The sequence below is a fragment of the Lucilia cuprina genome, chromosome 4 (genome assembly GCF_022045245.1).
Source record: "Lucilia cuprina isolate Lc7/37 chromosome 4, ASM2204524v1, whole genome shotgun sequence".
Classification (NCBI taxonomy): domain Eukaryota; kingdom Metazoa; phylum Arthropoda; class Insecta; order Diptera; family Calliphoridae; genus Lucilia; species Lucilia cuprina.
Genome location: NC_060952.1, coordinates 38,153,083 through 38,214,030, shown reverse-complemented (window position 1 = coordinate 38,214,030; position 60,948 = coordinate 38,153,083). Strand labels below are relative to the sequence as shown.

General features: G+C 31.1%; 3 protein-coding genes across 7 annotated transcripts; 2 read left to right on the top strand and 1 right to left on the bottom strand.

Moving 5' to 3' along the window:
* Positions 1-1,902: 1,902 nt before the first annotated feature.
* On the bottom strand, positions 1,903-4,882 carry LOC111690437 (ferritin subunit). Of its 2 annotated transcripts, none has more exons than XM_023452913.2 (4): positions 4,764-4,882; positions 4,277-4,458; positions 2,611-2,888; positions 1,903-2,505 (listed from the first exon to the last, which is right to left on the bottom strand). In XM_023452913.2, the coding sequence occupies exons 2-4, from the start codon at positions 4,344-4,346 to the stop codon at positions 2,236-2,238; spliced, it is 618 nt and encodes a 205-aa protein (XP_023308681.2). In that variant the 5' UTR covers positions 4,347-4,458; positions 4,764-4,882; the 3' UTR covers positions 1,903-2,235. The 2 variants fall into 2 exon arrangements, with proteins under 2 accessions (XP_023308681.2, XP_023308680.2); XM_023452912.2 differs by having other exon boundaries at positions 4,527-4,834.
* A 4,086-nt stretch (positions 4,883-8,968) lies between these two features.
* On the top strand, positions 8,969-11,085 carry LOC111690438 (soma ferritin-like). Of its 4 annotated transcripts, none has more exons than XM_046949733.1 (4): positions 8,969-9,123; positions 9,470-9,610; positions 9,896-9,922; positions 10,129-11,085. In XM_046949733.1, the coding sequence occupies exons 2-4, from the start codon at positions 9,499-9,501 to the stop codon at positions 10,692-10,694; spliced, it is 705 nt and encodes a 234-aa protein (XP_046805689.1). In that variant the 5' UTR covers positions 8,969-9,123; positions 9,470-9,498; the 3' UTR covers positions 10,695-11,085. The 4 variants fall into 4 exon arrangements, with proteins under 4 accessions (XP_046805689.1, XP_023308682.1, XP_046805690.1 ...); XM_046949734.1 differs by lacking the exon at positions 8,969-9,123 and adding an exon at positions 9,179-9,325; XM_023452914.2 differs by lacking the exon at positions 9,896-9,922.
* Positions 11,086-13,591: 2,506 nt separating this feature from the next.
* Positions 13,592-14,830, top strand: LOC111690447 (soma ferritin-like). The gene is made up of 2 exons (XM_023452925.2): positions 13,592-13,752; positions 13,867-14,830. Exons 1-2 carry the CDS (start codon positions 13,593-13,595, stop codon positions 14,421-14,423), a joined length of 717 nt encoding a protein of 238 aa, XP_023308693.2. The 5' UTR covers position 13,592; the 3' UTR covers positions 14,424-14,830.
* The last annotated feature ends 46,118 nt before the right edge of the window (positions 14,831-60,948 follow it).

Here is a 60,948-nt window from a genome sequence, read left to right as displayed (position 1 = left end):
TACGATAAGATAAATTTTATATAGATATCAAAATGTCAATAGCAACAATTTCTTTTCTACAATACTTGGATCTTTGTTCCGAATAGACCCGATTCATAATCTGCTAAAAATTCTCAAGTGTATCACCCGATACTTTTTAACTCAGTTGCATTTCTTTTACCTATTTTAAGATTATATTAGATTTTTTTGAAAGGAGATCAAATTCCCAGAGCCGGGGTCTGAATTATGAAAACCCATTTCGATATCGACATTAAGCTGAAATTTACCAGATTTCTTGTTCATTTAACCTAATCTTAAATTGACCGCTTAAATCTTTGATTATTAGAGATTTAGATGATAAGTTCACCCCCTATTTTGATTACGTTTACTCATTCAGTTACTCAATGATCGAAAAAAGGTATTACAAAAAAAACTGAATCGTAAGAAAAAGAAGAAGGGTATTCTACAATTCGATCGTAATTACGTTTTTGTAAGTTGTTGTTTATATGGCGGAGAGTCGAATCGAAATGTAGATTACCAAAGTTGCCAAACGGAGAAAATTTCGATTCAAATTGAAATCCAAAGTAGGGGCCATTAATACCAAGATAGGCACGGATCCAGCTCTAGCGTTTATGGGGGATGGGGTACATCATTTTCATTTTCCCCATTTGTATTTTGAGAAACATTTTCGGTTCAGGAAAATTTTTTCTACCTGGTTCCGCGTCTATACTATGAGTAGTTATAAATAGAAATCTAGAGGTCGTAATGCTATGTATACACGGTTGTTTGATCTTACAACGTTAGCAGTAAAATGTGTAGAAAATGTATAATAACAGTGTCAACTTACAAATTTCGTCTTGCAATATTGTCAGTAATGCCTTTTCTGACAACGTTGTAAATTTTAAGTTTAGACGATTGTTAGACATTTTCTGAACATTTCACTGACAATGTTGTAAGATCTGAAACCGTGTATCATGGATTAAGCAGTAGCAACAAGTATGACAAGTCCCTCGGTATGGAGTTTGATAGATTTATATAAAAGAAGTACATTGCTAATTTGACTCAGACATCGATTGTGTAGAAGTGGAAAGCTATAGACGTAAGTTGTTAATTTTAAGACAGTATGATTCTCGTCTATTACAACTCCCCCCCTAAATTGATGCCAATTATAAACACCCCTATTCTGCATTTCGATACGTTTACCCATTCAGTTACACAACGATCGAAAAAAGGTATTCCAACAAAAAACTGAATCGTAAGAAAAAGAAGAAGCAATTCCATTTCGTTTTAAAGCTATGCGACGAACGTGTGTATTCTGCGTTACGATCGTACCTACGTTTTTGTAAGTTGCTGTTTATGTGGCGAAGAGTCGAATCGAAATGCAGAATATCAAAGTTGCCAAACGGAGAAAATTCCGACTCGAATTGAAATGCAGAATAGGGGCAAATAAAACTCATAGACATTTTTTTTATTAAGTTATATATATATTTGTATGTATTCATTTTATATTTGCATAATTGACAAAATAATAAGATAACTAGTCTTTAATGTATTTATTGATTTTTTACTTTATTTCTATGGGTGCTATCGGTTGTTTTGATTTATAATTTCAGTGTCTTTTTCATATATTAATAATTTAGTTACTAATAATATATTTGTTCAGATATTGTTTATAACCATTGTAGCACGGAGATAAAAAAGAAGGCAAAATTTACAACTTAAGTTAAATAAATCACATGTAGTAAAAATATGGGTTGTTTTGAAAAAAATCTTTTGCGGAAATTCTTTAAGGTTTGAGGAGTTAGGGAAATTAGCGAGTATTAATTAATGAAGAATGGTTAATAAAATATGAAGAAAAGAAAAACATATGTTTTAGTTATGTTTTAATTTATTGGAAAAAAATAGAAAAAAAAAACAAGAATATTCACTGTGCTCTTTATGAGTTTGAAAAATGTTGTGTGGATATTCAAACCCAAAATTTATTGAATTGAGAATAATTAAAACAGAATTGGATTTTATACTGATAAATTATAATAATAATTTTTTAATGAAAACAAAAAAAACAATACTTGATAAATTTAACAATGATTTTTTTTTTATAAATGGTGGTTTTCTAAGTTAAATAATTAAATAAAAAAAGCACAGCTAAAGAATGTTCTATATTTTGTTAAATGTTTATAAATGAGTTTTTTTGTTAAGAAAAAAAATCTCATATTTGATGTTTGTAATTTAAGCTGTAGAATGGAGAATGACTCTTTACAAATCCTTATCGAACAAGAATTCACCCAAAGCACCATGATTGGTCATCATCTTCTTGAGAGTGCTCAATTTACCGGCCAATTCACGTTGTCCATGCAATTGTTCTTCCAAATAGACACCAGTCAAGTAGTCGACCAAATGATAGTAGTTGGGTTTCTTTTCACATGTGGCAATGAGTTTACGAATCGATTTGGTAACTTGAATTTCCAATTTCAAAGCATCTTCCAAAGCTTCTGCGCCACTTTGCCATTCATCTTTTTGGACACTCTAAGGAAATAAAAAAAGGAAAAACAAAACAACAGAGTTATAAAGAAATTTCAAGAAAAGCAAAAATTACTATTATTAAAATTTTAGGAAATGTAAACTACTTACGGGAGTTCTGATCAAATCGGTAACACCATCAGTCAATTGACCACGCATGGACAAGTATTCAATCAATTTGGAACCATGTTCACGTTCTTCCTTAGCTGACTTAAAGAACAATTCAGCAAAACCGGGACGATTGACAGTGTCGCGAGAGAAATGAGCACCCATGGCCAAATATTGATAGGAAGCATCAATTTCTTTTTGGATTTGATTACGCATGGCTGTCATACAGTCACCACGTAAATCAATCCATTCAGTTGGCAATTCAGGATTACCCAAGGAACCTTAAAAGAAATATATCATAGAAGAAAGAAATTTGGTTTAATTGAAGAAACTAATGACAATCAATGATGGTCGGTCATCATTGATAATTATTGATAAAAGAAATTGCCGCTTTGTTTTAAGTATAATTTCATCATTTGTGATCATTTCCTGATCTCTTGTTGATATTTTTTTCTTTTCTGTTTTTGTTTTTCTATTTTTTTATTGTTGTTGTGGATAATCAAGGTACTTTTTTTTTTTTTTTGTTATTATTGTTATTTTGTTATAAACAGAGAATAATAATTGCCCTCTTATATCGATTTTTCGTGGTAACGTGTGCAAAACTAGTTGTTCTCCCTTTTTGTTTGTACTTTTGAGAGTAATTATCAAGTACAGGGAGTAATTTTGTTATGAGTATTTGTTGTATTATTGTTATCATAAACATGGTGGTTTTGTTTTGTTTTGATTTCTCAAAATCGCCATGTGTATTTTGTATCAATTAAAAATCGCCGTGTGCAAATTGAAGGCTTAAAGGTCGTGAGAAAATGTTGAAGTGTAAAGCTTAAACAAAGAATAGTTTAATAATGAAATAATGTTTAATTTTCATAAACAAATAAAAATTGAGAGTAGAATTAAATGTAGTTAAATGTTGACTGAGTTCTCTCCTAAAGACGAGTTTTGCTGCAATGGATTTTGAACTAAAGTCGTGTGCAAAATTGTTCTAAGAATAAAAACAAATGTTCTTAAATTTACTCTATGTAAAATGAGGGGTCTAATGTTAAATTAACAGTTTAAGAAAATGTTATTTTAAAGAACTAGTATTTTACAGCTGAAACTATGTTAATTTAAAATTATTTTACTTTTACATAATAAACATATGATTATGTTAAATAACATTTACATTTAAACGTAACATTTGTTTTTTTCGTTGTTATCAACTTATTTGTCTTAAAGAAGACCTTGATTTGAAGATAAACAACTCTCTCTTTCACTATTAAAACTACATGTTATGAAATAAACGTTAGGGAAAAATCAATATAATAACGGTATGTCAAAAACTTGTTATACAACCAGATAACAAATAAGAAAACATAACTAACTGGTTTTTTTTTATAAATAACAACAACTAAAATTACAAAAACAAAACATAAATAAAAAAACAATTTGTTTTGAATTTTAATAGAAAAAGAAAATAAACAAAATTTTACACAAAGCAGAGAGCAAAGAGTAGTATTCTCTGTTAGCATACATTACTCTTTTTCCTTTTTTTCTTTTATATTAAATACAACTCTGTTGTTTATTAATTTCTTTGTGTGATACTTTTTTTTCTTGCTTTAAAATGCGCATTACATTAATAAAATCACAGAGTTTATTTAATAAAATTGTTTTAATATTAAATAAAAATACTTACATTTCAATTCACCAAAAACGGTAGGAGCCACTACGGCCAAAATACAGAATCCCACTAAGAATTTCATCATGTTGCTTTTTGTCTTTGTTTTTCGTTTAAAGTTTTTTTTTCAATAAAATCACAGTTATTTTACAAATCTTTTTTTGGTTTGTTTTCGTTTAGAGAGTTTATGTCTCACTTTGCTAAATGCACAAAAGAAAATGAATTTATATTGTTAATGTGCCACAATTTTAAATATAAACACACTCACAAAAAAAAGACACACTGGTCAAATTATCAGCAAGCAGAAAATTACAAAAAAAAAAAACACAAATTGAATTTTTATAATTTTTTTCCAGGGATTATAATTAATTTAAATTGTCAAAAACCTTTATACACACTGGCATAGAAGGCGACGTTAATAGAGTTTTTTTGATTTCTTAATAGATTGACAATTGAAATCTTGAATAAGTAATTCCTCTACTAGTAGCAGGGTTTTAATTCTTACTATATCGATTTCTCTTTGTTGTTTGCGTTATATACGGAACGTACAAATGTGAACTGTCTGCTGTTAGAGTCGTGTTAAACCATTTTAAATATTAAATTCTACTACACTGCACTACACTCAGCAAAAACAAATTGCTCATTTTTAGCTCTCTACTAAATTTGCTCTGTCACTCTCTCTACCTACAGCATAGTTATGGCTTATCTTTTGTATTGGTACTTTTGTTAAATATTCAATATGGTCGTCCATTTGTATTTGAAATGTAAAAAAAAACTTTAAATTGATAATAAAATTACACACGTTCTATATTTAATCTCTTTTTTCTTTATTTAACATAAATTATTAGTAGAAAAAAACATTGAATGCACTTTCAATTAGTTTAAACTGCAAGCAATATGGCTGCCTTACAGTCAGCTGTTCTTTGTTTTTGTTTATTTCTCAAACCCCCCAATATTCTCTCACACTCCTCTTTCTTTCCAAGAAAAAAAAAACATTTTACATATTTCTGCAATTATATTTTCAGTGGAAATTTTCTATAGAGTTGCCATGTTAAAATGATTAATAGTTATTTTTTTATCAAACAAAAAATAAAACCAAAATACTGATAACGTTATAAATATGCTATAACTAATATGGCCGACTAAAGGATTTAATTTTCAAGCACCACGTCACTTTTTAGTCTTGAACGTGACTATTTTCAAATAAATTTTATGAAATAAAAGGCTATAGGTAGTATTTTATGTCAAACAAATTTTGACAATTTGAGGCGCCTTAAATTTACAGAAAGACGTGATGTTGTTGAACTACAGATATTTTTTGTAGAATTTTATTTTTTCTTAGCAACTAATTTTGAAAGATTTTAAACACGTGAAAAATGTTTTGCAATTTTAGAAATTTCTAGCAATTTTAGAGATTTCTAGATATGTTTGCCATACTATTTCATCATATTTGACAATTAAGCAAATGTCTTATTTAGCTAACAGATTTCAAGGTCTTTAACGAAAAACAAAATGATGAAATCTCATATATCGTCTATAAACCTTATTCGAAAAGAACATATATACATATATTGTAGATTCCAAAAGTAACAACTTTACTAAGATAGAAACCTAATCTAATATTTGTACTAAATCGGAACTAAACCTTTAATCGATTGTAAAATGTGATAATAAAAAACTCTTCTTCAAAATTTCATGGTTTTAATAAAATTCGAATACAATATTTGGATATAATTTCGGAAATTTATGATGACAAAAGAAGCGTTCCAGAATGTCACTAACATCTCTGCATGCTCTATATTCAACAAAATTCTTTCCAGAATTTCAATGATATCTCTGCTTTATATTCATCTAAATTCCTCCCTCCCTCACAAACAATACTGTATATCATAATAACCTCGGGCTTATTAATTCTGTTCTTCTCAAATAACAGTTACCCCATAGTATATGTTCTGATATATTATTAGAATTTTACTTAAACTCTCTGTAGAGTTAAATATCTTGTCCAGAGTCCAGAAGCATAAGTTAAACGCTTTTACATATAAATACAGTGTGCCATCATTGAGCTAAAGACCAAATTTCGATCCTATGATAGGACAGGATTATTTTTAATGGAAGTGTTTTGTTAATCGATAAGATAGGTTAATTTCAATGTAACTGTTTTGTTAATCGGTTGTATAAAAGTTATATACATATGTATATTTGTCAGCAAATTTTTCATACAAAAGAAACTGAGAAAATTCGGAAATTCTCCAGTATTTTTTATGACATAATCACATTTTTTTCTTTATATCCAAAGAAAATAATAAATTTAATAAAATAATACATGTAGTTTCAAGTTTTTCAAAATCACGTTTTTTTTACGGAAAATTTCCTGATTTTTAGTATTATCTATGAAATGATTCATTAAAAATGTATATGCGACTCAGTTTTGCTAGTAGAATACAAAAGGAAGTACTTCGCAAAAGAATAAAATTTGTTACATTAACCTTCTGAGAAAGTCATGTTCTATGACTTTCGAAGAAGCGAAAATAATTTTTCTTTTACAATGATCAAAATATGTTTTTGTTCTTATTATACCCTACATTGAAAATGAAAATGGTTTAAATCGGTCCATTATTTCATACAACTGAACCCCATGAAAAGGGCTTTTGAGCTCATAATTCTGTATAATATAAATGTATCTTGAAAAAAATTCGCACAACTTAGTTTTATACAATCCTTGATGACCTTGCGAATTTCTAAATGATCGGACTTCATTGACCCTAGCCGCCATACTTGCATTATATTTGGTATCAAAGAATATCCATCATATAACATGCAGGTTTTTTCAGTACTTTTGCTTTTTTGGAAATTCTTTTTTTGTGGGGTAATGATGACCCTATTCCTTGGCTTCAACTCCAAACTATAAAGACTACCCAGCAGTTTGACAAAGAGTCAATGCATATGAAAAAGACAGTAATTTCCACTAATAGTTAACCACCTGGATGATCGTAAACGTATGTTTTGGGTCATTCGGCACGAATGTACCCTTTGTAATCGAGAATGAAGACAGTCGTCACTTTAGTATCCTCTTTGTAAGCGGGAGCGGAGACAGTCGTCTCTTTACTGTCCTCAAGTAACCTAGAGATTATACTCTTGAAAGTAGTTTTTTTTTTTTATTTCCGAAAGTAGATATTTTATATCTTTTGGAGAAATGATTATTACATTCTACTTATATGCCACCATCTGATTTACTCAAATTTATATCTTTCGGGTCAAACGTCACATTATTGTCCCATAGTATTCTAGAGAGTAGAAACTTGAAATTTTTAAATTTTAGTTCCATTTATATCTTACCACTGGCTGACTCCAATTCCTATGTTTTTAGTATTTCGTCACTTTAGTGTCCCCTTTTTAAGCGAGAGCGGAGGCAATCGTCTCTTTACTCTCTCTTTGTAGGGTGCAGAGTGACGATTGACTTCCTCGTAGGACAAGCCCATGTTAAAATGGTTGGTCACCTGGGTAGTCAGGTGGCTAGGGGCCACCACAAGTGGTAGGTAAAGCGGTCAGTTCAGGACTGTCCCGTCGAACTGCTGGGTATAGACAACTATTTCTGGATGAACTTTAACCGATTTCCTTGAAATTTGAAACATTGGTAGATCTATTCTAGGCTTTTTGGTTTTTAAAACATGGACAAGGAGGGCGCGGTCAAAATTAGTACTTTTGAGCATAAATACCAATTATTGTCTTTACTAAAGCCAAAAGTTTCAGAAATATGAATTAGCATAGTACTGTTGCGAAAGTTAAACCAAAAGTGGACAAAAAATAGGACAAAAGAGGTAAAAAACTATTTTTATGCTTAGAGACCAACTTTTCTGTTCTAAAGCAAATACGCCTTTTTATAGTATCGTAAATTTTAGAAGGAATTTATTCATAAGGAAACCTTAAGAATTGACGAATAAATGAATACTTAAGTATAATATTATGAAATCACTTAAAACACCGGGCAACGCCGGGTATAACAATGCAGTAACGGGGTTTTTTTAAATCACAGATGATCCGTTCCTGTTGTATAACAAAAATGGATTTGACCTTAGCATGACCCCCTGCAAACGATTAAACGAGTGCCAGTTAATAGGTAGTAACATGTTTTTTATCTATTCCATAATGAATTGGATCTCCATAAAGATCTTTTGATCAATATGAACTTTGAAATCTAAACAAGTGCAACCCTGTTTTTTCGTAAATTATCTTAGTTTTGTAATTTACATATGCTAATATTTGTTGCTAACTCAAATAAATATATTATATACTGTACATACAATTTAATCTAGTTCATCATTATCTTATGCCAATTGATTGACAATAAAATATCTTGCTAAGTACCCAAATGTGTACACGATAACTCTGATTGAAATTTCTTTTTGGAAAACATGAATTTATAGTATGTGTATTACTTTGTAACGTAGTATGATGATGATGATGGTGACTCATGTACAACACACCCCACCACAGCAGAAGATAATTTTGGTGTAGTGCTTTTATATTCTAGTAGTTGAAAAAGTCAGCCGCCATGTTGGTTAAGCCATATTTGACATATGCACGAAAACAAAATCAAAATAGAGAGAAAATTCCCGTACAGAGAGTGAGTGCAAATAAAAATAATAATAATAAAAACAAACAAACACACATACTAATGAACATTTTGGGAATATGGTGTGTATACAAGTATCGAACCAAACAGCAGTATAAACAGCAGTTCCAAAGTGTCTATTAAACAAGCAAGACCCCAAAAAGAAACCGAAAAAAACTGAATACAAAAACAAAGAATATTAAAATATCATATTCATAAAGAATTAGTGAATTAAGGAATTAAACAAATTGTAAGTGGGATTTTAAATAAAACAACGAAAAATTGCATTAGATAACGGTTTTCTAGAGTAATGTTAAAGAGTAAAAAAAGAAAATCAAGAAATTTCTATTTAAAAAGCAATTAAAACGAGAGAATATAAAGTATTCCATTCAAATAATTCAACGAAATCACACACGCAGTGTAATTTTATAAAAATATCGATTGTTTTTGAGGTGTGAATAATAGAATAATTTAAAAAGAAAACAAAAACAATATTTGTGTTTAATAGCAAAACAAAATTTTAATTTAAAAAAAAATCTTGAAGTTTTTGAAGAAAATTTTTCATTATAATTGTGTTTTTTTACATACTTTTTTAGAAACAAGAAAGAAAAATCGTAAAACAAAGATGAAATCTTTTATTGTTGTTGCTTTGTTGGCTGCTATTTGCGCCGTAGTAAAAACCGAAGAAGTTTGCCACTCCAATGTAGTGAGCGCTTGTGCCTCTTCCACACTCTCTGGTGAGTATTCAATGTTTTTTGTAATAACATGTAGAAAATTAATGTATTATTAGCAGGTTAATGTAATGTTAACATTAAGCTAAATAATTTTAACATTTCTCTTTAATGGTTTACTGTTAATTGTAGTAACATTAGCTAGTTAACAGTGCCAGTGTAAAGTAATGTTAATGTTATGTGTTTGATGTTAAAATTCAGTTAATTGCCTAAATAATTTGTTAATAATTTCCGGATGCTTTTTATTCTTTTTTTCCTAAATAACAAAAACAAAAAAAAAACCTTAACAAGCTATAACCGGAATGTTTGCTAGTGAAAGTAAGAATTTAAATTTAGTATTTAACAAGATTTTGTTTAATTAGTCTAAAAATTACTTTTACTATCAGCCTAAGCGTTTTGCTTAAAAGTAAAATGCCCAGCAAATAGTAGTTAGTTTGTTTTAATTTTCTCTTTAATAACTTTAACTTTATGTTAATTCATTTAAATAACTCCAAATATTATTTACTTTTTTGTATACACAATAGGCACTTCCATTTGTAACTCCCGCTATGGTGGCATTGAACACATCGAACCCGAAATTCAGGCTTATATTAACTCTCATTTGACTAAATCCTATGAATATTTATTGTTGGCCACCCATTTCAACTCCTACCAAAAGAATCGTCCCGGTTTCCAAAAACTCTATCAAAGTCTCTCCGATCGTTCATTCGATGATACTATTGATATGATCAAACAAATTACCCGTCGTGGTGGCAAGGCTAACTTCAATGTTGTCCACGAAAGTCCTGCTACCGTCACCAAGAGCGCTTTGCAATTGGAAGTCGATGAATTGCACTCTTTGGCCATGGCTTTGGATACTGAAAAACAATTGTCCAACGGTGCTATCCATGTCCATACCCGTTCTCTTCACGCTAACAGCGGTGAACGTGATCCCGAAATGGCTCAATATTTGGAAGAGAAATTCTTGACTAAACAAGCTGAAACTGTACGTAAATTGTCTGGTTATGCCAACGATTTGTCCAAATTGATGAACCAACAAGATCCCTCTTTGGCCGTCTATTTGTTCGATGAATATTTGCAAAAGCAATAAATTTATTTCAAAAAATTATTTTGAAATCAAGACATTTAACAAAATATTTAGCAAACAGCAAAGAGTAACAAAGAACAACAACAACATCTATTAACTAGAAATTTGTAACCAAGAATAAGATCACTTAATAAAACATTTTCCAACTTCAACTCTTTGTTAAAAAAAAGCATTTTTAGTTTTATTATTTCATTAAATTGGATTTTTGTTTTTCGTTTTTTTTTATTTGAGTATTATTAACATTATCATATTTTTCTTTTCTCCATTTTGTTTATCTATAATTTACCAATGTTACAAAAATTATAAAATAAAATCTAAATATTACACATGTAGCACTCAACAATATAATCCAAATAATATACTATTCCATTACTATAATTGTGATAATTTCAAAGTTCTTGGTTTTTAATCTTTAGTTAAAAAACAAGAACAAAAATAATAAATAAATCATTAAATAAAAATAATTTAAAGCTTCAAAACAAAAAAAAGTGTTTTATTATTAAATAAATTTTGTTTTTCCCTCTCTTTAACTCTCTCTCTCTCTCTTTCGCTAATAAAATTATAATATAAAAAAGTTGGCTGACTATTTTGTTTAAAATTTTCTGGGGAACTACTAATCTTACGATTGGGTTTTATTGAAAACCTTTAAACCTTAAAAAAAAAAACAATCAATTGATTAATATATGCAGTCCAATAGTTTGTTTACAAATTACTTGATGACATTCACTTCGACAGCATCATCAGCATTTTCAATATTAAATGCGCATTTTTATTCATTATACCCTACACCACTATAGTGGGGAGGGTATTATACGTTTGTGCTGATGTTTGTAATATACAAAAATATTGGTCCAATACCCACCTTAAAGTATACCGATCGATTCAGAATCATTTTTTGAGTCGATTAAGACATGTCCGTCCGTCCGTCTGTCCGGCCTGTTGGCTGTCCATGTAAACCTTGTGCGCAAGGTACAGGCCGCAATTTTCAAGATAATTTGGACCAAGCATGTTTTTCGGACGAAGCCTATTGAAAATAGTTGAAATCGGTCCATTATTTCACCTAGACCCCATACAACCGTACCTCCCGATTTGAACTTTTTATGACATAATTACGTCAAATATTCTGCTATCTCTCTAAAAATTGTTTTATATAAGTATAAATGACACTGCAGATTTTCGTAAGGATCGACCCTTATTTGATCCTAGCCCCCATACAAACCCCCCTTCAAAAATGTCTTAAACGACTAAAATTGAAATTAAAAGACTAACTGTTATTTAGAAATATATCCTTTTCCCAAATCTGCCAAGGATCGCCCCATATTTGACCTATATAAAGCCTTATTTAGAAATTTTAGTTTTTTTATCAATGAATTGCTTAAATATTTTGGAATTATGTTGAATTAATATTCAACATAAAAGTTTCTTTATGAAAAAAATTAAAAAGTAAAAATTTTAAAAATATACTCATGGTGTAGGGTATTATATGGTCGGCCAGGCCTGACTATACTTTCCTACTTGTTTTTATTTTGCGACATCTTTAGGTGTCTGTAATCATTGGTTAGACTATATATTGTAAACGGGTAAAAACTGACCATGTAGTGACTAAACTGTAAGTTTGATCAGGCTATAGATTATAGAATAGAATATAGCCAGATTAGTCTATGGTCTAGCTTATGGTCTAACTAATAATGTAGTCTAAAGTCGGCCAGGCCTGACTATACTTTCCTACTTGTTTTTATTTTGCGACATCTTTAGGTGTCTGTAATCATTGGTTAGACTATATATTGTAAACGGGTAAAAACTGACCATGTAGTGACTAAACTGTAAGTTTGATCAGGCTATAGATTATAGAATAGATTATAGAATAGAATATAGCCAGATTAGTCTATGGTCTAGCTTATGGTCTAACTAATAATGTAGTCTAAAGTCTAACTTGTATTTTATTTTAGTAATGTGGATTGTTATTAGACTAACTAACTAAAACACTAACAAACTATATAACTTACTAACTACCTAACTAACTAACTAACTAACTAACTAACTAACTAACTAACTAACTAACTAACTTACTAACTAACTAACTAACTAACTAACTAACTAACTAACTAACTAACTAACTAACTAACTAACTAACTAACTAACAAACAAACTATATAACTTACTAACTACCTAACTAACTAACTAACTAACTAACTAACTAACTAACTTACTAACTAACTAACTAACTAACTAACTAACTAACAAACTAACAAACTAACAAACTAACAAACTAACAAACTAACAAACTAACAAACTAACAAACAAACAAACTAACTGACTAACTAACTAACTAACTAACTAACTAATTAACTAACTATACTTATTAGATTATTATCAGATATCTACGAAACCACTACAGATTCTTAGCCAACTATCTTGGATCTAAGTGATTAATTCGGGAACTCGTTCTCTTGACAATTAATATAAGACTATGCATTATGATGTTAGATATGATAAATGCAGTAAGCATTAGCATTTTATCCAATTCTTCTTCTATTTTATTTAATTCTGAAGTAATCTGTAATTTCAAGTTTGTCCAAATTTTAAAACAATTTAAACATTCAAGTAAACTACTGCTCTAAACCCTCTAAATACTACATTAAAGCTTAAAGAAGTTTTCGAGATCGAACAGTTTTAGGATCGCGATTAGCTTCTCTATCAATATACTTTAGCTATTTCTCTAAACTAGAACTAAGAAATGGTTAGGAACTTTAAATATAACTTTCTGATGCTACATATTTATGTGATTAATCATAATCTAATTATTTTTTTAAGAATATACTTAGAAAAAAGAATTTAAACCGCAGTGAGTCTTTATTATTTTCTTTAAAACATAATTTTACTCAAGAAAATATAAATTAGATGCTTGTAACAATCGAACAAAATAACATGTACAGAACACGCGAAATAATGAAAACTTTTATTGTTGTTGTTTTGTTGGCGGTTATTTGTGCCGTGACAAAAACTGAAGATGTTTGTCACAATCATGTAATTAGAGCTTGTTCTGGTGATAGTTACTCTGGTGAGTATATTATTGTTAAGGAGTATTTAAATATATTATTGGGAATGTAATAAGTAAATGTTTTTAGCTAAACAACAGTATTTACATATTTTATTATTTAATATCAATACTTAGGCTCCATTTGTAGTTCCCGTAATGGTGGTATTAATCACATCGAACCAGAGGTTCAGGCTTATATTAATTCCCATTTTATTAAATCTTTTGAATATTTGTTGATGGCCACATACTTCAATTCCCGCGAAAAGAATAGACCTGGCTTTCAAAGACTCTATCAAGGTCTCTCCGATCGTTCATTCGATGACGGCATTGAAATTATCAAACAATTGTCCCGCCGTGGTGGCAAGCTTGATTTGAATGTTATTCACGAAAGTCCCGCTAGACTTGAGAAAAAACTTATAAACTTGGAAACCGATGAATTGCACTCTTTGGCTATAGCCTTAGATACTGAGAAAGAATTGTTCAACGGTGCTATTCATATTCACACTCGATCTCTTCATGCTAGTGAACGTGACCCTGAAATGGCTCAGTATATAGAGGAGAATTTCTTGAGCAAACAAGCTGAAACTGTACGTAAATTGTCTGGTTATACAAACGACTTGGCCAAGATGATGAATCACAGTGATCCCTCGTTGGCTGTCTATTATTTCGATGAATATTTAAGAAAGCAATAAAATTATTTTATCAGTATAAAATATTCATATATTTTGAAAACAAATGTTATATTATAATTCAGATCTTGTTAACAACAAGATCTGAATTATAAGGATTTTAATGTAAATTATAAAAACTAATTGTAAACATTTTAAATTAATTAGTATTTTAACAATTCAGAATGTTATACTATACAATCTTAAAGATTTTTCATATATCGATTTTAAAAATTGTCTTTTATAAGGAATTGGTTAATTATTATTTCACCATTATTTGAATACGATTTCCAAAGTGTTATTGAACACAGAGAGAAATTTACGCTTTAAATTTACACATGAATTTTTCAATAACATCCGCTGTTAAATTATGTACGAATAGTTGTCAAATCAACAATAAAAATATAAAAAATACACCAAGTTATCATATCAATACAAAAAAAAAAATAATTAATACTTAATACTTACATGATATAGTTAAATTACGGGGTATAATTTCGGACTGAAAACGATGTGCTATCAAAGTGACAATGTTATGTTATTAAACAGAACGTTACGTTGTCGAAATTATGACAATGCTCTATCGAAATCACAACGATGCATTGCTAAAAAACCAACAAAGCGTAATGAAAATAACAACAATGCATTCTTATATTGACAACGATGCGTTAGTTAGTTTGAAAGAAAGGTGTATACACATCAAATCCGAACAGGCTTCCATCGGGCCTGTTGTGCGCTCCTTAACCAGTGCCACGAGTGGGAATCGAACCCACCACCTCCGGTCTACCAGACTAGAACACTAACCACTAATCTGCCGGAGACAACTAAAATGAATACTAGGTTCTATCACATGGGTAAATGTTAACTACTGTAGGAAGCTCACTTTTTACAACGGATTGTATTCGATTTCGGTACTACTGGTTCTACTAGTTCTTCCACTATGAGTATGTATATAAATCATTCCCGGATCGGTCGCTAATTGGCGATGATAATGAATGAATTATCAATCGTAAATAACTTATTACTTAATAATTATATCGTTGTCAAATTTCGCACAATATCATCTAAATAAAGAGATTTTTACATGAGGGCTCATAAGGGAGTAGGGGTAAATATGGACCTAGAGGAAGTTACGTCTACTTCAAAGTTATTTATGGAGAATTTAAAAGTGTTATTAGTGTTTATAGTGAATTTTGACCTTCAAGTTATTTTTTAAACTGGAGTTTGTATGGGGGCTAGGGTCAATTGAGGCCCAATCATTACAATTACCGGTAGTGTCATTTAAAGTTATATAAAACTAAGTTTTAACAACTTTTGTTGACATGACATATCATTTAACTTAATTATAAGCCCAAAGGCCCTATTCATGGGGTATGGTTGTATGGGGTCTAGTCGAAATAATGGACCGATTTTGACAATTTTCAATAGGCTTCGTTATTGGGCTAAAAACCGTTTGTGCAAAATTTCATTCAATTATCTTAAAAATTACGGACTGTACCTTGCGCACTAGGTTTACGGATATAGCTTAATCGACTCAGAAAACGATTCTCAGACGAATAGTATACTTTGTAGGGCGAATATTTTTGTATGTTACAAACATCAGCACAAACCCAATATACCCTCCCCACTAAAGTGATGTAGGGTATAAATATCATTTTGGACTAGCAATAGCATTTATACAAAGGAAGCTTTCAAAAGTTATACCTATACAGGCCCATTCAGAATAGTAAACTCCCAGCGAGTTTGTTTCCTCTTCTACCTAAAGCAGGGAAAAGTAAACAAACTCGTGGGTACAATTTGTTCATATTTGGCCTGCTGAATGACAGTTTTTTTAAATATTTGATATAGGAAGTATATATAATTATATGATTACTCAGAATCCCATTTAATCTTTTATATTTTCAGAATTAACTAAAACCGCAATTAATGCATTATAATGATTTTCTAAAGTGGTTTTTCGATTAATAATAATTTATTATTCAATTTGCTGCAATTTATTAGTTTCTTGTCTCTTCAAGTTTTTAAATAAAATTTGCCCAAAATACCCTGTACTTCTAAAATGAACATAATGGCAATATTGTTTGATATAAACAAATTTTTATGGTTAAATTAACTCTCCCTCTCTGTTTTTATCAACACTTTTTCGCTTTATCATGTTGTTATGGTTTTTTTCTAAGGTTGTTTACATTTTTTGTTTTTGTTTTCGTTTGTGTTTTCTGTTTATTTTTGTCTACACTAAATTTGTTTGTCGAATACATACAAATTGTTCTTGTTATTTCTAGAATAGTATAAAATGATCAATACAACGTCATTTTTGTTAAGTGTTTTTTTCTTTGTCTATGACGAAATTATTCGATGATTTCTCTAAATAATGTGACACAAATGAGTGCGGACTGCAAAAAATAAATAATGAACGATATACGAAATTAAAATAAATCTTTCGACATTTCGTTCTTTATAAGATCACTAAAAAGGTCTTACTTAAAGGGCCTAACGCCACCCTCACACTTATCAAATATTGTTAAAACAAGATTATAAACTCAATTTTGTATTAGAAGTGGCCCTTTTTGTTTGCTATTACTGATTATCGGCAGATCAGAAAATAATCGTAAAACAATTTATTAATGTTGAATTCTCCTCGCGGGCATATTACCTTGATGAAAGATCCCATCTTCGTGTAATTGCAATTCTGGGTACTAGAGTACCTCTAGTTTGCCGGAACTATAAACTAGTGATGAATAAGAGAACCACATAATCCCGGCACATTCGGGGTTCTGGGTTTATACCGAAATTCGAGGGAAGTAAATGTCTGTTTCAAATCTGATACATGGTAAATCCTATAATTCTGAATAAGCTCGGAGCTTTACCGATAAGGAGTGGCTGTTGGACTAGGCGTAAGAAATTAGAGGTCCATTCGGGTGGCACATGGTTGCTGTGGTTTAAAACCAAATTACCGAGAAGAGAATGTTGTTTCAAAGACTGATACACAGTAAAGTTTATAATTCTGAATAAGCTCGAGTACATGAGCGAAGTGCTTGTACATGGACCGGCAGAATGATGTCTAAAACACCGGCGTGTAATATGGGCAAATCTAGTCTAGTCAGCTCATCCAGTGGTTAAGAGAATAATAACGTAAAATTAGGCCAACAGGATAGGTCTTCATGTAAAGCTCTTCGATATTTTTGCGGCGAATAATGTTTTTGTTAATGAATAATGTTCGTTTAATTATACCCTACACCACTTTAGTGGGGAGGGTATATTGGGTTTGTGCTGATGTTTGTAACGCAAATAATATTGGTCCTAACCCATCTTAAGTAAACCAATCGGCTCAGAAAGAAACAAATTTTCAGTCGATTTAGTAAACCTTGTTTTCAAACTATAGGACGCAATTTTTAAGATAATTCAATAAAATTTGGTATATGATATTCTATTATCCCTGGGACGACGTTTAACATCGGTCCATTATTTCACCTAGCCTCCATATAACTGAACCCTCTAAACCTTGTAATCAAACTACAGGCCACAATTTTGGAGATAATTTAATGAAATGTGTCACATGATCATTTATGGTACCGTAGACGAATCCTATTGAAAATGGTTAACATCGGTCCATTATTTCACCTAGCATCCATACAACTGAATCCGCCGAATAGGTCTTTTATGTTGATAATTATGTTTAATATACTCGTATCTCGACAAAAAGCTTCAAAACCCAGTTCTATACTATACTTGATGACCCTCACGAATTATATAATTATGACCCTAGCCCCTATGAAAAGCCCCCATCAAAATTTCACTTAAATGTTCACAGTTTTATTAAACAATAAATGGCAAGGTACAATTCACAACTAAATCACATTTTATTTTTATAAAAGGTGGAGGGTATTTATTATATGGTCGGCCTTGTCTGACTATAATTTCTTACTTGTTGATTTTTAGAATTGGACTTTATAAGGTAGCTATGACAATATATGGGTCAATCGACTAAATAATTGTGTATGTATGTAAACCACATTTGTGGTTTTTGTATTAATATTGACATTCTAGAGAAATTTATCAAAAAAGTACTTCCAAAGAAGTGAAAAAGAAGTAGGAGTTATGTCCCTTTTATTTAAATATACCTTAAATTTAAAACAAAAAATGTATTCTTTTCGCTTCTTTGGACCACTTTTACAGAAGGTAAAAGAAATCACTTATTGATACTTTTGAAGTGGTGATAAATGTTATTCTTTTGGAAGTACTTTTACGTTTTATTTTAGCTGGGTAATTATTTCATCCATTTTCCGGGAATATGTATATTTATATGGAAGCTATTTAAAATTTTGAACCGATTGTCAAATAAAAGTTTCGTTTTTTACTTTTTATGGAAAGGTAACATTTTCGAAAATCAACATTAAAACGTATAATATAAATAATAATAAAGGATCATAAGAATAAAATGTTTATTAAATCAAATAAATTTAACCCCTTTAAAATCCTGACAACATCTGTTTCCTAAACTAATTATTACTAAATATGTATATGTATGTGGCAATAAACATAAATTTTGATATTTAGCATTGTTTTGTAGTTTTATAGTGAAAAAGGAAATTTTTCCTAAACAAAACTATAGAAAGATGAAAATTTAAATTGCTTTTATTGTTATTAAAATGCATAAATTAATTTTTATTGCATAGAAAAAAACCCAAATAGATTTTAAACATGCCAAACTCATTTGTTCATTTTCCAACACACTTTCATTAAAACACCTTTTTCTTCAACTTTATTATTTTCTTGGTTAATTTAAAACCAAAAATTTATGTTTCTTACAGTTGGAGTTCAAGGAACATTAAATCGAATGTAGAGAGAGAGAGAGAGTAGAGGAATAATTTCTAAAGAAAAACACCTTCTGTGGTTATTAAAAGACATTCAATAGTTTGTGTATAAAAAGGAGTCAATTTATGGATTAAAAGCAACACATGAGACCACATTAATGACAGAGATTTTCTATATAATTTTCATTTATTTTTTTTTTTTTGTTGTTAAAGAAAAATAAGATTCTTTTATGGTTTAACAAATGAAACATGAATGACCACATTTATGACCCTGAACTTAATTATAGTATCATAAGAACGGAAACAAAACATATAACTCCCCCTTTATAGCAGACAATAATGTTTAAGTTTGAATGTGTATGGGCAATAAAATTATGTTTTTACCACTTTTATTGCAGATGCCCAGGCAACACACTCCTTTGAGTTGATGGGTAGTATGGACATGTTTTAAGTATCCCAATTAATATTAAGTGGATTATAATATTATGACCCAATACAATTGTACTTTAGCAATGAGTACCAACTGCCTTTTAGGACTCATTAACCCATTCATTTATCTTATTTCATCTACCTTAATTTTATACTTATTGTATGCATGTCTATTTGTATGTCAAACATTACTAGAGGGACATTTCAGATATTTCTAGTTATTATTTCTAAGATACTCTTTCCCTGTATCTGCAAATATGTATTGTGATGTTTAAATTTCTCTTTTATTTAATTGTTATTGTGTTTATTGTATATTAACTTGTATGACAAACAGAGGTGTACCTCTAAAGGCCCTTGGTTTGTGGTTGTGGTAGTTTAGTGCTCACGAAAAAGTCTAGTAGAATCGAAAGGAACCCCGTTTTGCTAAGACCACTCATCTCGTCAGATGTAGTATTAGTTCCAGTCTGTAACTTCAAAAGGTCTTCAAGTTATAAACCAGATATATCACCAAGATTGTTTACGAAAAATATCAAGAAAATTGTTCCTCTTAACGTCTAGAGCAGAGCATTCTTAGGGAAGCCGAATGTCTACCTAGCACCCTGTGTGAACAACTATCAATCTCGATACATCCCGTCTGTTTCGGATTATAAGTTGTCTTCTGCATTTGTAGCTGTAAGCTCCCCCCGGGGGCATGTTACCCTGGCGGGACCTTCGCACTGGTGTTATTGCAATCCCCGGGTATAAATAGGTGGCCAATACCTCCAATCTGACCGATATTGAAAAATTGGTTACAGTCTACTGTTTGGCTTAGTCCTTGCATAGATTGCCAGAGGTCACACCAGAGCACCGCAAAATCTGTCCAGTAGCACGTAGGACTATGTAGCGGCTGTGGTTTAAACCTAATTTTGCGGGGAGAGTAAGTGGCGGTTAAAAGACTGATGCATGATAATAGTCAATATTTCGGGACAAGTTCGGTGCTTTTACCGAGAACAACAGATACCTCGCAGTCGACTGCCTGCGATGAGTTGGTATTAATTGTATATGGTACGGAATAAAAGGGAGGTTCGGCGGGCCTTACCCCACCCGTTTACCTAATGAATGTGTCGTATAAATGAGATGTGTGCTGAGTTGAGTGATGATGGATGAAAGGTATCATATACATTTGATACCATTGAATTTTCCTTCCTTGTCCAAATATGTTTAGGGTTTACTCAGAATTACCACAGTGTGTCCCTGTGAGTAAGAATAATGTCTACGGCTTATTGATGATCGTACATCGGTTTACCGGTGACGTCTATAGGTGCTGTTGCCGAATCAACAGAGGCCATCCAATGGTCAAGAGATTAGATAGCTCGAGTACTCCAGCAAAGTACTTGTGCATGGGCCGGTCAGAACCAATGTACAAAAATTGTCACCTGCGTTCTTCATTGAAGAACAAAGCGGCGATGATAGACCGTTCTCAAGTGTATCCAGTGGTTGAAAAAGACCACCGTGAGATAAGGCCATCAAGGCAGGTGCTCACGTTAAAAATCTCGGCATTCCTGTAGCTGCAAGCGTTCTCAAAAGGACTTCAAGTTATAACCCAGATATCTCACAAAAGTTTTTTATTCAAATATCAAGGAAACTGTCGCTCTTAGAGGCTAAAGCAGGTTATTCTTTAAGAAGTTGGCTTACATGTCTACCTATCACCCAGTGTCTAGTTATTACTGCTATCAACCTTGATATACCTCGTCTGTTTCAGGCTATAAGTACATTTCATAACTATTTCTTGATTCTAGTTTCAGCCTTTGGAAGAAATATCTTGTTGTTTAGCTTTGGAGACAACCAGAGCAAAGTTCGTTTTGGCTGGCTCATCTGCATGTTCATTTCTTAAGTAGTCAGTCCCTATGGGCTGGAACCCAGACAGCTATCCAGATGTCAAGTCTGACTAATAACGAAGTGGTAGTGTAAGAGATTACAGTTGTCATTTAGTACTAGACATTGTAAATTTGACCGTTAAGACTTTCTGGTCAATTTAATTATCTGATTAATCTGACTTGCAAAAGGACCTTCAGATACCAAGTTAAGCTAAAATGTTAACTTCACAAAATGACTGGATGTTCTTAATTGTTTTTTTCGATCTTACAGAAAATACTTAAATGTTAATAAATAAATTATGGAAATAAACATATTGTAAGAAATTTCAACAAAAATGACTTGAAATGAATCACTCTTTTGAATTCTGAAACTTTGGTCCATAATTGACCAAAGCTCTGTTTCGAAAATTACACTAAAGCTCATATTAAAATTGATAAAAACATTTGGAAATTCTAATTATTTTAAGTATTTCGCTTAAAAATTAAACCAAATTTTATAAGGATCGTTCGTAAATTGTCACAAAATTCTAAAGTTGCCCATTGCTGCTCAATATTGGTATAAGTTTGCCAATTGCGTCACACACATCACACAATTTTATTACGTAGATTTGATGATGGTTTTCATGTGATTTTCCTGTCCAGTCATGTTCTACCACCACCACCATCCAAAATAATCATAAAATAATTATAAAATTATAATTATTATATGTATATGAATATAATCATGTAAGAAGAGAACGTAGTAGATTGCCATCCATATAATTGTTATATTCCATATGTAATGTAAGTTTTACGTGTATTTTAGACATTTTATAAAACGAAAATTAAACCGTAAAATATAAATTTCATTTAAAGATTATGAAATAATTTCATTGCGCTATAAATTCTATTTGTTATTGAAGAAAAACTTGAGGCACACATTTCCTTAATTACCATAACAAATTGTTTAATAATCATATAATGATTTGAACAAGCACTACTGCTACTGTGTCTTTAGGAATTGTATGCAATTTAATAGAAATAATCACAATTTGAAACAGAAAATTAAGGTAATTTTCCATAGAATAAGGGTTAACATTTATGATGACTACTTGGTTTTGTTGTTATAGTTTAGTAGCTGGTTTTGAGGCAATAGATTCAGCGAATGTAAGTCTATTTGATCCATAATATCAGGTATGCTCAGAGTAAAGTATATCGGAAAATATTGAAACAGAAAAATGCCATTAATGTAATAAATTCATTGTAACTAACTATTAGTATTCGAAATTTTTCGAAATAAATCCGTCAACCCAAAAGGAACTGAATAGAGTACGAACTAAAAATAAAATTTATATTATCTGACAGATAATCAGTTGTATAATTCTTACAATATTGTCACGATGATACCCAATTGGTATTTTTCTCCGATCAATTGAAGTTAGGATAACATTAATTTCTGCTTTATAAAATCTCTAAGACCAAGACATCCAAAAATAATAAATTCTATAATAAACCTAACTGATCTTTAAACATTTTTTTACTTCCAATTTCAAAATGCCTTAAACATTGCAAAGTAATAAATTCTGCAATAAATATAGTCTAAATACGAAATTTTTAATAAAATATTTTAGACAGAAAATGTTAACAGAAGATTATCAACAAAGAATATAAATTGTGTTAAAAAAAAAATTAATAATACACGGGTTTCTAGGGGACGTAGTTTGAAGAAATAGACCCCTAACTGATATGATATATGGGTTTAAAAATGTATGTGTTAATTCTTATCATTAGGTTTTATTGATAAAAATCGTACACTATTTTAATGTTTAACGGGCATATTGGATGATTATGCAAAAATTACAAATTTTCCAGATCGTGTATCGGAAGCAGAAAATGTTAGGAGCTGCGAGATGCAGGAATCTGTTATTATACGGATGGCTCTGAAAGACCAAATGATTTTGGAGAATTAACCATAATACTATAAAATGTGTTGGATTGAATAAGGTAAACTGATAAGGGACTATAATGGACCGAATAAGCTTTATGAGGTAACCCAAGACCACTTGGTGATAATCCGCATTCAAAATGGGAATGTATTTGCTTTAAAAGAAAAGGGATCTAGAAGAAGTTAATCTGATGAATGCTAAACTATTCGACGCAACGAGGGCTGAAAGGCAAAAGAACCCCATACTTGATATAATGAAACAGTGTATGAAGCCACTAAAGTCGACACAAACAAGAGATTTTTGGGTCTAATGTGAACAGTTCCAAAGCCTGTAATTGTTCTTCTTTAGCTAGGCGCCAGATTTTGGGTCATCTGTTCAATATCTTCTAGTATTTAAGCGATTGTTCTGTGTTTTGTACCTCAATTAGAGATAGCACACAAGTTGTTTTCGTTTCGGTATTTTCAAGAAAGTAGCTAACTTAAATTTCCGTCCTGGAAATTTTCTCTTCGGATATTACTTGAAGTTCTGCACCAGTCCAAGGCTTTAACGAAAGAACATTTAATCCATTTAGCCGAGTCCTCTCCTTTGCAGTTGAAGATCAACCAGCCCCTCCTTTGCAGTTGAAGATCAACCAGGAGCAGCCTGCAAACTGGGGCTTTATTACGACTTTCTTTAGCTTTAGCTCTTTAGCTATTATAATGTTTTTATTAAAAATACAACAGTGCGAAGGTATATCATGTGCAATTAGTAAACCATGATATACATAAATATTTAAACAAGTTAGGAAAGTATAGCCGGACTTGGCCGAGCATATCATACCCTACACCAGTTGTAAATTTCTTTCAAATGTGATTTATTTTAGCAAATAAAATATTTATGTTGAATTTTATTTCAATTGCGACATATTGAAGAAAAACTAATTTTCTGAATGTGGGCTAGAGATTAAAGGACTGCACAAGACAACAATAATGCGACAATTTGTTAAACAAATATCGTGTGCGCTATCATAAGCAGGCCTTTAATACGTATATTATAAAATTAAGAGGAGAGATTTATGTCTACATATATAAACGTTTTTTATGTAGCTTTTCATCGTGATATTAATGTTTATATTAATTATATTATATTTTACATTTATATTAATATTGCGCTTATCATATTATCCTGAAGTGGATTTTAGATTTCAGAACATGCATGTTTTAATCACTAAATCGTCATAATCATACGAAATAAAATTTTATATATTTTAAGACATATTATCTCAACCACCGGTTATGTTTAATTGGTAGATATTTTGTCTGAAAACTGTCAATTTAACGTTAGGATAAAAAAACAGACATTGGGATAATGAGGGTAGGTAATTGGTATAAATAATAAATTAAATTAAACAAAATATTCTCAACAAAAATTTTTTAATTTGAATACATCTTAACTTTTAATTTTTTTACAAAGAACTAATAAAGATAAAGACATGAAATTTGGGAGTCTGCAACTCCATATTTGTAAATATAACATATATTTTTTTATAAAAAAACTGACTATAGAAAATAAGGATATTAAAGGATTAAAATTTAAAAGGACATTTTTTTATTTTTTTTATTCTAACATTTTAAAACTATTTTATTTGTAAAAATACTGTTATTCTCCTCTTTCAATCGATACCTATATTGACCTACTAGACCAAACCAAATTTAAGCTAAATATAATTATACTTACTCTTCCTTTTAAACTTTAAAGTCCTTTTAAAGGAAGAAACGATCAGAAAATAAAAAACCAAAAATGTAGTTTAACTATATCAAGTATGTAGTTTCCAACGTATAGGATCTTGCTCATGTGTGCAACAATTTTTCCCAATTTGTTGTACGGTGTTATATAGAATATGCAGGCACCTGACTGTGACTATTAATCTGTAAGAGGAGTGGTCTCTTTAGTACTTTATCATTATTTAAAAGAAAAAGTATTTTGAAGTTACTTTAAAACCTTTGTTCTTCAATGAAGAACTCAGGTGGTAATTTTTGTACATTGGCTTTGACCGATCCATGCACAAGTACTTTGCTGGAGTACTCGAGCTATTTAATCTCTGACCATTGATTGGCTTCCGGTGGACCGAACTACGATCCAGCAATAAGCCGAAGACATTGTTCTTACTCACAGGGACATATTGTTTTAATTCTGATATGAACAGAGTATACTCTACACATATCCTGACAAGGAAGGGAAATCCAATTTTATCATATGTATATGATACATTTCATCCATAATTATTCAACCCAGCACACATCTCATTCATATGACACATTCATAAGAGAAAAAACACACGACAAATTCATTAGATAGACGGGTGGGGTAAGGTCCGCCGAACACTCACATTCATCCCGTACCATATACAATTAATACCAACACATTTCCAACACTTAGTCCCACAGTCACTCCTCTGTGGGGTATGTGTTGTTTTCAGCAACAGCACCGAACTTATCCCGAAATATTGACTTTACCTTGCATCTGTCTTTTAACCGCCACTTACTCTCCCCGAGAATTTGAGTTTAAACCACAGCCACTACGTGGATCCCGAATGAACCTGAACCTACTGACCTGGCAGGACATAGTCCTGCCGGCAACTGGCCACCCGTAGTACCAGATGATGCGGTGATCTGGTCTGACATCTGTCAATCTATGCAAGGACTTAGCCAAGCAGTAGACTGTAACCAATTTTTCAGTCCCGACCTGACTGGAGGTATTGGCTACCTCTTTATACCCCTGAATTGCAATAACGCCAAGGTAACATGCCCTTGGGGGGACTAATGTTTGTATAAAAACTGTCATATATCATTACAATTAAAAATTTGAGAAAATAGTGGTAAATATGTATGTATTTATATAAATCAAATTTGGCATAGCCGAATAAAAACATTCTTACTATTTTCAATTTATTTATAATATTTTATATTTTTGCACTGAACCGCAAAAAAATGTCCAGATAAGAAATCTTTTATTATCACTTATAGCAAACATTTCATAATCAAAATTCAATGACATTATCTTCAAAGTATTAAGACATGTGTGTACTTTTTTTATTTAAAAGAATAACTTTTTTTAGAAGTAGGTTCTTTTTAAAACAAGGCAAATAAAACTTAAAATAAAAATCACAGTAACATGGCGGTATATTTATTTATTTTTTATATTTTTTTTTTTTTGATTAACCACTAAATCAATTAAATATTAATGGCAAACATATTTTGTTTAGCAGAAGAGAAATGAATGAAAAAAAGAAACGAAAGCCGTGTGCATTATTTTTTGTTTTTGTTTGATATTGATAAGACGAACACAATATGAGTGCGACTATTATTCAATTGAGTTGTTAAAATAGTATTAAATAATTGAGAAAAATAACAACTTGTTTTTAGTAAATAAGTACATCTTTTGTTAGATTATGAAAAATGATCAATTGGTCTGTCTGGCTATATATGTAAATAGAAGTATATTTACGTCATTTTTATAATAAGTCCTTATTAGTTTAAACAATTAAATATTTGTCATTTTGTATTCGTGTGGAAAATGTATTCATAATATGGAACCTAAAACTATCTCATCGAATGTTCTAGTGTTTTTTTAATAATCGTCTCAATTTAAGTTAAGAGTCGCTTAAGTTATTTAAATTTGTATTATTAAAATTATAAAATTATAAGTTCAACTTACATGCCTTTTAGTTTTTGAATAAACCTGAAAAAAATTAAAAGATAATATTTAAAAAATATAAAGTTAAGTCAACTAAAAATACTTTATGTGTCATTTAAAATTATACTTTTATCCGAAATCCGTATATATATTACACTATTTCTCTAAAAGTATTCTGAAAAAATGTACATATGTATGGCACAACCCCGCTCTGAAAACCTTCATAAGTGTGTACAAATCTCTATAAAATATTTATTGAAATATGTCTCCAGAACTTTTACTTTAGAAGATATTTTGAGAATTGTGGATTGTGTACTACAGAATTTATGCAAGTTATTTATTTCATTTAAGGAATTTATTTCAGAAAAAATATCTGTATATTATTAAAGAAACCTTGTTTGTGATCCAGGCTTAAAATGGACCGATGTGTTCCTTACTTAAATCATAAAGGCTAGCGTAAGAAGCGTCAAATATATTTCGAAAAAAAAAACAAAAACTTTGGATTTCATGACATCAATTAATTTTTGTATTAATGGTACACAGAAAAAACTAAAAATGAGTTTTAATTATCAAAAAAAAAAAATTGTATCAAGTAAAAATTTGTAAAAAAATAAAAATATATATTTTTTCCAAATAATGAATAATTCAGAACAATTAATGTCAATAATTAAGACAAGTTTTAACATTGATTAATTTATTAATTAAATAAATTAAACTGTTTGATAGTGAATTATTTAAAAATCAATTAAGAAGGTTATTAAAACAATCAAATTATTAATCGATTACACACAACGTTAAAGGAATACTAGACCTTTAACAATGCGTTCAGCATTTACAAAAATCACTTTATTGTCATATTTAACATATAAAGTGTTTCATAAATTATCAAGAATCTTGAATATTATATGCCTAAAATTATATTGACTATTTAAGAATTATAAATATTGCTAGCACAAAAATTCAAAATAAAATATTAAAAATAAACCTAAAATTGAAAAAGAGGCCAGAAACTTATTTTAATCAATTAAAAAATTAATTGAATTAATTAAAAATTTAATCAAAATTTTACACTTAAGTTTCAAACAGTTTCAGAAAACGAGATAATTAAGACAAATAAAAATTTGTTTAAATAAAAAATAAAACATGTTAATTGAAAATAAACTACCGATAATTTTTTCTGTGTAATTATTGAGTTCTATGACAATACCCATAGAACTTAAGTTTTTTTGACTTAATTTCGGACGGCAGTGTGTGAGGTTGGTAAAGTTATGGACCAATCTAAATGATTTCCAATCGAAGAATAAATTCCATTAAATTATGTTAGTTAGTTAGTTAGTTAGTTAGTTAGTTAGTTAGTTAGTTAGTTAGTTAGTCAGTTAGTTAGTTAGTTAGTTAGTTAGTTAGTTAGTTAGTTAGTTAGTTAGTTAGTTAGTCAGTTAGTCAGTTAGTTAGTTAGTTAGTTAGTTAGTTAGTTACTTAGTTAATTAGTTTTACAAAAGTTCATTTGTTGTAATCTTTTCAGTTTCTAAAGGTTCAGAGGAGAATGTCGAAGAACTGCTACCGCCCTATTGCGCTGCTTACACGTCAGTGGCAATTTATGTATACATTATAGGAAACGTCATCAATGTATACTAGACACATTGGTATGTTATACACAATCATCGGATGGACCTGATCGTATACCAGACACAGAATATGTCGGAAACTTTGTAACGTTGACAACAGATAGAATGTCTTGGTCAAGTGGAACATTCGAGCATATACCAGTAGGAATCCGTTGGGGCTGGGGTTCTATATTTAAGATCCAAAAACAGAAATATACCACCGTTTACCAAAACATAACACAAGTTTTCAGGCCTAAGTACGAGCTATAACGGAATGCGTAAATTGGATTATAATAAATATGGCGCCCACAACACTTATTTATATTTACCGACAGCCAGAAGACAGTTAGGGCGATATCACGTAATAGAACTAAATCTAAGACCGTATTGGATTGTAAGAGAGCTTTAACTGAATACTCTTCCAGAGGTAAGGTTTACATCATATGGCTACCAGCCCACTCTGGAGTAGTCGGTAACTAAAGAGCAAATGTAATAGCTTTAAAGGGAAGGGAGCTCGAGACAGTTAAGCTGACAAACGCAAAACCATTCGACGCAACAAAAGCTGAATTAAAAATATGGGTGAGAGGATCTCATAAGCCCTCTTGTAATAATGAAACAGTGGATAGAACCACGGAGATCCTATGGGATGATACTGATGAGAGCAAGACGAAAAATTTCCTTAAAATTAGCAAGTCTGAAGAAAGTATGATGGTGCGTATTCTGAGTGGACACACTGGATTACGAGCACATCTATGCAAAATTGGAAGTGAAACTCTGGAGCACTTTCTTTGCCACTGCTTGACATTTGTCGAAGTTAGATCCAAGTATTTTGCAAGTGATGTTATTCCGGAAATAACATTCCTGACTAACACAAATAGGAAGATTCTTAGGAAACTGAGATTCTGAAGACTGAAAAATAATTCATTCAGTAAACTTTTTGTTTTCACGATAAGGAACTCACAACAGGCTCAATAGCGGCCTAGGTGTTGATTGGATGTAGTATACATCCTCCTATCAACCTAACCTAACTTAGATAGCTCAAGTAACTGAGAATTGCTTAATTTCCGGGATGTAAAAACATTACTTCCGTTTAGAGTCAAACAGATGGGATGGTCTCTGTTGAGTCGGAAACAGCACTTAGAGACGTAACCGGTGCACCAAAGTTCCAATCCATCAAGTAAGCCCACACTTTATTCATAGGGACACACTGTGGTAAATCTGTTATGAACACAGTTTACTCAGAACATAATTGGACAAAGAAGGAAAATTCAATGGTAACCTTTCATGCATCAAGAAAACTTTCATTCATCTCAATTCAACCTAGTACACTTCTCATTTATCCGACACTTATTTCCAATGCTAGGCACAGTCACTCTTCTTTTGGGTATCTCTTGTCATCGGCAACAACACCAAAGTGGTTCCCAATTATAGACTTTACTGGGCATCAGCCACTACCTGAATCCCAAAGGAACCTCAACAAACTGTCCAGCCATGACACTGTCCTGCGGGCAACTGGCCACCCGTATTACTAGATTATGAGGTTTTTCATAAGACCCCATGTCAAATCATCCAAAGACTAGCCAGGGACTGAAATGTCATAACCAGTTATTATTGCCAGCAGACTAGTGGTACAGGTAACACCTCTTTACCCGGGGATTTTAATACACAAAGATAAGGGAAAGGACCTATGTTGGTAATGAGCTAAGGGTATAATTAAAATAAATATTCCAAAAAATCGAATGTGCTCCCTCAGAAATACAACATCCACAGATCTTATCTCAAATTGCATACATATGGTTTTAAAAATAATGTTTTTAAAATTTACTTTAAATGAACTAAAAATTGCTTTCATGTGAACATATCAATCAGCAATCAATCAAATATGCAAATTTCTTTTAAATTTATCAATTCATTTATTCAACTACAAATATTAAAAATCAATGAAATCAATACCGTAACACAGAAGAGAAACAATTGAAACCAGAGAAAAAATTGGAAATAAAATCCTACTATAAGTCAAACAATATTTTAACAAATAGGTTTAGGATTTATACTTATCACAAAATAAATCGCTAAAATAGGCTTACTATATAGAAATAATTGTTGAGGAGGTAAAATAATAAAAACAAAGTAATCTGCAGATAAATCTTTTAAAACCAAAAACACATTCTCAAGTGTATGAGGAGTTTATAGCGCAAAAAATATAAACATTTGTTTTTAAAATTACAAGATTTAAAAATTTATTATTTGCTACAATGGTGCGGTGGCCAAAAGAAGAAAAAGGGATAAATACAATTTGCAAATATGTGATTTGCTAAATTATAGGAGGGGTGAAGTTCTTCTTTTTTTATTTGCCAACTGGTTTTAGTTCAAAAAGTCTGGAGTGGCATGCAAAATACAGCCATCAAATTGAATTTTGACAAATAAATGTATAACAGGGATGTTTTCAAGTTATTTCCGGTACTTTTGTTTCTGTGTGTGTGTTTTTATAGATAAGCCGCTTTTCAAGGTCAATAAGCAAACAAGAAGTTTAGAGACAAACAACAAAAAATTTGCACTTTAAATTTTAAAATTTTAAACATCAGTTGCAAACATTACAAAAAATTTAAACCCTTAACACAAATATTGGTCACTTGTTTAACGTAATATCCCTGGAATAGAGTAACAAATCAACCCCTTTTCGTCTCTAGAACATGAAACAATTGCTGCACAAAATAAATTTGCATACCTTTTTATTTGATTTAGTTTTTGCAATGACTTTAACCCTGCTAAACGTTTATGTTTTTTGAATTTTTGATATTTGGTCAATTTTTGGTCATGCGGAAGTTGCAAGGATTGTCTTTATTTTCATCTTCTCTATACAATTTTTATCTTTAGGGCAACAGGAGGCATCACCATTGATTGTTCTTCATATATAACACACAACTGTACTTTTATAACGCTACAAATTTCAGGCAAATGCCACCACCTCCATTTTTATTTACTCATACTTTTATGGACTTTATTCATGCCACCAGAGAATGAATTGAAGCACATGTTACTGTGGCGTCATCAACAGCAAAATATGAAAAAGTATTCTAATGTCTATTAATTAAGAGGGCTGCATGAATATTTCATTTTTCAAAGATAGGCTAACACCCATTTATATGCTTATCGCTAAAACATCTGTAGGTTCATATCTACTTAACTATACCAGAATGATAGACTAAGAACCTATAACAACGGATGTTAAGATTTGGGGTAATAATTATATCATATATATTTCGACACATCAAAATATATTACTGATTTTCGGGCCTCATATGACCTATGGCCGAACTTGCCCTACATGTTTTGTATCTCTTAAGGAGTAATATCGGACAAAGATAGATAGATTGATAGATAGATAGATAGATAGATAGATAGATAGATAGATAGATAGATAGATAGATAGATAGATAGATAGATAGATAGATAGATAGATAGATAGATAGATAGATAGATAGATAGATAGATAGATAGATAGATAGATAGATAGATAGATAGATAGATAGATAGATAGATAGATAGATAGATAGATAGATAGGTAGGTAGGTAGGTAGGTAGGTAGTCATCAAATCCGAAGAAACTAATCAGTGGCACATGTGCGAACCAAACTCACCAATTCCGGTCTACCAGACTAGAAATAAACTACCGGATGACATTATACAGAAAATTATTGTGAAGAAATTCGGCATATAAATACAAATCTAATAAAGATCGTTCCGCAGTTGTCCCTACTACCTACCAAAAATAACCTCATAGTCAATATCTTACGATAACTGTAATAACTTACATAAGTTATTATTTGCAAGTGACCACAGCCTATTCCATCTTCTTGTTGTAACTTAAAAGAGTATATAACTCATTTTAATTATAACATTATTAATTTCCACACCTTACAACATATTCATAACTTTAGTCGAAATTTCTAAGTATTAAATATTTTAAATTTAATTATCAAAATTTTATTTTCATTCATATATTTTCCTAAAAGTCAACAGCCAGAGTAAGTAAATTAAAAGCCAATAAATCATAATTTGTAAATAAAATTAGTCTGGGAACTATTTCGAAGCTGTTGCTGTTGTTTGTTTTCTTGTTAGAATACGACAAATAACAAACACAACCAAAAAAGAAACTTTATTGAAAATTCATTAATGTCCATAACAAAAGTCTCCTAAACATATGTGACTGTAGTATAAGGAACTTAAGTTCTGGACGACATAAAAAGAACATGTTGCATTAGAACATGAAGAATTAGATTTCTAATATGTGAAGAATTGATATTTGACGTCCTCTGCTGGCTATGAATGCTGAACACTGCAAGATATTTTCAAAACTTTGTAATTGTTGTTTTTTTGTATTATTTTCCTTAGATTTTGGGTGAAAGTGCACACTAATGCATTTACTATAGTTATTGTTGGTCAAACATTAAAAATCATGCATGTAAAATAGCTGGGCAAACTTTCGTATCTGTGTGTCTGGCATATGTAGATGAAGTTTTGGATTTTTTTTAAGCAAACAGGAAAAATTGTGGAAGTTTTATTTTTTTCCGAAATAATATTGCTTATTTTGCAATACTATCATAAAGTATAAATCATGAAAGGAGACATAATCCAGCATTTATATTATATTTAAAAACCGCTAAAATATAGTATATTATAAAATTTAATATACATCTGCATATGTATGATTGCATAAGCATATTTTGTAAGTATATTAGGATTAAAATGTTTATACAATTTTTGAAAATTTCAATTCGGCCCTACCCATTCCGCATAGATAATAAAACAGTTCAATGAAATAGTATATCATGTTTTCCGGAGCGTTAGTATATTAGGATTAAAATGTTTATACAATTTTTGAAAATTTCAATTCGGCCCTACCCATTCCGCATAGATAATAAAACAGTCCAATGAAATAGTATATCATTTTTTCCGGAGTGTTAAAAAAAGTTTCCGCGGCAAATGCTATAAAGTTTTCTATATTTATACGTAGAATATGCAAGGATACGGGCTTGTGGAATATTCTGTTAAAAATTTATGTATATTTGTTTTTGAATGGTTTTGGAAAATCGATTTGCCGCGGAAGGTTTTTGCACCAAAGTGACCCTATAAACTGGGTTTCGTTATGAGAGCACTACTGGCTAAAACGATATGATAGGGCCTATGTATGTATGTATGTATGTATGTATGTATGTATGTATGTATGTATGTATGTATGTATGTATGTATGTATGTATGTATGTATGTATGTATGTATGTATGTATGTATGTATGTATGTATGTATGTATGTATGTATGTATGTAAGTCGAAGTCCACTTTTCGACTTTTTTCATTTAGTTAAAAGTCGACTTTTCGACTTTTATTTATTTAATTAAAAGTCGACTTTGAGACTTTTCGACTATAGATATTTTATAAATAGTCCACTTTTTTCAACATTTTCCGACTTTTCGACTATTTTTGACTTGTTTCTACAATTTTCGACTTTTTCCGACTTTTCGACTTTTTTCGACTTTTTGACTTTTTACGACTTTTCGACTTATCGATCTTTTTCGACTTATCGACTTTTTTCACAGACGATAGTCGAGTTATCGACTTTTTTGGAACAAAATAGTCGACTTCGACTTTTTTCGACAAAAAGTCGATTGTTCGATTATTCGAAAGTCGATTTATAGAACCCTAGTATTTATGTTTTTTTTTCGCGATACGAGTTTATTATATATAATTATGAACGTAGCTCTAGATGAGATAACCGTTAACCGTTTTCAATAGGCTTCGTCTCCGGTACCATAGAAGATCATGTGACAAATTTCATTAAATTATTTCCAGAAGTTTGATTACAAGTTTTCAAGACCTATTCGGGGGTTCAATTCAATTGAATAATGGACCGATCTCTTCCCTGGGCAATAGAAGATCATGTACCAAATTTCATTGAATTATCTTCAAAACAGCAAAATTGATTGCAAGGTTTACATGGACGGACGGACAGACGGACGGACATAGCTAAATCGACTCAGAATATGATACTAAGTCGATTGGTATACTTTAAGGTGGGTATAGAACCAATATGTGCATTACAAACTTTAGTACAAACCCAACTAAAGTGGTGTAGGGTATAATAAAGATAACATTTGGAACAATGAATAATCATATTTTGTACAAATATTTACCTCAGACCTAATATGAAATTACGTTGCACTTCCGAATTTTTGAAAGTTATGGTTTATTGGGTAATTTATAAATCTTTTTAATGCTTTCCAAATGATTGCATCTAAACAATATCAATTACTTACTATCCCAAAAACAACTTTATCAAAAGCAAAAACTTTAACAAAACTCAAGTTTATTTTATTCTATAAATTTTCTAAAAAGACAAAACTTTGACAAAGGTCATATAAAGCTAACTCAATAAAATGCATTTTATTGAAACAAAGGAATTTACTGAATGTCAATCATTTTATCAATTACTATATAACAAAAATCTAATAAACAACAAAAGAAAAAGTTATTGAAGCATTATTGCACAAATTTTTTTAGACAGTTAAATCAATGGTGACTAAAAAGATCTAATAAGAAACCAAAAGTATAAAGAAAGGAACTATTTTAAGACAGTTATATTAATTCTTGGCAGTTAATTTTACTTATGGCCTCTAATTATTAAATTTAACAGCCTTGTCCAACGTTCAAAATCATTAATGATCGGTCAGTAATTTTAATTACAAAGACCAGATTTGTGTGCATAGCTGAACAGACGGGTGAACGCACCGAACACACTCTGGGTTGCAAATTATCAAAGACATAATTTGCAATTAAATACAACAAGAGATGGCTATGAATTGTATTGATATGTAGGTTTCGGCATTCATACAAAGATTCAAGCAATTGTTTTACATTTCTTTTTATGTACAAACATTTTTTTAATTTGCACCAAAAACAAAGTAACTAAAAATCATGGGAGTCCTTACAGGCATAAGAAAAAGGTCCTTTTCTGCAATTTTTACATTCAAGTCATTAAAACAGATTTTAATATGTCAACCACAAAAATGGTAAATAACAACTTTTTATAGTTTGAGTTGAACTATTTTTCTATTTTCCCTCTTTTCTGCTTTTATAACAGTTTGTTGTTATATCTTTTGCTTTCACTTTGGGAGATTTTGAGTAGAAAGAAAGCAGTGAAAAAAGTTGCATCTGTCTTTTATATCCTTTTAGTCGTTAATTTTTATGTTTATTACAGAAGAAAAAAATATTTATTTTTGCCTGAAAGCACACGTCGTCATCATTTTGATTGTTTTAATATGTTGGTTGGATTGAGTTCGGTATGGATTTCAACGCTTCAATTTTGACTTTCAAACTGTTACTGGCATTTATGTATTACGAGCCTCAAGTCATTTGGAAATGAACAAATTAATTAATTCGTTGTAATTGTTGAGGTTTACTTAAGATGAAATAGACTGGTTTGATAGATAAAACACCCAGCAACAACTTGGTAATGACTAAAACTTAGGCAGTAATTTACTTTTCAATAGCTACTATTTACAGTCGGCATTACTTTTGAGTGTTCTTTTAATGACTTGCTTATAATTATACATGTAAGTACTTATTTCTACATAATTAGTTGACTATAAAGTAAATAAGTAGTGGTGTTGTGAATAAGACAACTTTAAAAGTTTCTATTTGTAAGAGCTTCTTTAATTCCCCATGTGTAAGCGAGTGTGGAGCCAATGACTGCATTATTTTAAATTATTAAGTTAAAATGCAAAGATATAAGTGTAGAAATGTGAATTTCTAACTATGTAATTTGTTTTCAATCTTAGTTTTTGCTGGGTTGATACATCTTTAGATAACCAATATGTATAAGAGACTAAAGCCAAACAAACCTGACAAATCTTTACAATTTTATAATTTCTGTTAGTTTGTCCCATTAATAACACATACATACTCATTTGTTTACTTTGTGTTTAGTAATATAAATTTGAAATCCTTGACGGAACAATATGATTTTAGATCGTGCTTGCTTCACTGATCAAAAATAACTTAAACAAAAACATAGATTTAGTCCCGGATTTTGTGAAACATTAAACGTTTATTCATCAATTTTAATATTGTTTATCGTTATTTTATATTCTTAAAGAAACGTAAAAAAATCACAATAAGTTCAGGAATTTTTATAAAACTTTAAAAATTTTTCTTATATATTACAGAATCAGGTTCTAAGCCACTTATTTACAATTCATTAAATTTGTTTCAAAACTACAATTGAGGAAAACATTCTAAAGAGAGAATTAGGACCTGAAAACAGACATGGAAAATTCAGCACTTTCATTATTTGCTTAGAACTTTTTGATATCGAAAAATACCGTTTTACTCACTCGACATTTTCGGTATTTTTTCTAGTATAGTCTTTAGTCTAGTCTAGTCTATAATCTCTTCTATAGTCTATTGTAAAATCTCTTCTATAGTCTAGTACATAGTCTAGTCTATAGTCTAGTCTATAGGCTAGTCTATAGTCTAGTCTATAGTCTAGTCTATAGTCTAGTTTATAGTCTAGTCTATAGTCTAGTCTATAGTCTAGTCTATTGTCTAGTCTATAGTCTAGTCTATAAACTAATCTATAGCCTAGTCTATAGTCTAGTCTAATGTCTAGTCTAATGTCTAGTCTAATGTCTAGTCTAATGTCTAGTCTAATGTCTAGTCTATAGTCTAGTCTATAGTCTAGTCTATAGTCTGGTCTAGTCTATAGTCTGGTCTAGTCTATAGTCTAGTCTATGGTATAGTCTACAGTGCAGTCTATAGTCTAGTCTATAGTTTAGTCTATAGTCTAGTCTATAGTTTAGTCTATAGTCTAGTCTATAGTTTAGTCTATAGTCTAGTCTATAGTCTAGTCTATAGTCTAGTCTATAGTCTAGTCTATAGTCTAGTCTATAGTCTGGTCTATAGTCTAGTCTATAGTCTAGTCTATAGTCTAGTCTATAAACTAATCTATAGCCTAGTCTATAGTCTAGTCTAATGTCTAGTCTATAGTCTAGTCTATAGTCTAGTCTATAGTCTAGTCTATAGTCTAGTCTATAGTCTAGTCTATAGTCTAGTCTAGTCTATAGTCTAGTCTATAGTCTAGTCTATAGTCTAGTCTATAGTCTAGTCTATAGTCTAGTCTATAGTCTAGTCTATAGTCTAGTCTATAGTCTAGTCTATAGTCTAGTCTATAGTCTAGTCTATAGTCTAGTCTATAGTCTAGTCTATAGTCTAGTCTATAGTCTAGTCTATAGTCTAGTCTATAGTCTAGTCTATAGTCTAGTCTATAGTCTAGTCTATAGTCTAGTCTATAGTCTAGTCTATAGTCTAGTCTATAGTCTAGTCTATAGTCTAGTCTATAGTCTAGTCTATAGTCTAGTCTATAGTCTAGTCTATAGTCTAGTCTATAGTCTAGTCTATAGTCTAGTCTATAGTCTAGTCTATAGTCTAGTCTATAGTCTAGTCTATAGTCTAGTCTATAGTCTAGTCTATAGTCTAGTCTATAGTCTAGTCTATAGTCTAGTTTATAGTCTACTCTATAGTCTAGTCTATAGTCTAGTCTATAGTCTAGTCTATAGTCTAGTCTATAGTCTAGTCTATAGTCTAGTCTATAGTCTAGTCTATAGTCTAGTCTATAGTCTGGTCTATAGTCTAGTCTATAGTCTAGTCTATAGTCTAGTCTATAAACTAATCTATAGCCTAGTCTATAGTCTAGTCTAATGTCTAGTCTATAGTCTAGTCTATAGTCTAGTCTATAGTCTAGTCTATAGTCTAGTCTATAGTCTAGTCTATAGTCTAGTCTATAGTCTAGTCTATAGTCTAGTCTATAGTCTAGTCTATAGTCTAGTCTATAGTCTAGTCTATAGTCTAGTCTATAGTCTAGTCTATAGTCTAGTCTATAGTCTAGTCTATAGTCTAGTTTATAGTCTACTCTATAGTCTAGTCTATAGTCTAGTCTATAGTCTAGTCTATAGTCTAGTCTATAGTCTAGTTTATAGTCTACTCTATAGTCTAGTCTATAGTCTAGTCTATAGTCTAGTCTATAGTCTAGTCTATAGTCTAGTCTATAGTCTAGTCTATAGTCTAGTCTATAGTCTAGTCTATAGTCTAGTCTATAGTCTAGTCTATAGTCTGGTCTATAGTCTAGTCTATAGTCTAGTCTATAGTCTAGTCTATAGTCTAGTTTATAGTCTAGTCTATAGTCTAGTCTATAGTCTAGTCTATTGTCTAGTCTATAGTCTAGTCTATAAACTAATCTATAGCCTAGTCTATAGTCTAGTCTAATGTCTAGTCTAATGTCTAGTCTAATGTCTAGTCTAATGTCTAGTCTAATGTCTAGTCTATAGTCTAGTCTATAGTCTAGTCTATAGTCTGGTCTAGTCTATAGTCTGGTCTAGTCTATAGTCTAGTCTATGGTATAGTCTACAGTGCAGTCTATAGTCTAGTCTATAGTTTAGTCTATAGTCTAGTCTATAGTTTAGTCTATAGTCTAGTCTATATTCTAGTCTATAGTCTAGTCTATAGTCTAGTCTATAGTCTAGTCCAGTCCATAGTCTAGTCTATAACTAGACTATAGACTAGACTATAGACTAGACTATAGTCTAGTCTATAGTCTAGTCTATAGTCTAGTCTATAGTCTAGTCTATAGTCTAGTCTATAGTCTAGTCTATAGTCTAGTCTATAGTCTAGTCTATAGTCTAGTCTATAGTCTAGTCTATAGTCTAGTCTATAGTCTAGTCTATAGTCTAGTCTATAGTCTAGTTTATAGTCTACTCTATAGTCTAGTCTATAGTCTAGTCTATAGTCTAGTCTATAGTCTAGTCTATAGTCTAGTCTATAGTCTAGTCTATAGTCTAGTCTATAGTCTAGTCTATAGTCTAGTCTATAGTCTAGTTTATAGTCTAGTCTATAGTCTAGTCTATAGTCTAGTCTATTGTCTAGTCTATAGTCTAGTCTATAAACTAATCTATAGCCTAGTCTATAGTCTAGTCTAATGTCTAGTCTAATGTCTAGTCTAATGTCTAGTCTAATGTCTAGTCTAATGTCTAGTCTATAGTCTAGTCTATAGTCTAGTCTATAGTCTGGTCTAGTCTATAGTCTGGTCTAGTCTATAGTCTAGTCTATGGTATAGTCTACAGTGCAGTCTATAGTCTAGTCTATAGTTTAGTCTATAGTCTAGTCTATAGTTTAGTCTATAGTCTAGTCTATAGTTTAGTCTATAGTCTAGTCTATAGTCTAGTCTATAGTCTAGTCTATAGTCTAGTCTATAGTCTAGTCCAGTCCATAGTCTAGTCTATAGTCTAATCTATAGTCTAGTCTATAGTCTAGTCTATAGTCTAGTCTATAGTCTAGTCTATAGTCTAGTCTATAGTCTAGTCTATAGTCTAGTCCATAGTCTAGTCTATAGTCTAGTCTATAGTCTAGTCTATAGTCTAGTCTATAGTCTAGTCTATAGTCTAGTCTATAGTCTAGTCTATAGTCTAGTCTATAGTCTAGTCTATAGTCTAGTCTATAGTCTAGTCTATAGTCTAGTCTATAGTCTAGTCTATAGTCTAGTCTATAGTCTAGTCTATAGTCTAGTCTATAGTCTAGTCTATAGTCTAGTCTATAGTCTAGTCTATAGTCTAGTCTATAGTCTAGTCTATAGTCTAGTCTATAGTCTAGTCTATAGTCTAGTCTATAGTCTAGTCTATAGTCTAGTCTATAGTCTAGTCTATAGTCTAGTCTATAGTCTAGTCTATAGTCTAGTCTATAGTCTAGTCTATAGTCTAGTCTATAGTCTAGTCTATAGTCTAGTCTATAGTCTAGTCTATAGTCTAGTCTATAGTCTAGTCTATAGTCTAGTCTATAGTCTAGTCTATAGTCTAGTCTATAGTCTAGTTTATAGTCTACTCTATAGTCTAGTCTATAGTCTAGTCTATAGTCTAGTCTATAGTCTAGTCTATAGTCTAGTCTATAGTCTAGTCTATAGTCTAGTCTATAGTCTAGTCTATAGTCTAGTCTATAGTCTAGTCTATAGTCTAGTCTATAGTCTGGTCTATAGTCTAGTCTATAGTCTAGTCTATAGTCTAGTCTATAAACTATCTATAGTCTAGTCTATAGTCTAGTCTATGTTAGTCTATAGTCTAGTCTATAGTCTAGTCTATAGTCTAGTCTATAGTCTAGTCTATAGTCTAGTCTATAGTCTAGTCTATAGTCTAGTCTATAGTCTAGTCTATAGTCTAGTCTATAGTCTAGTCTATAGTCTAGTCTATAGTCTAGTCTATAGTCTAGTCTATAGTCTAGTCTATAGTCTAGTCTATAGTCTAGTCTATAGTCTAGTCTATAGTCTAGTCTATAGTCTAGTCTATAGTCTAGTCTATAGTCTAGTCTATAGTCTAGTCTATAGTCTAGTCTATAGTCTATAGTCTAGTCTATAGTCTAGTCTATAGTCTAGTCTATAGTCTAGTCTATAGTCTAGTCTATAGTCTAGTTTATAGTCTAGTCTATAGTCTAGTCTATAGTCTAGTCTATAGTCTAGTCTATAGTCTAGTCTATAGTCTAGTCTATAGTCTAGTCTATAGTCTATAGTCTAGCCTATGGTCTAATCTATAGTCTAGTCTATAGTGTAGTTTATACTATAGTCTACAGTCTAGCCTATAGTATAATCTATAGTCTAACATTTAAGTTATCCATACCTGATATAAAGGACTAAAAAACACTTAAGCCATTTTAAATATTTATAAAAAAATTAAAGTTGCAAAGGCAAACAATTGTGGCAACACAACACACAAACAAACAAATTGAAAGCCATTTAATGCAACATAAAAAAGATGAAACTCAAGAACCGCGTCGAGAATATAAAAATATGTAATTGTTAACGAATTAAATTTATAATAAAAAGAAGAAAAAATCTAAAAGAATTAAATTGGGAAAGCGGATAAAAAAATGTATTTGCACTTGTAGTTGTATTATATTTTGTATATTTAACAAACAACTTATAAGCTGTGGAAAGGAAAGCCGTTTTAATGCCAACCAACAGCAGCTAGTCTCAAATATTTTGGTTGGTATGAAAATCAAGATTTTTTTCAGCATTTTCAGTGGCAGTAAACATTTTAATCCATATTTCTTGCGATGTGGCAGACAATTTAAGAGATAATAGTTACCATTTATGTATATATACTAACAACACATCCTATAGTTTTTTGCAACATTATTTTTTGGAGGGCTTTTTTCTATGTTATCCTTACCCCAATTTAAATACAAACATGCATAGGGAAAGAAATAAAAAAGAAAAAACATTGAAAACAATATCACGCATTTAACAGACAACAGGGACTAAGACATGGCAAACAATTGCCTGCATCTGCAACAAACACATTGTTATGCAAACACCATCAATGCATATAAAAAAGAAGTATGAAGTTATAGTCGGATATTACCGACCATATGATACCCTATACCAGTTATGTTAAAATTTTGGATTTTTTTTAATAAAGTATTTAATTTCTTTTATTGTGGAATATTTTTACTTATTGTTGATAAAGAAAAGAGATTTTCTACAAGAGGGCTCTTAGGGGAGAAAAGTTAAATATGGGCCTATCCTTTTAAATTTTTGTAGATGAATTTACGTCTACTTCAAAGTCAATTATGTAATCGTTTTATTAGTAATTATAAGTTAATTTTGACCTTCAAGTCATTTTCTGAAATGGAGTTTGTATGGGGAGTTAGTATTGTCATTTATTGTTCTATAAAACTAATTTTTGCTGATTTTTGTTGACATTATAAAACATTTAACGTAATTATGAGCCTAAAGGCTCGATTCGGGCGGGTACGGTTGTATGGGGGCCGAACCGATTTCCTGCATTTTCAATAGCCTTTGTCCTTGAACCAAAAATAGAGTATGTGCCAAATTTCATCAAATTATCTTGAAAATGGCGACCTGTAGCGTGCGCACAAGATCAGAAAGTGATTCTGAGGCGATTGATACTTTAAGGTGGGTCTAAGACCAATATTTTTGGGTGTTACAAACTTCAGCACAAACGCATAATACCCTCCCCACTATAGTGGTGTAAGCTATAAAAAGGTTTTAGACGAATCTTATATACCCAACCTTTTCATACATACATATATCTATATTAAAGTAAATATCTGGGGCCTTTTATACGGTCAAAGGTGTAGTAGAAAGAACAATCTACAAGCTAGTAAATAGACAAGTCTAAGGTTAAGTTTGTAGGGTTCATTTCTAGTGAACAGACTAGTCAATAGACAATAGATAACCAATGTTAATTCAGAGAGAACTTTGAATGGGATCGAGAGAAATCCTGGATAAACCTCAGCACTTACATATGCTACTCAAAAATTAAACCATACACCAGTTAATAGACTAATCCACAGACCAGCTAAAAAAAGCTAAGATCATAGATCAGTCATTGAACTTATCTATAGACCTATCTACTATAACTAATCCATAGACCAGTTCAGAGACTAGTCAGGAAAAAAGTCAATAAACTATTCTATTGACTTTACTAGTCAGAAAACTAGTCAATAGAATAGTCCATATTCAATAGACTAGTCCGTAGTCAATGGACTTGTCCATAGTCAAAAGCTTATAGATAAGCGAGTAGTCAATAGACCAATATGTATGGGCAAGTCAATAGATAGTCTATCAATTACCGAACAGAATAAATAACTAATTAGACGTATCAATAGTCCATAAAAAAGTCAACAGACTACTCCATGGACTAATTCATAGACAAGTCAATAGACTGCTTAATAGACTAGACCGTAGACCGGACTATAAACCAGTCAATGTATTATTCAATAGACAAGTCAATAGTTCAATCAAAAGGTAATCTTCTAGTCGATAGCCCAGTATATAGAGTTATCCATAAAATAAATTAAATTAATGATATTACCAGAGGCCTTTTTATGAGAACACGAACAATTGAACAACACTGACAAACCTAAACACAAACGCATAATAACCACATTCTACTGAAGTGACGTGGGGTATGAAAATATGAAAATTACTATGATGTTACTACAATTTAATGTTTGTTTTTGCAAATGGCAACTGTTTTCCTTTTCTTTCGCTTCGCTTGCTGCTGTTACTGCTGCAAGAGTCATTATGATAAGCCACTGAAAGGAAAAAAACTCAAATGGTTGTGGTACACTTTTTGCTTTATTTTCTCCATTCGTTTAGTATTCGCATCAACAGCTAGAATGGTAACAATGAATTTTATTTTTTCACTCCGCCTCAATTGTCATCCAGCAAAGGATTATTATCCTTTATAGTTAGTTGCCTGTTATAATGCTAGTTTTTTTCGTTTTTTTTACAATTGTTTTACTTGTTTTGTTTGAGGATCTCATTCTATCCAACATTGAAGTGTTTGCATGCTGTCTGCTGATGTCTGGAAATTTTTAAACTATATAAAGTTTTTTTTTTGTTTCAACTATATTTGTCCAGTAGTATTACGTAAAATATTTTTTGCGGTTTTTGCTCATGTTGCACATTAACGCTTACGAATTTGTTGAAAATCAAATTAGCAATAATCGTAAATATTTTGTTAGCACGTACAAAAACATTTTTATACATAAATGGAGAAATATATTTTTCATATTTAAAACAATTCAACTTAAAAATGGAATGAATGAAATTGGAAAAAGTAATAAACCCCGTAATTGGAACCTCTACGATTTTCGAACATTAGGACCACAATTAGTACTGGTGAGCTTAAGATTCTAATAGGCAACTAATCCAAGCATTTCAGAAAAATTCGAAATTTCGAAATTCGTAAATACGAATTTGAATATTCAAACAAAATGTTAATTGCTAATTTACTTATCACATCAGACATGGAAAATTAAATTTTTGAAATAGTACTAAATTTAACAAAAATAGTACTTTTTCTATTAAAAGGACGAGCCAAATAAAAATCGTTATAATCGTTTCATAATTTTTGACTAGACTATAGTCTGGATTTTTATTATTCTTATTACCAGTACACGTAGTACTTTGTACTAGTCCATCGACTATATTATGGACTTTACAATTCACTAACGCATGATCTAATCAGTTGACTAGAATATTGACTACACTATTCACAACTGGAAAACAGATAAGAGCCAGTTCGAACTTTGTGCAACGTGTTAATCTTTCAATACATAGTTGTCTGAATCATGACACCCAATTTGATGTCAGTACATCCCATTTACAAATTTACAAATTCTTGAGATTGTTGAGCTCTGGAAGTGAGCTACTTAAGATATGTTTCCAGATTAGTGCAAAAGTAATTCGACATATCACTGACGAAATATGGATATCGGTGAGAGTTCCAGAGAAGCTCATAGGAGGTATTATATTTTCTACTAACTTTGCTAAGCATGGTAAACAAAGAACTTGATACATATTGTCAAGTTCTTTGTTTACCAACAGAAACATTTCATATAGCTTAATACCGAAGCTCAGAAAACAATAAGCTTGTTTCGATCTAAAGAAAGACAATCCAACACACCGTAACATCTGCTGTAGTAAACATGATCTTAATCCCTACTTTCAACAGAAAATTTTTGAATCGCTTAATGCCAATGTTGAGAAAACAAGATGGTTTTTCGGACCTTACCCATATTAACACTCTGAAAACAATTGTGGACCAATCAGTTGAACTGAGAAAATTACTATATTCGATATTCAGACTTTAAGAAGTCATTTGACACCCAAGAGCACGATAAAATATAGAAAGCCCTTGAATGCAAGGAGATAATGGGGAAACATATACAATTGATTAAAATTCTTATGCAGAGGTAAACTGCCGAATATATCTCGAAATCTAGACACGTAAAATCGAAGTTGGCACTGGTGTTCAACAGAGATGTGTGAGGTTACCATTGCTCTTTAATATAATGTTAAATATCGTCATGAGCTTTCCGATTAGAGGACCTTGTATATACATAATACATTCACTTAACTGCTTCGACATATCTGAAAATCTCAGAGATCTAAGAAAAGTTTTAAGAATGATGTAGAATTATTCCGCGGGATCTGCTCTTTATATCTCCAACACCGTTTTAATAGCAATTCCGATAGATTTTATCGAGCAAGGCTGAAAATAAATGGAATAACTTAGATACCTGTAAAGGGTCCAAGTTTTAGTGTCCCTCCTTCAATGATAAACTCACAACACTTCTTATAAATCATAGTAGACGGCATGTATCGAAGTTGATATCAGTAATAACAGGACACTGGGTGTTAGGCAGACATGCAAGTCTGCAAGTCGATGAATAATGTCACAGTTGCAAAGACAAAGGAACAAATAGCCTTCCATCATATCTGTGAAACTATCAAGAAAGTAACATTATATCAAACCTTGGTGAGATATCTGGGTTTAAGCTTAAAGATACACTGAGATTTCTCAAGGCTTTATGCTGTACCTAATATTATTATATACTACATCTGACGAGTAAAGTGGTCCGGTCTTTTCGACTCTACTTCAATGTTCGCGCACAGTGAAGTACCATGTAATCCAACCATATGACTAGAATCATACCACTCGCTATCTTGGTTTCTTTATCACAAGCACTGGAGGTTTCCGCGGGGATATTTCTAACCGTATAAAAAAAAGCCACTCAACTATTCGAGCAATAACGATTCGAGGAATATGAAAAACAAACGAAATCGATGCAATTGATTGAGGCATTATGCTCCTAATAGGAACGTTCGAAATTGTATATATACTAGTTTATTGACTCATTTATGGACTTGTCCATTGATCTATGAACAAATGTTTTGACTAATACTTTGTAAACTATTTTGCAAAAAAAAAAAAAAAAAAATATTTTACCATTATTTTCCAACCCTGTTCCACACTCTCTAACTTCAATTATTAAATTTAATAGTAATGCAAATTTTTATTATGGAGGAGTGTTTGCTTCAATCCTAATAAGTTTTTACTACAAATTTTTTTGTTATTCTGAACTTGATGATGTTCTCACTTTCATGGATTTAGTTCTTTGTTTTTGTTGCTTTTGCATGTCTGTAAAAGAGAAGCAACAGGGATTACTACTGGACTGTGTTCATGCAGAATATGTGTACATAAGGAATATTTTTATTTTAGCTATATATTTATAGTTATTTGCAGTTGTTGTAGATTTTTTAATTTTTTGCTTGAATTTTGTATTTGCGGTCGATCCATGTAAAAGAAATGTTAGAAATTGATTTTAATCGCAATTTAATTTCCCTTGAAATTGTTAAAACGTTATGTAATTTAAATTAATTTTATGTTAGAGATTTTTTTTGGTTTAGTTAAAGCAAAATTTTAATAGTTTTGGATAACAAAGATAATAGCAATTAAAATTAATAAAATATATAAAGTTTTATGAATTACTTCATTAAATTATACGAATATATCATTATTACTTAATTAGTTATGTGCATTTAAGTTATTATTGGAAGAGGACATTATATGGAGTTATGACCAATTATGTACAGATCCAAAAAAAAATTTCGCCTGGTGGTTTATATTTTCTTTAAACATATTTATGACATATTTTATGCCGATATCTTCATTCTGAAATGAAATGTATGTATAAACAAGACATTCGAACATTATTCCAATATTTTTATTTATTTATTAGTTATGTAAATTTAAGTGATTTTTAGAAGTGGACCTTATATGGAAACTATGATCTATTATGGATTGATACAGATCTACGTTAATAATATTTTGTGTTGTTACCGATTAACGTTAGCGTGTTTTAGGCAGACGGATATAGATAAATCGACTCAGAATTATTTATTATTAACATTCTTGGGTCTCATGAGAATATTTCTTGGTGTTGCCCATGAAAGAACAAACATATATATGGAGGGTATAAACATATGGTGGTGGAGGATATAAAAATGTACGTTGCATATATGTACATATACTTGCAACCTCAGCTGCCATAGCAAGTCAAAGAGTGTAAATATAATTTGCAAAGCAGAAAACCTTAAGTCAAAAAATACTTATAATGTCATTTTATGCATACTTATACTGCTATTCATAGAATAATCAATATAAAAACTTTATTAAAATACCAACCTAATATTCTACACATATATATACACCGAATGAAACGAGACAAGTTCTAATTAAAGATTTATCAACATCAAACCTCATTATTTGGAACTCCCAGCTGGAATGCAAGAAGACGAATGCCAATATTAAAGGAAGAGAATGATGTAGATTTGTATAAAGATGCGCTTGAAGAGTTTGAATGAAAATGTAAATAAATTTGCATAAAATAGTAGATACATATTTGTAGTTGCAGTAGCAATATTAAACCTTCTCTTTTTAGAATTGCTTATTGTTTGATGTGGCATGTATATTATTTTGTTTATAAGGTGAAGTTTATTAATGTGAGTGAGTATTGATTTGCTCCTGTATGTATTAAGTTATCAATTCCACGTTTAAATAATATATTTGTACAATACAAATTTATTTGTAAATAAATGATCATTTTAAGCCAAATATAACCCTTTGCCATCTTTATAGCAACATATGGTCTTCACTGTATCCTATTCACAAGCGTATCCCAGGGAGAGCGTTGTGCTGATCGATGCAAGAAGAAGTGTAGCTCTCAAAGAAGAATACATTTTTTCATCGTAAGTAATGATTCGGTTATGATTTTCTTAAATTGCTTTCAATCTGCATTTTGCACATACAAGTTTTTACGGACGACGCTACTTTCGTTAAAAATGCGGATTTTTTCTTAAACAAGTAGAAAAGTATAGTCGGGCATGGCCGACCATATAACACCCTACACCATGAGTATATTTTAAAAGATATTTTTTAAATAATAATTATGTTGAGTTTCATTAAATAAAAAGCCCAAATCGGGAGGTGCGGTTGTATGGGGGCTGGCTAGGCTGAAGTAATAGACCGATTTCAATCATTTTCAATAGGCTTCGTCCTTGTGCCAAGAAACATGCTTGGTTCAAATTTCATCAAATTATCTTGAAAATTGCGGCCTTTGCCTTGCGCACAAGGCTTACATAGACAGCCAGCCAGTCGACAGACGGACGGACGGATATGTCTTAATCGACTAAAAATGTGATTCTGAGTCGATTGGTATACTTAAAGGTGGGTGTAGGACCAATATTTTTGTGTGTTACAAACATCAGCACAAACGTATAATACCCTCCCCACTATAGTGGTGTAGGGTATAAAAATAGTTATACCCAACACCACTTTAGTGGGGATGTTTGTAACATACAAAAATATTCGTCCTTAAATTATAATAATCGGCTTAGAATCGTTTTCTGAGTCGATTAAGTTATGTCTGACAGTCCGTCCTTTTGGCTGGCTGTTTATGTAAACCTTGTGTGCGGGTACGGTTGTATGAGGGGTAGGCGAAATAATGAACCGATTTCAACCATTTCAATGGTGTTGTTTTTGGACCAAAAGAATAGTATCTTCCCAATTTCATCAAATTATCTTGAAAATTGCGACCTGTAGCGTGCGCATAAAGTTTACATAGACACAACCAGACGGACGGACGGACGGACATAGCTAAATCGACTCTTATTGGCCCTACACTTTAATTGTAGGGCCAATGATTTTGGGTGTTATTAACATCAGCACAAACGCATAATACCCTCCCCATTATAGCGGTGTAGGGTATAAAAAGAAATATGTACCCTTCAAAATTACATATAAATTAATAGCGATGAGAATGAATTGATAGTCCCAGTAAATATTTCACAATTTTATTAATGAATATAATAGTTAATGTAGTTCATACATTAATTAGTAATGAGTGGTCGTTATCAATTATTTAATTTAATTTATTTTAATATGATTTGTAGCCAATTGTCTACAGCGTCTGTCTAATAAGGATTTTGTAGTTCTAACTCTAATCGATATTAGAGGTTTTTGATAAAATATTAAATAAAATTATTAATTAATTAATTCCTGATTAATGGAGCATTGAGTAATAAACATAGCAAATAATAGTAAAACCTATTCTAAATACAGAAAAGTTAGGAAAGCATTTTTAACCAGTTATTTGTTGTTCATCTTCGAACAAAAAATAAGTACACTTTACTTCAATATTACTTTATCAATATTACTGTATCAAAAGGCAATTAATTGAATTTTTAGCTAGAAGCACTTCGATATCTTCAAATCGTCTGCGAATCATATGTAACGCAACACATAAACATGCATAGAAAAGGAGTGCGCACAAAATAATAAATAAAATTTTTCAGAAGAGGAAAAAATCAAATGCGAATAGTGAAGTATATTGAACTTACAAACTTGTATGAAAAGGAAATAACGGATCTGTCTAGAACCTAAAGAATCTATACGATATTGGAGACATTGGCTCCGGGCTTTTGTATTTCTATGAAATTCAATTTGAATTAGTTGTTGGTCTTGCGAATTATGTATACATTATGACCAAGAGCTGATCAATCAGCCTGAAGTTTAAAACTCTTGTAGCATAGCGCTAAACACTCCTGTGTTAATTTTTGTACTCTGCTCAAGTATTCGAGCTATCTAATCTCTTATCATTGCATAACTTCACAGATGCACAATACCACTTGAGATGACCTCTGTTCGGTACACGAACAACCTTGAAGTTGTTCATACTTACGGAATAACCGCTTAACATACATGGACGAGGTAACAAAATTAAATCTCATCACTTGCATAAGACACCTTTCTATGATATCCATCAACATTTAACCGAGCACACTTCTCATTCCTTCCACACACTCATAGAAAACAACCGACACTTCATACATCCACCCTGTATCATATACCATCAATACCAACTCATTTCCTACGCTTTGTCTCTCAATCACTCGGCACGGCACTAGTCTTTCACCGAGAGGTCCAAGGGACCTCTCTAATAACCGGGACAAGACGGAGTCTGAAACGTTCTTCGGATCTCGGCAGACATAAGTACCAGTAGATCCTTTCTTCCTCGGGATTGCAATAAAAACCAAAAAGAAGGTTTTTCATCAAGGTTACATGTCTCAGGAGTCACTGACATTGTTTTAATTCTCCAGGTATTTCATATATTGCGTTCCGATTTCTTGATTCATGATAGTTAAGAAAGTAGAATAACTTCCAGATATTTGCGTTGTCATACATCTTATGTTACACTCCGTTCTATATTTAATTACAGAGAATTTTGTATAACAAGTTACTAATAAATATTGTTTAGTGTAAAAGTTTGCTTTTACTTTTTCGTGTGCACATAATATCCTTGCATTAAACGTATGGATATGACATGATTAGAAGCACTTAGACATGTAGAGTGTAGAGAATTTCAAACAAACAAAACAAAACAATAGTAAAAACAAAATTACATTAAATCTATTCATCTGTCTGTTCTTGCCATTTTATCCTTGCACACAAATGCGTACAGACTTACACATTAGGGCTGTTACAAAGGATAATCTAATTGCAATTTTAAACCTTGCATATAACTTTAGTTCTTAAATATAAAACTAAGGTAAATTAATGAACAATATAGTTTATAATTCTTTTTTATACAATTTATATTTCACAATCACTATTCGAGAGAATGAAAAAGACAGAGAAATCGTAAACCCTAATATATCCTTACGTTGTGCATTTCCAAATCTATATTTATAAAAACATGTCTGGCAATTGTCTATGAATTTATCTTTCGTTGCATTTTAAAACCTCATGCCCAAGTTCAATGTTATATTTATTTAGACAAGTACTTATGGAGTAAAATCATTGCAAATCGAATGTATGCAAATAAATATTTTATTCAATTAGACTGCAAAACCTTTTTTTGACATAAATATTTAAATTTGTTTGGATAATAATGTATTGTCTTAAATTAGCTTACATTTTATCATTACAATTATCTTCATATGTAATGCAGATTAAGTGAATATAAGAAAAAATGGAAAAATGAAAAGTGATGTATAGATGATAGCAAAACTCTTGTCCAAAACCCATGCTAAACCAGAAGCAATGTTCGATGATTCGGTGACGAAATTAGAGGATATGGAACAGGCCTGTGCCTAACAACTTGCGTAGTCATCGGTACAATCACCAAGCAAGTTGTAACAATGCAAAACGCAAATCTCTGATCGAATCTTTTGTTCTAAACGAACTGTAGATCTATATGGAAAGCCTCAAAGTTATATTTACATACTTTTCTCTATCGCTATGTCTTTACATGAAAACCACCGTGTAGTACCACATGCTACCTGATTAGATGACACATTGTCGCCAAATTGTTACAAGCCGGTAAATATTTTCGTACATGATTCTGACGGTCAATGCTCAAGTACTACCTAATCTCTGACCCTTGCTGCCCCGTCGCTTAACTTCTGAGATGCAAAAAACATTTCTTCCATTTATAACCATGATGATAGGACGGCATCGATTTAGTTGTACAGTACTTAGAGACTTATTCGATAGATCGCATCACGAATCCATTTAAAAAGACTCTGACTTTTTCATACTCACAGAGGTAAATATAGTACATACAGAGTAAAAACTGAGCCTGAAAAAACATTTCAGCCATCACTCTTAAACTCAGTACACTTCTCATTGATTCAAAGCACTTATAGTGAAAAATATCCGATACACTCACTCTAGGTATACGTGGTTTGCTAAGTACCGCATACGTCACTACACCTATCCTGTATCGTATACACTTATCACCTAATCATTTTCAACACTTAGTCCCTGAGTTATTCCTGTGGGATATTTGTTGTGTCGGCAACAGCACTGACTTTATCCCGAATTATAGACTTCCCCGTTTTAATTTCGATCACGAGTACCCCGAACGCACCTCTCAAATAACAAAGTCCAAAACTCTGCTCTGCGGGCTACCGATTCCCATGATACAAGATTATGTGGTGCTCTGGCTCGACCCCATGTCAAACCATTCCAATGAAAGGTCGAGGATATATTTGTTCATCTCTAGTTTAAACTCCCGGCTGACTTGAGGTACTGGTAGCAACTCTTTTCCCTGTGATTGTAAATACACTAATATAAGGATTTTTTATAAAGATAACATGCCCCTGGGGGGAACATCTAGGAGGAAGTCTTTGCAATTATAGGAAACGTAAAACAGTGTGGTTATAGTTAAATTCTGACAGCTAGAAGGTAATTCAAGAGATCATCTAATAAATTTAAATCTAAGACCGCTATCCTAAGAGAGCCAGAACCAAATACTCTACCAAGAATACTGCAATGGAAGAGTCTCAACTAAAACCATTCACAAGAGTACACCATACTTTATATAACTTATGGAACGGTAGGAAGGACCACAAAAATTCAATGGGTAGAGGGAGACGGAAAGCTAACTCAGAATGGGCAAGTTTGGGGTACGTACGATAGTATGTATGAATTTAATCAGATGAATATGCGTAGGTCATGATTAGTAAGATGTTATTCCAGATATAAGACACATACCTCATGAGCACTGATTGGAAAAATATTTATGAACTACATTCATGAAAATTGGTATTAAAACAAAGGTCGATAATATCTTCAAAAGATTGACAATATCACCAACATGTTCTCGGTAAGGGAGCGCATAACCGGCCCATTAGCAACTTAGGTGTTTTTAATTTCATATTTTATAGTACCAATAAATTAGAAAATCCTTTAACATTTTACGTTTCTGAAGTGAGCAAATTTTAAAATAACTTGCCCCGTTTAGTTCATTAAATCCAAATACAAAACCCAGAAAAATTAATTAACAATTTTAAATCATAAATCTCATAAATCCCATCAAAAACTTAATATTGAGTTTTATTTACAGAACAATTTATTTTTCACTACGAACTTTACTTACAGAATAACTTACTTTTCAATATCTAGTACATGGTGCCTACATTATTTTAAAATATTGTAACAATGACTTACAGACGGACAATTTAAAAAAAAAAACTCTAAGAAATAGCTGATGACAACTCTAAGAAAGTTAGTCGACACAAACATATTATTTAAAGTGTGGTTTCATTTTATGTTCTTACTCAATAAGTGTTTCTAAAGTTAAGGAACTCCTTCGTTACTTTGCTGTAGCAGGATATTAAGTTAATTTCCTTAACGTTGCAAAAATTTGTTGTAAAAGCCATATAAATAACTTAAAGTAAAAGTGTTGAACAAACATGTAAAAGTTTAGTATGTTTTGCTAAAAATATATAATTTTTAGATTTAATTTTCCTTTTCCATAGAAAAACTTTCAAAATTTTGTTGCATAAGAAAACTATTATACTATATTGAGAGAAATAATTTTAGAAAATAGTTATTTGTATTTGTTATAAAAGTATGAAGTATTGTCCATGAACATATATACATACATATAAAATTAATTATATTTCCTGTACAAAAACCCAAATTATGATCTATTTTTATTTACCACAAATTTGTCATGCTTGGACAGTAAAAATGTCTATTCGCATATAAACATCAAATTTATGATGAATTTGTGGTAAAAATTAAAGGACAAACATAAACTTAAGGATGCTGAATATTTCTGGTTAAGGATATTAATTTTAATAGATTTTTTTTTAAAGACGGAAATGAAAAAGCTTAATTCTAAATAAAAATGACAAAATAATTTACGATGATTTTTTTCTTTGTTCGCCAAAGTGACACGTTTTACATGTGCAAATGAATGAATGTATTAAGGGTAAATGTGATGAAATACCGTAAATGTTTAAGGCCTAGTGTAGGAATAAATGTTTGACATTCATATACTACGAAAAAGTGGTAGTGGTCGAAGTGATATTTCTTTAAAACGGATATCTGTTTTAAGAATGAGTTATTAAGGATGAAAAGAAAGTGGATTTTATTTGAGAGCTTGCTCTACAATACACTCGATGAAAGTGTCGAATATTTACTTTTGAATGTGTCGAATGAATGAGAATTTTATTGGTTTAATTGTGATGGATAACACCATGAAAATTTTCTTCTTTTGTCCAGGTATGTTCAGGATTGGCTTTAGACTACGGTGCTACAGAATTTGACTTATATGATGGATTCATTTTTCGGTCAAACGAATAAGTGTAGAATCAACAGAGACCATCCAATTAATGGTCGTTTGCTTGAACAAATTGCTTGTACATGAACCGGATAACCATGTATTTTTATGCCCAGGAGAAAAAAACGAGATACTTCCCAAAGAATAACATTTTTTTGTAACTTCTTTTTTTGATGGGTGAGGATCCTAACGACATAATACTACAAAGTATTTGACATATGTGCTTAATATGAGAACTTTATGAAGATAATTTGTATATAGAAAGCAATAACATTAGTCCCACGGCTATAGATTAGAGAATACTATTCGGAAAACCTAGATACTTATACGGCTATAAAATTTGGATTATATGAAAGCTAATTATGATTTCTGACTTTCAGAAGTGCTCTTTTACGAACGTTGTGTCGAATTATTTCCCGACATTTATAAACTTACTGTTTACTGTACTTTCAATGTTTTCCCCGGGGCATGTTTCCATCTTGGTGTATTGCAATCCAGGGATATAGGGCTGCTGCCAGTACCTCTAGTCTGCCGGGTCTATAAACTGGCGATGTCACTTCACTCCTCGGCTAGTTCTTGGTAGTATTTAACAAGATAACCGCACAATCTGGTACTACGGATGGCCAGTTGCCCGCAGAACTATGTCCTATCTTGTCAGTTGGTTGAGGTTAGTTCGTGATTCATGTAGTGAGTGTGGTTTAAACCCAAATTAGCTGGCAGAGCGAGTGGCGGTTAAAAGACTAATGTAAGGTAAAGTCAATATTGCTGTCACTGAAGACAACAGATACCCTACAGAGGAGTGACTGTGTTTTCAACATGCTTTACGTTTTTCATATTTTGAAAAAATTGAGCTCAAAGACTTTTGTGTCCACTAAGAAAACCACCATACAAACCTCTGAGTTATTTATTCTTAAGGGCACTTCACACGATCACACTTTACGTACGTAAAGTCTATTGAAAAAGTAAAATGAAATTCCATCCTTATAACAAAAAAGAGAATAAAAGTCGTATTGTGTTTTCATGATTGGTATAAAACAATAACAAAGTAAGATGGAAACAGCTGTTTCACTTGTTTGTATGTGTTTACATAAAAATACTTCCCTGATCTAATGCGACCAGCTTGTCTTTTGAATCATTTCAAAAAATGAAGAGAGACATACGACTGTCAAATTTTCTATTCGTATTCTCTTTCAATGTGTAATGGTTTTATTACACATTGCGTTTAGGCGAACCTATCCGTACTCTTCTACACATAATTTTGACAGATCATATTACTTGTGTGATCGTGTAAAGCCAGTTTTAGCTGGTCTCTCGTTTGAGTCTATCAAGTTCGCCTTTCTAAGAAGTATATTCGAGCAGCTGGGAGAAAATTAAAGTGCCTTATACTCTCCTAAATTAAGGTTTATCAGTTAATATCTGACATTCCTTATAATCCGTGAAAGCACGGACTTTCGTCTGGAATCTAGTGTTGTAGTGAGGTAGTATATCTCTCTTTCTAGAGCTGTGTAAGTTGCTGTCACTAACGAGTTCTTATACTCTACTATACTTAAATGTAGGGTACAATTGATACAAACCAAAAAAAATCTTAAATATTTAACTTAACGCGTAATTTTCTTAACAATAATTGCAAAAAAAAAAATATATTTGCAATAATAAAATATATAAAAGAAAACATAAATATCCCGGGTGTTTAGTGTCATTCCTTTAAGAAGTTAGTTTATGTGTATACTGCAGCGGGTATAAATACATATAATATAGAAAATAAAAAAAAATGTAACAAGAATTTTATGTTGTGTGCATAATATTTATGTCTAATTGTATAAATTTTCATTTCTAACAAAAACAATATTTGATTTTTAATGTCTTCTTTGTTGCCACTTTATGGTTTTTTGATTCCACGCCTCCTCCTGGCAGCATTAACATAAAATTGAATGCAATACAAAAAATAACAATCAAAATTATTATTAAGGCCTAAAGGTGTTTGCAAAACATTGAATTCTTCGTTTGTGTTGCGTGTGTCAAATTTTTTTAATTTTTTATTTGCTAAACGTTGTGCCACAAATATAAAAATGACATCAAATGTCTATTTCGTATGTTTTATTAGAGACACACATACACAATTTCAGGACTAAGAAGGATGTTTATTTGAATTGATGTCAGTTTGTTGGAGCAGCACAGAATGTGAAAAAATATGCTTTATTGTCTTTAGATCTTTTAAATGTTTACTTTATGGAGTACTTCATCAAACATTATTTTTTGTTGTGTGTGATTAAATTTTAAGTCTGTTGCAGTTAAGATAAACTTTTGAAATTACTTTCCATGGAAATATAAACACATTTATTTGATATTGAATTTTAAGAAATTTTTACGTTAGAAAAAATTATGTTAAACTGTGGAAATAAAAAAGAGTAGTATTAAAGTATTTTTTAAAGGGGATTTTCGGATTCTGATAAATACGACAAAGTCTTGGGTTTCAATTTTGAAAGGGGACTTTATATGGTAGCTCGTAGATATCTTCCCATCTCTATAAAATCTTATAGAGAGATTTTAGTTCTTATAAAACTAGTTTTTCAGCTGAAAATTCTATTGGGGAAAGGATCGCTTATGGACCGATGCTCAAAAATTTGTTGATACTCGCATCGCTATATATGATTCTTAAAGCCAGCTATAGCGAGATGTTCAAATCGAATATTATTTGCTAGACTGTTATTATACCCTTCACCTTCGTGAGAAGGGTATATATAAGTTTGTCGTTCCGTTTGTAATTTCTATAATATAATTTTCCGACGCTATAAAGTATATATATTCTGGATCTTTATAAATAGCGGAGTCGATTAAGCCATGTCCGTCTGTCTGTCCGTCTATCTGTTTGTTGAAATCAATTTTCTGAAGACTTCAGATATCTTCGAGATCCAAATCATCAATAATTCTGTCAGACATGATTTCGAGAAGTTTCCTATTAAAAATCAGCAAAATCGGTCCATAAATAACTGAGATATGGGTAAAAATCTGAGACTACCTCTGAAAATTTCCTTAAAAAATTATAAATAAAAGCATAAAAACAACAACAAGGAGATAAAGCAGTAATATGTTGGTAATACAGCTCATATTTGTTTGAGGGTGGTAATACAGTTTAACGGTGGTAGTACAGTTCTTTCTACTTTTATATTTGTTTGTGTGTATGTTATGTGTAACATGTGTGCAGAGATACAAGATAAATAAAAACTGTATTTTAAAACATACTTGGTGAAGGGTATATAAGATTCGGCACAGCCGAATATTGAAATCTGACTTGTTTTTACGTCAGTTCGTGCGTTAGTGCAATTTTCTAAATTGTTTATGTCCATTTTTAACCAATAAACTAGTGGTAGTATTAAGAAATTTATGGTTGTTAGTATAATTTTTTGAGTGAGAATCTATATGGGGAATCGGGTCAGTTATGGATCCATCCCTAAAAAATTTGTGAAAAAGATTTTAGTGCTATAACTCTTTTCTATGTCGAATTTCATAGCTATATATTCCTTATAAAGCCAGTTATGGGTATTCAACTTATTTTCTGAAGCAGACCTTATATGGAGGCTAGGGTCAATAATGGACCGATCATTTTAAAATTTAACAAAGAAATATAATTTCCTTTAAAATATTTTTGCCTCTAATAGGTTCTTCTTTTCGACAGTTAGGGACATTAAAGTGAATTTTTAATTTGAAGCTTTTGAAGCTGAAGTAGAAGTTGATTCTTCTTCTTTTAAATCAGTGTTGCTCAAACACATACTACCATAGACTATCATAATTTTATTTGTGGTGGTAAAGCAGCAGAGAACCGAATTCCATTCAAATTTAAAGTATACTAATAAAATGATTACAAACTATAAAGTATATGCTAACTATCAAATATTTATTATGGATTTTGACAGCCAGCGTATATCAATATATAAAAAACTGTTCTCCTACATTAGTTCGGCTTTCTCAAAATTTTTAGCGTCAGCAGAATTTTCTTACCCTATCACGCGTGCTATATAATGCCAATATCTTCTCTGTTTTAAATTAAGGTTTTCTTATTGCAACTGTTGTTAAGCATTTCTAGAGTTTCTAAATATTGTTTTTCGAGGTCTTGATGTTTTAGTTGTTGATCTTTTAGTTCCTTGTGAAAATTGTAATTGTTTTTTATTTCGGTTTGTGATTTTTCCTTTAGTTCTTTTTGTGTTTCCACATTTTGCTTTTCAAATTGTTGATGAAGTTTTTTCTGTTTCTTTAGTTCTTGCAGTAGATTTGTTTGCATCTCCAGTCGATTTAATTTTGATTTACTGTATTTACACAGAATACCACCATTTCTAAGCAGGAGATACATTCATTCTCAAAATTAATTTTCATTTCATTCTGGATTGCTACCAATTAGTCTAAGAAAACAAAATCTTTACTCAAAAAAAGTGTTCTAACCAGTCCAAAGATCGTCGAAGTTTACTTCATTTGATGGTTGAATAGTTCAAGTAATTTTGTATTTGTAAAGATTTCCATTAAAATCAAATCCACTTTAGCGCATGCAAGTTGACCATCAAATCAGGTATACTGTATTAATGTTGGTTGGTGGTAAATTTTAAAAACTATTATTATGACTGTCGAAAAGCGAGTAATTGCATAACAAGTTGTTTCCTCTTATACTGATTTAAATAAATAATTTGTTTTAAAATTTAAAAAACGCTAAAAAACTAATAATAAGGTGCAGTTCCCAAAGAATAGTCGGTCAAGACCGAATATATGATACTCTGCACCGTAGGTTAATCAGGATAGAAACTTTCGGCAAAAAAACTGCGTTTGATATTTAACGGGTGAATAGTTTTTTTACACCAATTGGTTAAGTGATAAAGACCAAAAATTTTGTCTTGAAATTGTAGAAATCTTTGATTGGAAATGGCATCTCTAAGATCGTTTATCACAAAATGGTTAAATGAAGAACACAATTCTTGAAATTTTCTCAATATCTGCTACTTACTTTAAGTCATCCTGATCCCAAAAAAATTGTATTAATCATAGTTAAAATTAAAATTTTTTGTACTTAAGAGATACGTACTTGAATTAAGAATTTTCAAGATGTAAGTACTTGTGACATCCACAGTTTTCGCTCGATATTAAAGTGGAATTTAATTTATAGTTTAACTTAAAATAGGGTGTTTAAAAGTCAAAAACTTGGTACCATTTAAGATAATGTTATCAAAACGTAAATAGTATTAGGAAACATTATAAAAATAAGTTTGTGGTTAATTTGAATTCCTTTTTTTATGTTAAAGATTTTATTTCTAGCAATTGTTTTTTTTTTGCTTTTGTTATAAAAAACAAAATACGAAGTTAAATTTTAAAATCCATAAAATTTTTTTTCTTTCATATTTTAAAATGGATTATTTCAAAAATGTTTAGCCTTAGACTAGACCAGACTATAGACCAGACTATAGACTAGACTATAGACTAGACTATAGACTAGACTATAGACTAGACTATAGACTAGACTATAGACTAGACTATAGACTAGACTATAGACTAGACTATAGACTAGACTATAGAATAGACTATAGATCAGACTATAGACTAGACCATAGACTAGACTTAAGCAATATTGATCTTCTCTGTTTTAAATTAAGGTTTTCTTATTGCAACTGTTGTTAAGCATTTCTAGAGTTTCTAAATAATGTTTTTCGAGGTCTTGATGTTTTAGTTGTTGATCTTTTAGTTCCTTGTGAAAATTGTAATTGTTTTTTATTTCGGTTTGTGATTTTTCCTTTAGTTCTTTTTGTGTTTCCACATTTTGCTTTTCAAATTGTTGATGAAGTTTTTTCTGTTTCTTTAGTTCTTGCAGTAGATTTGTTTGCATCTCCAGTCGATTTAATTTTGCTTTACTGTGTTCACACAGAATACCACCATTTTCTAAGCAGGAGATACATTCATTCTCAAAATTAATTTTCATTTCATTTTGGATTGCTACCAATTAGTCTAAGAAAATTTGCTACCCAATGGATGCCAAACAAAATCTTTACTCGGAAAAAGTGTTCTAACCAGTCCAAAGATCGTCGAAGTTTACTTCATTTGCTGGTTGAATAGTTCAAGTAATTTTGTATTTGCATCGATTTCCATTAAAATCAAATCCACTTTAGCGCATGCAAGTTGACCATCAAATCAGGTATACTGTATTAATGTTGGTTGGTGGTAAATTTTAA

What these genes read in the sequence shown, in the direction of transcription:
- LOC111690438 (XM_046949733.1), top strand. Translation starts at nt 9,499, where the DNA reads ATGAAATCTTTTATTGTTGTTGCTTTGTTGGCTGCTATTTGCGCCGTA. An exon ending in TGCCTCTTCCACACTCTCTG is followed by an intron (nt 9,611 to 9,895) that starts GTGAGTATTCAA and finishes AACCTTAACAAG; the next exon opens with CTATAACCGGAATGTTTGCT. An exon ending in CGGAATGTTTGCTAGTGAAA is followed by an intron (nt 9,923 to 10,128) that starts GTAAGAATTTAA and finishes TATACACAATAG; the next exon opens with GCACTTCCATTTGTAACTCC.
- LOC111690437 (XM_023452913.2), bottom strand. Translation starts at nt 4,346, where the DNA reads ATGATGAAATTCTTAGTGGGATTCTGTATTTTGGCCGTAGTGGCTCCT. An exon ending in CGTTTTTGGTGAATTGAAAT is followed by an intron (nt 2,889 to 4,276) that starts GTAAGTATTTTT and finishes ATTTCTTTTAAG; the next exon opens with GTTCCTTGGGTAATCCTGAA. An exon ending in CCGATTTGATCAGAACTCCC is followed by an intron (nt 2,506 to 2,610) that starts GTAAGTAGTTTA and finishes TTATTTCCTTAG; the next exon opens with AGTGTCCAAAAAGATGAATG.
- LOC111690447 (XM_023452925.2), top strand. Translation starts at nt 13,593, where the DNA reads ATGCTTGTAACAATCGAACAAAATAACATGTACAGAACACGCGAAATA. An exon ending in TTCTGGTGATAGTTACTCTG is followed by an intron (nt 13,753 to 13,866) that starts GTGAGTATATTA and finishes ATCAATACTTAG; the next exon opens with GCTCCATTTGTAGTTCCCGT.